We start from the raw sequence: 71376 nt of genomic DNA, 5'->3' as shown, positions 1-71376 counted from the left end.
CTGGACATGAAACATTACATTCCCCCACACTGGCAGCCATTGCTTATGCTGCAAATAGCGTCAGCCAGTTACAGAATGGCAGCGTTGTGTTACAATGCCCCCACAGCACCTCTTCATTTTCTGCAAGTCATTTAATGTATAGCCAGCTCATTGTTGTTTCTGCTTACACTTTTGAGGCAACATTTAGTTTAGTTTAGTTTAGTTTATTAGTTTATTTGTCAGGGACCATGTACAAAGTAACATTAATTCCACATAAAAAAAGATGCATTGTACCAGATTATAGCAGTTTGCTAATTTCCAATGGTATGTTTTAGGTAAAGGTCATACATCACATATGGTGTCACTGAAACATCTGAGACCAAGCTCAATAACTGACATATTCAAAATACAAATCTTCTCCCTCCGACATGGCTACTAATTCACTTGTCCTCTTTGGACTATTGTCCCATGACTGACTGGTTTAATTAAAACGTGATTGGGGCTGGGAAGATGGTAGTGTTGTAATAGGATTGCAAGCTTTGGCCCGTCTCCAGCTGACACTATCAGGGTATCATGGACCTTAGGGATGAGGCTGTGGCATTGGACAGGGACCAGCTGAGGCCAAGGTTGACCTAATCAGCAAAACTGACTGGTACAAACAAATGAGAGCATTAGAAAGCCAAGTCAAAAATATGATTTTGATCAAAATGATGGGCTACAGGCTTGTAAAACATTCAAATGAGCAACATAGTTAATACAAAAAACATGCCGCCTCTTTTTCGTTCTTGCTTACCAGTGAGCATTTCACCCATCTATGAACTCATGTTAGTGTTCACATTAAAAAGTGAAAACAGTGAAATATAACTTCAAAAACTGAGTTTAAAATAAGAAGGGAACATTTGCAGAACATTCCATGTCTTACCTTGTTGTCCGTTGCAACAGTGTGGTGTGGTACAATGTGCATCAATCAACTAAGTAAACCAGTTACACGTCAGTAGGGTTAATGTGACAGTTGGCATTACCATATCGTAATTAGATCCACACAGCCGTTTTAACCTTGTTAAACCTCTGCAGATTATGCGGCTACTAGGCTCCAGCTGCCCTTAACCTTTAAGCTCATATCCATGAATTTATGTTCATCTACTGCATATCAACATTACATAAGACATTATGCTCCTCAAAGCTAATGAGGCCTTTTGACATAGTCCTGTCAGTGGCTTAAGTTGCAGATTATACAGTGAATATTGCAAGGACGACCGGTGCGTGACACATACATCAAATCTGTTCACTTCATGTATCCCACGACTTCAGTTAAAATTAAAAACACTTGTTGAACTTCAACCTCATCTGAGAATCTGCTTGCATTACACACAGCAGTGTCTCAGAGCTATAGGTCCGAAAATATTTACCAACATTTCTAGCTCGTCCCTACAGGTAGTAATGGCAACAAAAAAAATAATTGCCGGACATCGAGACAGCCTTAAATTTAATCTGGCCCCTGGGCCTGCTATTTTCAGGGTCAAAACTTGTGATTCTGTTTTATTGTGATTTGGAAGCGCATGATCAGTTAGTAAAAGTCCATGACATTTTCAGAGGTATAGTTCTGAGACTGATGTGTGTGTGTAAAGCAAGATGAGACTTCTGTCTGATGAGGCTAGTTGAACTGATGATGAATTCAGCATAATCACTGGTGAATTCTACAATAATTGTGCTGAATCGATAGCAGGAAACAAAGAAAAAAAAAACTCCAGTTCAGGTACAGAAGGCCAAGTAGTTTACCGGGGAAAACAGGCACGCCGGGCAAATCCAGTCAGGCGATTCAGCAACAGGTATTCAGTCCAATGGTGAGTGCTGGAGAGACTTACATAGAAGGTTGACAAAGATGACAGAGAACAATCTGGCAGTGAGCATGTGGAAAGCTGGACAGTAAATAGTGTGACAGGTGCGTGCAGGTAAGTGAACAGGTGTATGTGATTGCAGCAGAGTGGGGTGGGGGCGTGGCACAGTCTGACGATTGGGAACACCAGGGTGAATGGAAAAGTACCAACTGAGGGTTTAGGATGACTGGGCAGGCTGAAAAGAGCGAGTGAGAAATGCTAAACTGTGACAAAGTTAGGAATACTAAAAAAGAGTAAGTGAATATGGACACTGTTGTTCCACAGTGGAGGAGCTACTCAAAACTGTAAACCTCTTAAACAATACACAAAGGAAACAAAGCCGCTCCAGGAAGAAAACAAATGTATTGGATTTATTAAATGAAATCAATTGGATTATTAAGACTCCAATTTAATTTGTGTTTGATCAGCAGTGGCCCTCCACGGTATCAAGTAAGTTGATGTCTATTGGCAAATATGTCACACAGAGTATCACTATCTGTCTTTTCCACATGGATTACTTGTCCAAAAACAGTATACTAAGGAAACTTGTAAGGAATTATCTACTATTAGTATCATGCAGTGTGGCTTTGAGATGCAGCAAAAGTACCATAGTGGTCTGCCTGCCTAGATTGGATGCAAACCAGCTTTTATCAGACAAAAAGAGTGACCCAGCACCTGATACTGATTACCTTGCTTGCAGGACTTACAAGTAAATTACTTCTGAGGTCCATTAACTTACTGTGTGCCCAGTGGCTCACCCTGAAATCTGGGTTTCATCTCAACAGAAAGGAAGAACACGTGGCTGTTCTGCTTCATTTGTTGAAGGATGGTAACATTTCCACATATCTTGGAATATGTAATATACAATATGCACAAACACACAGAGGTCAGTCAATAGCACTCTTCTCAGAGTCTGTCGCTGCAAGTCCTTTGAAAAATTCAAACAATGCAGCCTTTTTTTATACATGTCTGTTTTACTCAATTCTAAGCACATTAAGTATAGTGGCACATACTAAGCAAAGCCTTTAAGCAAATATTTCTTGTCATAAAATTGAACAGATTTAGTGGCTTTGCTGCCACCCTTCTTTTAACCCTTGTGGAGAAATAGGACAAAGATCCCCAAGACATATGGTGCAGGTTGGTTGAAATGACAAAGTCACTGACACCTATGCCCTGGGAACAAACGTGCCTAGACAGTGGATCAGGTGTTGATGTACCATTGACCGCCTTTCACTGCCTAATTCCAGATTTGTGGCATACACAGTGTCCACTAGCTATGCGTAGTAATCCCAAAGGATTGGCAAGTATTTTAAGTAATGGATTTACTGGTGTCCGTTGATCCCTTGATGTGTGGAATCTTTCAGAACAGTCATAGTAGGATATATAATAGTAGTGGGCCTCCCCTCCCTGATCTAAGTGTTTAGTATGCACGTGTGGGGCGTGTGTGTATGTTTGTGTGTAGGCGTATTTTAGCCTAAGCTTATGGGGCCAACCAAAGCGCTCGAGTAATGGAGTAAACCCGAAAGAGAAATGCAATCAGGTTTTATTAAATTCTAAAGTGATAAAAAAAAAAGTTGCAATTTTCTCTATGTTGCTTTCTCCTCCTCTGGAACTCGTCGTAATGAAAACCAAACAAGAGTCTGATGAAGATCTCCTGGTGGTGACCACAGGTTATTCCATTGTGTGCTCTCAATGTTGGTTTGTTGGACTGTCCTCTCCCCTGCTGAGTTTGCTTGTAACACTGGTCCTGCTCAGCTTTCTCATCCTAATTTCTGCATTATAATATCAAAACATTCACAAAACCAATTTTAAACAGCATTTGTTGGTTGCTACCCTGGACCTACAAGATAGCAATGTTCAACTTTTGAAATACCCCAAAAAATGTTTTGAACATTACCTACACTAATGTACAGACCTGTTTTGAGATAGATTTGTCCTCTAAATGCTTCTGCTAATGCACCAGTAATTGCGTGGGCTCTTACCATCAAACTATCTCTCTAAATGACCAAGATGAAATCAGTGTTTTTCACCTCTGGATCATTTGAAACAATTTTGTCCTCGCAATTACATAAGCAATGTCTTCTCAACCTATTACATGACTAGCCCTTTCTCTCTAAGGACTGAAAGAGTCTCTTATTCTACTTTACAATATTAACATTAAAACACGCTCGGAGGAACTCTTACTGTTTAGCACTGCCTTTCTGTCTGTCTGCATTACTTTCAATATGTGCTGTGTAAGTGCGGGTGAGTCAGTCAGCTCTGAGTGTTGGCCTTGGTTGGTGAGGCACTTTGTCTTTTTTCTCTGAGACCCCTGTCACCTGCAGTATTTTCACAGAGAACAGGGCTGCTGTTCCTGTTTTGTAGACACTGATCTAGACAAACTATCTCATTTTCTATCCCATTATATTTCCCCCTCATATTTATATTGTCATTAACTTGGTTTCAATTAACCTGCTTTTATGTGCATTTTGGAGTACCGTGTGAGTAATAAGAAAAAGGATAATAGAAACACCCACCATAAAAATAAATTAAAAAAAAAATTATCTACCTGCATTTATGCTCACTTTTACCATGTTATGGTACATTGACTATACCGCGTCTTCAGACCTAACTAGTGTAGTTTATCTGCTCGCACCACATTTTCTTTTTTGGAACATTCAAAAGATTAGCTTTACATCTGATGGACATCTGGCTGTCATCATTGTCTGTGTTATATGATGCAGTCTTCTTGAGATAAATTACAATATATAAAACCTGTTTTTTTGTTTCTTTTGAATGTATGGTGTGTGTAAATTGTAAGCATTTTCTTGTCACATCTAGACTTTATTTTCATATTGTTACTTTCTTCATTTTTAGGATACCTAAACAACCTGTGGTTCAACTTCTAAACCTTATCATGTCTAAAATGCTGCGAAAGCAAGTTGAAACCCCCGGGTGAAACGGTGAGTGTGAGAGGAATCGAAACATTAATTATGTCTCCAAAAACAGTCAAATCGCCTAAGCGTTGAAAGCCAGAGATTTTAGAGGCTGTTGGGAAAATCCCATGGTAATCCATGGTGATCTGAAGTACTCTAGCACAGACAACAGCCAGTTGCAGACAGACAAGTGTGCATCTGCGTATTTCAGTCTGCACTTTGGGGCTGGGAACAACAGAAGGGAACTACTTTAGATCAATTCAGAACGTTTTGCGTTAAGAGGATACAACATGTTCTCGGTTCTAGGCTGGGGGAATGAAGTGAAGGGTTCTCTACAGACCTCAGAGAAAACACGTAATCTGTGACGTCAACACTTCCCTCACCCATCCTCTGCCTCATCTCCTTTCTATACAGTGCAAACACTGAGCCCCCCTGTCGACTATTCCTCTCTCAACCTGTATTTTAGCAGTGACACTCTAGCCTTCTTCTCTTCCCACCTTTCTCTTTTATCCTCTGTACTCCCTAAACCCCCAGGTCCTCACTCAGCGCTCTATATTTTCCCCCATTCTGTCATGATCGGTAAGGCTTCCTAATGTTTTGGTCTGCTGCCTCAGCAGCATAGCAAGGTTAAATCTCCCAAAAGGAACAAGGTTCCCCGCAGCTCTTCACATCTCCACATATGGGCTTGATAATATACATTTTGACAGACAAAAAGGTGAAACAAAGGGGAAGTATTATAACATATACTGTATGCATAATGGCAAATCTCTTCTATGCGTAATTTTGGTTAGAGTAAAGCAAACGCAGGCGTGCACAAACACATTGCCACTGAGTAAAAGCTTCATCCAGCTTCAGCCCGCTTCACCGATCAAATGGTTATGTTTAGGGTCGGCAAAACCATAGGATTGGACTCAACTACACTCAACTTGTGACAAGAAAGTCCCTGATGTCAAACCAGAATTAACTCAGTGATGGTTTTGATCTTTTCTTCTTTTATGGGATTGTTTGTTATGATAAGGACAACAGATAAAACATCAGACTTATCCATCTGCATGATACGAGATTATGTGTTGCATAAACATTAAAGGATTACTTTGGCCATTGTTTGTATCAGTAAAACATTGTACTCACCGAGTTAACTGCTGGTCGATGGCAACCCCAACTGTACACAGGTTTTACTAATTACTTTGGTTACAATGGTTGAGCCAGTTCCATGGCCCGTCTGCTCTGATTGGCCAGATGTTTTTGTGTGGCAGTGTAGCCGAAATGAACCGTTTTTTCTTTCTTTAATGATACAATCTGATCTTTTGCTGACACGTTGCATTGGTTTAAATTGCCGTAGCACTCTAAACACTTGTAATATTTATTGTGTTTTCTGGCTGTCAGGATCTCAAATTGAGATAAGAACCTCCTCCTGTTCACGGCAAGAATGTCTGGATCCCTTAATGTTTAATCAACCGTTAGGAATCAAGTTTTAAAAGTGTTCTGTGTCATCCTTAAACAGCCAGTACCTGCAATTTCGTTGTGAGTATGCAAATTTATCTGAAAAATTGGTTGTCTAAATGAAGAGAAATCACCTGGTAAGAACATGAAACATTTTCTTTTCTAGAGATGGGTGACTGCTATTTATTGCTTCTCCATCTTCTCAACATTCACAAAAGCCAAGAGGCCCGGGACAAGGCTTGAAAAAATCCAGGTTAAAGTCCTTTGAGCTCAACCTTACTGAATAATTCAGTGGCCCACAATGGCATGGTGCCCCAATTCGATCCAAAGCTAATGAATCTATGTCTAATGACTCACTTAGCTCATCAGGCTTGACATCAGTAGACCCAACATTTAAGCAACAACACTTGAGCGTGACTCTGTTAGCTTGAAGTGTTAGCTCGCGGTGTCAAAGCCTCCTCTGCTGTCTCATTTCCAGCAGCTCTTATTTCCCCAGAGGATACAGTTGGTTGTCTGTTTTATTATCCTGCTACATGTCCCATTCTTCAATATGGAGACTCTAACAGCCAGGAGGTTAGACTCAATGAACTAACCTTGTTTTTTTTTATATTTTGTGTGTGTGTTTCCCCCCCCCGCCCCCCATTTTTGGGTCTTTGGGTGGATTTATTTTGTCTGTCTCATTATTAGATAAGCGTAATTTGCCAGAGCCTAATGCTGGCCCTGTTTTGAGTTGTTCAAGTCATGTTGTTCGCTATAGAGGAGAACGGGGGAATCTGAGGCATCGGGTAATGTGAGCCACCCCCTGTATCTAGGCAACGGAAAATTTTTTGGTCATGTGAGATATATGTTTTCAAGCCCCTCTCATTTCCCCATGGCCCTAAAAGAGATGACCTCATGGTGCTGTGGTAAGCATGTTTTTTTTCACCAAAATATGTATTTTGCATGTAAAAGTACATTTTCTTGTTGTCAACTTAATCAACTGTTGTGCCAAAGCAAATGTGTTCACGTAGAAAAACTTCTATCATACGTGTTGATGAACTACCAACATATAAAAACCATGTGATGATATTAGCTAAAGATTAGCCTGAAATGCTAAGAGAGGTCGTTTTTTCTCAAATTGTGGTGGTGGGGGAAAGTGAGCCAAATGCTGTGGGGGAAAGTGAGGCACTGTCTCACTTTCCCCACCCATGAGGCACAAGTTAAGTTTAGTCTTAAACATATTTTAATGTAATATTACATAACGTGTTTTATTTTAATGTCATACACATTGTAGAAAAGCCATCATGCCAAGGAAATACACCAGGAAGACGACCTGGGGCAACCACACGGAAAGAGCACCTTCTCATCTTTCCCTGTAACCTTCAGGGCTGGAATGTAGGGTAGGCCTAGTTGTAGAGTATGACAGGCTGATGTTATAATCCAGTTGGGTCTTCTCCTGTGTTCTGAGTCCCAGGCTGTTCTCGCTGGTTCTGGTTTTCCTATGCTTTGACCCCCAGACACAAGCTGGCTCTAAGGGTCCTGTGTTCTGACCCCCAGACTGTGCTCTTATCTAACTGGTTCTATCTTTCATTTGAATCTTATTAAAACCCTTTGAATTATAATTCATATAATTACTTATTCCTGCTCCTTTTCAGGCATATCACATCAATACAGATAATTTGTTTTCTTTTTTTTCTTTTTGTGAAGTCATTTAAACATACATTTTGTTTATTGTATTTTTATGCTTTTCATTTAGTTTTGTATTGTTTTTGATATGTCTGAAATAAAATAAAAAATTCAAATTCAAATAATGTGTTGTATTTGATTTTGTTCAGAGTTACTTTCAAGTGTTTAGAAAATGTGCTTTGCTTAATTGACCAAACCCCAAGAAATCATTATTTTACGAGTCCAACATTAGTTCTGGAATGTGTGGCTAGCTTTCAGGATTCTAACTGTTACAATATGTGTTGTTATGGTAGTTTCAGAGTGGAAAAAGTAAGTGGATCAGTTTACCCCCTTGATTTTTCTGGTCTGTCTCAGTTTACCCCACAGCTGGGGTAAAGTGAGCCACATGACAACTTTTTTAAAACAATCATATTTTCACTGCACTTTGTCTTGAAAAAATTCTGCTAATGCCCATTTCTAGGAAACACCCTGAATTAATGGGAAATGTGTAAATTTGAGTGATAAATCATTTTAGCTCGCTTAGAGGGGAGTAAATGTAAAAAGTGGCTCAGATTACCCCGTTCTCCCCTACTCTTTTTAAAAATGTTTTGCCAATCTACAGACTTATTTAGATCTGGACAATGCAGTCCTACTTCATCAACATACTGTGCAGAGCTCTCATATTAGATGCAACATCAATAAGAGACAATCTTCTTCAAATATTAAATATAATTTCCTTCAGTTTTATAAGTGTTCTTGGCACTGACATTTTGAATTTGCAGAAGATAGCAATGCTAATGTTATGATGGCAAATTTACATGATGATATTTAGCAGGTTAAAGGTGAAGTAAGCGGAATGGTCAGTTTAGCTAAGTTCCTGTCACTAGTTGCGTTTCCATCCCCCTGCTTTAATGTGAATTTTGACGTATCGAATCAGTAAACGGTGATGGAAACACCAAAATTCTAATAAAAATCCTATAATTCGCAAAAAAAATTATACGCTCGCTTGATGTGGTTTTTGACTTATGCGAAAGAGAGTAAATGCGCGAAATGCGAGATGCAAACACATTTTTTCTAAACAGTTGTGACATAGCGAACGTTGAACACACGACTGACAGATTTCCGCATAACACCGGCCATAGCAACCCCGCCGACATTAACTTGTAGCGTGACTATCTCTTTTTGATCATTTACAAGTAGCCTAGTCAAACGCCGCCTAACTCAATATGTGAAGGCAAAGAGCGATCCCAGAAAATTTTATTTGCTGATTACATGCAGAGCGGGCGACTGAGAGATCGGAGTTATGAAACGCGCACACTATATAAGTGATCACTGTATGAATATAGAGCGGTTTAACACCTATATTAACATAAATATATCGCTCACTTCACCTTTAAGATAGTTAGCACATAAACACATGGAGCTGCAATTATGGAAATGTTACTTTTGGTATTTTCTATCAACCAAAATTTCTTTAAAATAGAGGGTTGAACTGTAGATGGGACGAGAGGAAAAAATCAATGGATCACAAAGCTATTTGATGAGGGGGGCATTAATGGCTGTACCAAATATAAAGGTGATCCATCCAATGATTGCCGAGATATTTCATTCTGGACCAAAATGGTGGAGCCAACAGACAGACCGACATAACCATCCAGAGCCATGAAGCTAGCATGGATAAAAACTAGTCAGCTGCTTGTGTTACCACCTTGAGACAGTAATCCTTGTTAAGTCAATAACCATGTGTCCTTATAGCTATTAATATATTTAGCTGGTTATACATATAAGCAGATTAATGAGCCAACTATATGGAGCTGAAGGAGCAGGCAGCAGTGAATACAGCACGGAAAAATCCTGGCTACAACTAGAGATGCTTTGCCTCACCCCCTACCTGAGAGGTCACAGGATAAATATTGGCTCCTGGCAAACCAAAGCATTGTTCATGAAACTGTGGGCAGTAACTCTCAGCCCTAAAAGTCATTCGAGCTGGTTATACTGTACATTGCCTTGATAGCAGGGAATGGCAGCAAGCCAAGTACACAAGTGGCGGGTGAAGATGGAAGCAAGGCTAAATACTTTTTCTAGAGCTAAATATTTCATTCACATTCGACATGTGCGGTCAATGTTTAAGTTATCTTCCAAGAAGACAATGAATCACAATGGATATTTTGAATTTATTTATTGATTATCCGTTTCCCTCACTGCTAAGCTTGCAATAAATCTGCTCTGCCGGGGACAGACTATGGATGACTCAGAGTCGGTCCACCACCTACTAACAACACACAGTTATGCATCACCTGGGAAAAAACCTTTAGCTCTACCGCTGCAACCCAACTGACAAAAAGCTATCAAGTAATACAGAAAGGCCCCTGCTGAGTGGGTACAAACTGTCGCTGTATTTCACAGTCTGCGGTTTACGGGAACTCTGGCAGCCTCCAGCCGACTGACTGATGTTATAAGCATGAGGAGGCTTTCAAGAAAATTAGCTTTCAGAGCCAGAGCATGCAAGGCACTGATGGATTGATAGCAACTTTCCGCCTTTATGGAAATCAGGGCAGAGGGGTCCCTTCCTCTTGCCCCGCCCTTGTTACTCAATTCATGACATGGTTCGATGGAAGGTCACAGTCTGAAGTCTCTCACTAATAAATTATGACACAAATGGCATACTTCCCTTGGCCTGTATTCTGCCTAGTAGCCAAGTGTCAAAATATATGTGCAGTAACAGCCCATGCATTTGGATCCCAAGGCCAAACGCTGTGTTCCTGAGCGATAATGAAAACTCACAGAAACCCAGCGTCATTTTCTGCAGAGCAGAAGCAAAAGTAAACAGCAGCTGTCTGGGACATGTGACTGAGCGCCCACCACACACGGAAACAAGCTTTAAGTTGATTGATTAGCCCAGACATCGTTTTAATTGAAGGAGCCGGGGTCATCAGCTTGAAACAAACATACACATATTCTGACATACTGAGGCATGAATAACTGCCATACACACATGCACACGTCACAAACTATTTCTTACATACAAGCAACCCTTCATTCATTTGCGTGCTTGTTGTCTTCCGTCGCTTACTACTTTTTTTCTGTCTGACATTCCTAAATCATTGCTTCCTTCCTTATTGTGGCTCACCGAAATCCCTTATGCAACAGATCAAAAAGCCTGTCGTGATGTATTATCTGACTTCATCAGCATACTAATAACGAAGCCAGTGGAACACGCGGTGAACAGCTGGTGGGCCAAATGTCGCCCGGTTCCGCCCCTCTTATCTCTGCCAGCATCCTTACCCGGTGAGGTCAGCTATTTTCACCATACCCCTTGTTTCATCTCATTATGCAATTCCTTTTTATTTATTTACTTTTTCTTGTAAATGTTTGGCTAAAAACATGCTTCATGGTGTTTCTGGGGTTTTTTTCCCCAGAGGGATGTAGATTTGGATACTCCTTTTTAATACCCGTTGTCACTGTTAATTCACACTGATGAAAAAAAAGGGGGGTTGATAAGATGCTATGATGTGTTCTTTGTATGGGGACTTTTTTTTTTAGATACATGCATTTATCTGGGCATAATGTAGCCTTTATATAAAGTAGGTAAAGAAGTGCACACACTATCAATTTGTTCTGTGAAGTCACCGTAAGACTATATACAGTATACTGTACACTACAGATTTTTGTTCCTTATCAAATAAGAGATTCATGTAAATGAGGAAGGTTGGCCTCTCCCAAAGCTATAAGAAATGTACTGTATGGGTATATGGGTATGAGTAATTTATTAATAGTTATTTGTTTAGCTCAGTTTTTAGTCTCTCTCACCTCTTGAGGGACATGTCTGGCTAAAAATAGGTTACTGCTCAGCCATAGTATTCAAACCATTATAAACGAGGGAATTTCCACAGGAGTGGAGATACATGTTCCATGTATAAGTTGGCCATTTGTTCATTTTAATTAATAATGTTATACTGCATCGTATATAAACTGGAAATCCATGACAGCTAGAGCACTGCAAATTTACTTTAATGATGAATGAGTGAGACTTTGCCATTGCCAATGGGCCCAAGTGTTTCCTAGCTAGCACTTCCTGCTTCCACACACACTGCTGGACGTGTGTGTGTGTGTGTGTGTGTGAGAGAGAGAGAGAGAGAGAGAGAGAGAGAGAGAGAGAGAGAGAGAGAGAGAGAGAGAGAGAGAGAGAGAGAGAGAGAGAGAGAGAGAGAGAGAGAGAGAGAGAGAGAGAGAGAGAGAGAGAGAGAGAGAGAGAGAGAGAGAGAGAGAGAGAGAGAGAGAGAGAGAGGGGGGGTGCATTGACATGAATAATTATGGAGATTTTTGTGAATCTGCACATTTTGTATGTATCTAGCATCTGCTCCTGTTATCTAATATACATACAGCGTGACATTTAACCGTCAATGCAATTATAAAAGTTAACATTTATATTATGCATTACTGTTCTTATTCTGCCTTTTATTGGGTGTATCTTTGGGATATTTACATTTGTATGAGCACAATTGTTTTGGAAAGGAGGGCAAAAGCTCTCCAGTTTCTTATTGCCACTTCTCTCAGTCTGCGAGCTGCGAGATGTGTTTACAAATGCACCCAAAGCACACGACACTTTGTGTGTAACACTAGAACAGTTCCCACAAACCTCACACCGGCACTGCAGGGTAAGCTTTGAACACAGAGTCCCCAAATGCAAAGAAAGGACAGTCCATCTGAGCTGAGACTAAATCTCTGGGATTATTATTTTACTTAACAAATTATATTGGGGAAATTCTGAAAACCTGTACCTTGAACAATGCCATTAACATAAACTGCAAAGGCAAATAAAATCAACAGTAGTGCAATGTGAGAATACTTCACTGTGTTTGTTTCCTTATCTCAAAAACCCAAGCAGGAACGACACAGGCATGGGGAGAGTGTGTTGCATTTGCAGGTTTTAGCTCATACACAAGGCACAGTTCGCTGCGTGATTAATATTGCAGTTAACCAGGAAGCTGAAGATATATCATAGGCTCTGCTTTAAATATGATCTTCAAGTCTTTCATGTCAGCACAACTGTATACAAGGACTGTTATGTAGGTCATGTTAATAAATTGTATTTGCATGGATATCTAACTTTAATATACAGTACAAGATCAGATCGGGAGTATGGTAACGCGGAATTGTTCGGCTGTGCAATCAGCAACTGGATGTTCTTACAACATAACCCAATCGAATGCATCAGCCAAGGTTTGTTCATTTTGATATATTCCAGCCCAATGAACTACATATAGTATAGTCTGCATTTGGTGTTTTTTTCCAACTTCAGTTCAAGCACTGGTGCAGAACAGGTTTTGTATTAACAGCACACTCAAATGAATAAGTAGCCCATCTCAAGCCCTCTTGAGTGTTCCTGCTTTTTTCTGCTCCTCAGGCTAATGCCCCGGTGGCTATGCCCGAGACACACATAAAAACCTTCTGGTTCTGTGTGCATGAGACAGATATGTCCAGCCTTTTTCAGCTCTTCATTAAACCACTGGCCTAACATTTCATTTTATTTTTTTAAATATAGTTTATTCACACAATGCATGTCGAGGCCGGTAGACGTGTGTTAGATCTCCTCAACGACTTTGAGTAGGGAGAATATTCAGATTCTCAGACTATCACTGCCACTGACATCAAAGGATATTCTGGATACATTAAAATTCCCTTTCAAGGCAAGAGCTGAATTGGAATTTGGAATGAATTGCAATTAGATTAAAAAGTTTATTTTTTTAATCGTGATATCGGTCCTCACTCTGAGATGCTGAGGTGTGTGCATACAGAGTAGAGGAGGCTGTGATTTACCTGCAGTAAGGCATGTAGTCATACACTGCACTGTCAATGTCTCTGTGTGTGTCACGCATACTGTTCAGGCACTGTACATAGATACTCAGACTGCATTGCAGTTCTGCACTGCCTTCTTCCCTTCAGAGCATTTTATATTCATTTCATGCAAGGGGTTCATAGCTGTGATACTTTTGTTCTTTTTATGTTTGGTGGTTATTCATTTGTGTTCCTTCCCTTGTGATTCTGCCTCTTTTATCATCTCACTCACAGTCTCAGTTTCACTTACATCTTGAAAAACTCTTCAACTAATTGTTGCTCATTTATGTTCATATTTTCATGTTTTAAAGAAATAAAATCTGGCTCATTTAATTTGCCACAGAGACAGAAGAGGGAATGCGTCTTTGAGGTGAATACTGTGAACAAAAATAAATAATGAGAAATGGGTTGATCCACAGCTAAGTTGCTCTGTATCATTACCCTGCAGACATATCTTGGCAGCCGGTGTGGGCTGCTTCACAGTTGAGCGTGTAAGTATGCCTGTGGCTGTGAACGCCTGCATGTACATAAGTGTGTAGCATACTGTTTTGTTGTATATGTGCGTTATCCCAGGTGTCAGGGTTATATTGTATGATACAGCCCTACTTTGTTTGGTATTTTAAGCTCACAGGGAGCATAACTAGGTCCCTCACCAAGACGTCCTGCCCTTCCCTTTCTCCTGTGTCGCCATTTCTCTGTCCCAACCCCTACAGAGTGTGAATATAGGGTTGTGTTTGTGGGCGGTATACAGTGGGAGATATATGGGCTCATAAAGGGTCTTAAAGCATGCACCAGATGATATCCTGAGGCACATCAAAGTATTGGTTCATTTATTATGGTTGCTAAACAAACCTGAGTTAAAAAAAAATATATATGTAATGTCCAAATCAGCGAAACAAAAGTACAAACAGTATTCATTCATGACAACCTTCCTCGTCCTGGGCCGGGAATATTTGTACATCACTAATCTTGCCAAGCCATAGCTCAGCCTAAAGCCGCTTGTACATTTTCTACGTCTATTTTTTGACTAATAATCATGGTCAAGTCCATCAGATAGCAACACCGCCAGATGGTGTGCACCAGATGTTCATGATTACTGAGATTACAAAATGATTCCTGATTTCAACATCATTAGCAAATTAAAAAAGTGAGAGGTGGGTGAAAGAGATTCCTGTTTCTGGCTCTGAACAAAGTAAATAGGAATGCCCTTCATGTTTTTGATCCCATAGGGGAGGGGGGAACGGGCTGGCTGCCGTTGATTTAATCACCACCGCTTTATTAATAAAAAAATGAAAAGATGGGCTGGTCTCCGCAAGGTCCTTTTGCCCAGATGTTGTTGCGTAATAGCTTGTTGAAAATGAAAGCTCTGTTGTTTAGTTTCAGGCTTCCAACCTTCTGGGAGCAGCCGGTAAGCTTTGGATGATGCCCATTGCCAGCCGAGAAGGGAGGTAAAGCCCCGGCAATAGACGATGAACTGTGCCCATGCAGGCCAAAAGCATGGATGGACACTGCTGTGCAAATGTTTGATTATAAGCCACAGATATTAGACAACTATAGCTCCAGCTCCATCCATATTTAGCAGTGATGACGTATATCTCAACGTGGATTTAGATGAAAGAGGATTCACAGAGCCTTGGCGGGTGTTTGGGGTCACTTCCATGCAGGATTTCATTGGCTTTTATTGGAAAATTGTGGGAAAGATTGTATTGCTGATCCGCTGGCCTCACTCTTGTGACATGGGTGAGGATATCTTAGTGTGACTGCTCAGTCACACTAAGATGTTTTCTGACGTCCAGAATGTCCCTCATAAAATAAAATAAATTACAGGAGTTTATGCCCTAGGCCTGTTTAACATCAACAAATAATTAAAATGAGTTTGTGTATAGAAAGCTCATTTTAATAGGCCATAGTTAATTTCATTGCAATCTGAATTAACTTCCGGTGTTTCATGCACCGCCGAAGTGGCTGGGCAGATGTACATCGTTCTTTGGATGGGATTTGTCTGATTCGTCTGACCCACATGGACAAAATAGATAGTAGCAGAAGTAATGGTACTGAGCGGGACAAGATGAATATGAGCACAATGCAATTGTTGTAAATGCTGTGATGTAAGAGTCGATGCATTCAAGTTTGTTTGAGGAAATACTGAAAAAGAACAACAGAGCTGTTACATCTCATGTTACATGGTGAAGAGAGTTGTATACATACGATTCACATGTGGGTCAAAAGAATTGCATTGGCACCCCAGTAAATTATTTAAATCCTGGATTTCTAATGGGATGTTCACTCTTCAGTCTTGTCACTTGAAAATCGTACGGAATCATGCATTTTAATATTTTCCCTTTATAAGCCTACTGAGATAATTGGATAATGTTTTCATTATCTTGAGAAAACATAACTTTATTTTACCAAGATGATGAGATAATTTTTATGAAATCATGATTTAATATTTGTGTTAATTAACGGCTGATGGATGACTTGAGAACAGTTAGAGCCTATTTCAGAATTTCTGTTTTGCTTTACTACAGAGGTCCTAAACTGATGACGTTAATAACCAAAATATATTAGATTGTGATCTCAAATGAATTGTACTGTTATAATTAACTTATCACTGGGAAAACACAGGGAAATAAAATACAGGATCCCATGTCCATTTAGGGCTTCCATACCCTTTTCTTAGTAAGAAGACTTAGAATTTAGAGTGTATCCAAGCTTGCAACTGTGATTGCAGTGGAAGTTACATCATGGCGCACACAGGGAAAATGCTGAAACTTTAATATATTGAAGGTTCAATGTCAGCGATCTGTGTTGTAGGCTTACGAGGTACAACTTAAAGGGGTAGTTCAGGATTTTAGACATAGGGCCTTATTCCCAAGTTAGCCTTGGTGTTCTTTATCAGTGGAGACAGTTTTCAACACATTTAATTCAGTCCTTCTAGTTGCAGAGTGCGCTCGTGCTAAGCTAGCGCACGGCATCGGGGGGATACCTAGCCTGCTACTAAAACAGTCTTACCCACTCCACAGTACACCCGAGGCCAATCAATTATAACGCCAGACTATCGATGTAAATGTCTGTGTTGATAGAATAATTTTAGAAATAAAACCAACCTCGCATTGCATGAATTATCGCATTTTGAGGGACTACTTTCTTAGCAGCAGCGGACTTTTACTTTGCTGTGTAACCGAATCACTACAGCAGAAAGTAAACAGAGCAGCGTGGGACAGAAACTGAAACTGCACTGCCACCAGTCTACCGTCATTCTGTCCCGGTTCTCTGCTGCAGCTCCAGCGGGGGCTGTCTCTACAGACGCTCTTTCTCTTTCTGCCCTTTGAGCATCCCTCTCAATTCTTCATCAGTGTATTCCGGCTCGTACAGGTACGGTTCATTGGATACAACAAATTCCTCATAATCGTCTTCAAAAGCAGACGCATTGGTAAGTCCTCCAAACGTGGCCATATCTTGTTTATTGCATAGGCTAATACAACTCCTTTGTGCACTGTACTCTGCGTCTGTAAGACAGCAGCAGGTAAACAAATTATTATAGAGCCTGTAACCTAGGTATTAGTCCGCCGCTGCCGCAGCCTACAAGGAATAAAGTCCCTCAAAATGCAATATGCGAGGTTGGTTTTATTTCTAAAATTATTTTATCAACAGACATTTACATCGATAGTCTGGCGTTATAATTGATTGGCCTCGGGTGTACTGTGGAGTGGGTAAGACTGTTTTAGTAGCAGGCTAGGTATCCCCCCGATGCCGTGCGCTAGCTTAGCACGAGCGCACTCTGCAACTAGAAGGACTGAATTAAATGTGTTGAAAACTGTCTCCACTGATAAAGAACACCAAGGCTTGGGAATAAGGCCCTATGTCTAAAATCCTGAACTACCCCTTTAAGGCTGTCGGAATGTATTTAGTCATAAACCAAAGTATTGGACATATTGACATTTTTACAATTCCTCCGGTGGAGAAGATCAATGTACGATAATCTGACAAATAATAGCAAAGAATTTCAACTTAAAAGCCCTAACCCGATAAATAAAACAAGTGCACCTGACATACAAGCGTTTTAGAGTTCTCTTTTGATTTGTTCCAAATAGGTCCGGTAGTATGTGGAGATTGTGTTGCCCCATCAGACATACGTAGATGCATAATTAATGAGAGCAGTCTCACCAGGTTCCCACCTATACTGCCACTTAAGTCCCATGACACGCTTCAGCTTTTCACTCAGTGGGCCATTCGAAAGGAACTGCAACCTAAGAGCAAGGTTGGTAAAAGGTTGCTATCACGACAGCAACAGTCATAATAAAATAAATGACAGTACAACAGTAATACATTTCAGGCTATTAATACAGGGCCTTTTGTCTTTGTTCTTAGTAAAGCTAGCTAGCCGCATGCATGCTGTCAGTGGCTTCATTGCAGACATAGCCTACAGGTATACGAGTAGTAGGCTATCGATCATCTAATTCTCTTGGAAATAAAAGTGTATATTTTCCAAAATGTCAAACTACTGTAAAGGTGTTTCTCATAAACTGAGCAGGCTTATACTGCAGATTCTGGTTATTCACAATTGCCTCTATAGCACACGGTAAATCTGACTTAAACCTTTCACCATGAGCTGATTGCCACTTGGCAGGCAGGCAGGCCAGTCCATATCACATCACCGACTGAAACCGTAGCAGAGTCTTAAGTGTCTGTGAGATACTAGGGTCACACTCTGCCTGTCCTGTCCTGTAATTAGATAGGAGAGGATGCCAGCCAGGAGTCTCAAACAGGCCTTTAGCAGCCGAGGCATACGTCACGTCACCGCATCACCACAGCAATCCACTGACCCGCGCCCAAGTGCACTCATTTTCACAGCACACTAACCCTTTGACTGTCCAGATGAAATGAGCTCTTCTGATTTTTGGAGAAGGGAAGAGGGAGGGCTGGATCAGGTGACCAGTCACATTCCTGTGTTGCCACAGTGACACTAGCCTCGTTCGACTTGGAGCCGTCTTGCTCAGACCTGCGCAACTATGACGCTCATCTTGCTGAGCGCACAACAAAAATGCTGCAAAAATGCTGTGCGCTCAGCAAGCCGAGCGTCATAATTGCGCAGGTCTTAGCAAGACGGCGACATCTCAAACGAGGCTAGTATGTAGGTCACATCCTCCTTTAAACTTATTAAAAATTCAGAATTTAGAGACCTGCTTCATTGTCTGCAGAATGCATGAAAAATATTTTATTTTACTACTTGTAAAAATAAATTCTCTTTGCAAAGCTAAGCAACATTTTTTACATTAGCTTTTCACACACTTTAAACACAACAGGTGACCACTTGTTGTCGAACTATAGGAGCTCCCCTTAGCTATTTCATTTTTAACTTTAAATCTCTCCTGCACAAAATCCCCATTTGTGGTAAAGTTGTTTTACTTTGAATTATACTATATTTATTAGTGCACCAGCCCTTCTTTGCTTCCTATCTGTATTCCCATTGAGTTTCCACATTATTACAGTTTAATATTTTATATATTGTTGAATACTTTATAACCTTCAAACTTAAAAGGGTTATATTAAAGCAGTTTATATCAAAGATGTTGCTTTTTGTCATTGGCAGCATGTCTAGGAAATTTTGGCTCCATGAATAATGGTGAATAATGCAAATAAAAGATGGTAAATGTACCTGCATCTCTCTCCATGAGTATGAGTGTGAGTGTGAGTGTGAGTGTGTTTGTGTGTGTGTGTGTGTGTGTGTGTGTGTGTGTGTGTGTGTGTGTGTGTGTGTGTGTGTGTGTGTGTGTGTGTGTGTGTGTGTGTGTGTGTGTGTGTGTGTGTGTGTGTGTGTGTGTGTGTTGGTGTGGAGGGGGTTACTTTAATCGAATGGCTTTGCATTTTCTTTCCTGATATTGTCATTGCATTTGTACATCTATAAGATAATGGCAAGCTCAGTGAAGCAAGTTCAATTCTGTTCTTTTTTATGCCTCGGGTTATTTTCATGGCAAGATTTTAGACGTTTGTGAAATAGAAACTGATCATTCCCAACATGGTGATATTATAACGTTTGTTAATGCATGCATCTGTTCATGACGCAACAAAAACAAAACAAGGAGAAAAGTAGAAATTTGGTTTTCCATTATTGCACCTACAACCATCTAAATGCAGAAAAGACCTTAAAACATCAGGTTAATGTTTAACCAGTTCACTCATAATATATAGAGTAGTCACATTGAAAGACATAAAATAAGTCATGGTTTCGATTCTATTCGTGCTCTGTTTTCTTGTACAAGCTGTGTGTATAACATAATCTGCGCGTGAGATGTAAGTAGCTGACACTAAGCAAACGCTTAGTTGATTACAGTTGCATGTATTGAAGAAGCCAAATGCACTCTAAATGATTCAGCTGGACGTGGGCCCGTGCCAGGGATTATTGACGTTGACTGTTAAAGGGGCGCCATGAATGAGCTGTTGTAAGAACACCAAATATTATAGGCTAGTAAGACCCCCGTTGATGCTAGACAGTCAGAAGAGAAGATACCACTGTCAAATGTCTATAATACGAAGCTACTACCAGCAAAACATTAGCATAGCCTAGCATAAAGGAAAAAAAGCAGGTGGAAACAGCTATCCTGGATCTGTGATGCTCACTATGAACACGTTTGCTGTTCAGTACGAACAAAACCGAAGTAAGTGGCTATGAATAACTTTTAAATGTTTATGAAACAGTTAAGTTTTTCCTTTGATCATCATACATCCCTGTTAACATCAAACGAGACCAGCAGCAAAACAAATGCTACGCTATTTTTATATCAGGCCTAGTTATTATTAATGCCTTTGCTGGGGTCCGAATCCCCGCCAACTCAGACTAAGGTTGTGTTCCGAATCGCATACTCTTTCTTTTTTCTATTCTACATACTACATCTGACGATAAAAATAATCTAGTTAGGATGCAGTAGGCATACTGTTGGGACATACATTACTCTCTTATTTCATCATAACATTGCGCCTTGATCTTGCCTCTTGCTTTTATTTCCGTCGCATCCCCGTTTGTTTTCATATGGAGGCTTCGTCGATGTGACGTCACTTCACGTGCGCACTGGATTGTGGGTCAGAATTGCCCAAATAGGATGCAGTTTTCAACACTAACAATATTGGTCGTATGAAGTAGGACATCCGGGTACTTCTAACCATCCTAAATCTGGCCACAAGAATCGGGACATCCTAAATCTTTTTTCTACATACTATATAGTAGAAAGTATGCGATTCGGAACGCAACACATAACCTCATCGTGATGCATCCTGCCGTCTTTCTTTCACTCTATACCAAAACAAATTGGCATCGGCATACAGTGGCAAAGTTCTTTACACCAGCAAGTGTTGGTGTCGTAAAAACACTACCAGTTTTGTCCAAAGGGGACAGCTAAAATAAACAAAAACTGAAGTTCTTCGTTGTCACTTAAACATTGTATTTGGAGTAATACGCTGGACTATTTCTTGGCAGAGAGCAGTGACTTCCAGGAGTCTCAAGCCCAAAAAAAGTCTACTTAATTACTTTACAATGTTGCCCACTATTTAACAACCATTCCATCCTAAAGGATCGCTACCCTGTTCGCAGGTCTTGGATCAACAAGAAATCCTGTAGTCTTTGCTCAATGTTGCGACATTTCCGTAATCTGTAATTTTTTAATGAATGAAAAAAGTTTGGCAAATACCTACTTACCTCTTTAAAAGTGAGCAAAGACATTGTTTTGCGAATTTGCACCTGTGTTGCCGCAACCCAAGGTGGCCTAGTTGGAGTGGTGACGGACAGGCAGTTCTTTCTCCCTCTCAGATAATTGTATGAATCAAACCAAGGCCAGCTGCACTTTTCCTGCACTATAGAATGTCTCAACCCAAAGAGATGCCTTTGTCAATGTCACTCAGGTTTTAAAAGGTGCGTTATTGGAGTGACTCGACCGCATGCTTTCTGCCATCCAGCATGTTGTCAACCATTTGTACGGATCAAATTAGCGGCTTGGGTGAAAGAGGGTGACAGTGATGTGCATCATCAGCTATACAGTCTCTCTCTCTCTCTGTTTGTGTGTGTGTGTGTGTATGCATGTGAGCTGATAATCACTGCTTATTCTCAATGCTCTCTTGAACTTGCTTTGTGCACTGGTATATCGGTGTGCAACAACCAGACTGCCCTCCTGTGGGAAGAGGAAGGATGTTCAGTCAATTAAAACAAAAGCTAGTCTTACAGCATGCCAACAGTATTGATCTGACGCAGAAAATTACCATAGTATTAGGCCTATATGATATATTTTTCTTTGTAATATGTGAATTTTAAGGTTTCTATTTTTATGTTTAGTGCTATTCAGTTTATAAGAGGTTTTGACAGCCGTAAGAGAGTCCTGGAAACTGGACAAAGCATATATAGGCCTATACGAATTCAGATGCCCAGATGATTAATTTTCAAAGTCAACTTTTAAGCTTGTGTTCCAAACTCTCCTCTTACCCACATAAGCAGCAAGTACAATTAATATGCTTACTGCTATAGACAGACGTAAAAGGGAAGGCATAGGTTCTTTATGAGGAGAGTTGAGAGTCCTTTTAGGTCCAGATAATCCCCTTTATAGCTCAACAGATAAAAAAAATAATTGTTCAAGCACTTAATTCCAGCCAGGGTATTTTTGTATTGGGTTATTATTTGTGTGGGTGGATCTACATTTCAACGTAGTGCACGGTAATGTCCTCTTTAGCCTAAATGACCCCTGTGCTTTCACACATTTGTAAAACAATTGAAACCTGAATTCACACCTGCATCTCAGTGGAAATAACTGGTGCTGTGTATTTCAGCTGCACCAAATATCTGAAACAAATTCGTAACATAATTTCTTCCACCTTGGTTTCCATGTGTGTACTTGCAAAGTTGATGGATGAATGCGATATTAATAACCGGCCCAGAGTTCTTGTGAAAAAGCCTCCCTCTCTCAGCTGCAGGGCTGCTGACTTTAGGTTGAATTCTGCATTACTGGCCATGCCGCACACAGGGAAACAGATGGGTAATAAGGTCACAGCAGACGTACCTCGCACTAGCACAGACAAATTGCAGACACACCAGCTGTGCTGACTCAGGACAACATTAGACTCAAGTGAATTAAGATCTCTTTTTGTAAGTTGTTGCTTTTTGTGTCATTTGTTCTCCATGGGGTTGATGGAAAATGTAATAAAAAAAACAACTACTTTCCAGCCTCAAAGATGTGAATGCTGGTGTTCTACATATACACATGTTCTGCCAAATGTGTAAAAGGTTTTTGACTTCAGAGATTTCTGTATTCAAAGAATGCATAGTATAATGTATGATATGATCATTCACTTATTTGACAGAATATTCTTAATCATAATTTGAACGCATTTACTCCTCCTGATGTATACTTTACTTTTCAGTTTTTTTAGATTTTTGATGCAGAAATTTCAAATACAATACATCATAATCCTTATTTAAACACTCTTTATTTTACAATTATCGTGCCTGTGTGGGACATGTCATTAACTTATTACATATTTTCAAACAAACAGGCACATTTACTCCTTTATTGTGGCTTATTCACCTATATATGTTTTAAAAATCTTGTTCTGTATCCCTGTCGTTTTGAGTCAGAGTAAGCACTGCAATAATTACAACAACTTGCACAGTCGGACCAAAAAAAAAAAACTACACGTACCTTGAAATCAATCAACCAACATATAAACAGTACACTACCATAGGGGTTTGGCGAATAAAAATCTGTGTTCAGTGCATAATGTGCATGGCATGGCAGAAGATACATTCATCACACCGTTGGACACAGGTGGCTGATTTAGTCCTCTGTGTCGGAGCTGTCTGCTGGCTCGGTGTTGTGGGTCAGCATGTAGTTGTCCATGTCGATTGAGGGGCAGTTGTGGATGGAGTAACGCAGGCGCTCAGCGAGGATGGCCTGGCTTGTGTACGGGGGCAGGCGAAACAGGAAGAAGCAGGTCTGAGCAGTAGGGAGACCATTGACAGGCTGACGGAAAGGATAAGGGGAGGGAAAAAAAAGATTATAATTTTTACTTTTTCATGTTTTTTGATCATTAATATGGGACTCTGATGTGTCAGAAGACTCCCAAAGAATGAGAAAAAAAACAACCCTCTCTCTTTTTCTCCACCTCCACCTTTCTGTAAACCTGTGTTCAAAAGTCAGATGTCTCTCCCCTAATGAAGTCACAAGGAGAGACGCCACACCCTATCATTACCAACCTAACCTAGCACTACCTCCACCTGTGATAAGCACACCCCCAGATACCCCTGAATCAGAACAGACTGGGCTTTTTGGAAGGCGGGGCTTAAAGAGACAAGTGCTGAAACGGTTCAGAAAGAGGCTGAAAAAGAGAAGATACGGCAATGGCACTGTGACAACTATAAAAGGTGTTTAGGACACCACACTATGAAAACAATTTGTAGTAGAAACTCAAATGACAATTTCTGACCTGAAAATGAGCATAATATGTGACCTTCAATATGTGTTTGTTCTTGTTAATAGGCTTGTTTTCTGTGTTAATAGCGATGACCTTACCCTGTCAACCTTGATGATTTGGAACTTCTGTGTGATGTCTGCCGGGTTGGAAGGCAGCCTGGACCGGCCGGAGACGAAGCGCAGGAAAAGCACCCGCTCCTCGTTGGTGAATTCCTCCAGGCTCTGCCACAGCCAGCCAATGAGCTGGTGGCTCTCGGTGATGTCACGGTAGCGCACCAGCTTCTTCAGCATCTCGACCGAGACCTCTGGCAGGCCGCAGACCAGCTGCTCCAGCTGCTGCGCTGTCAGCAGGGAGAGGAGGGGCACGGGGATGATGGTGGACATGCCCTCTCTGACTGCTGCCACCTGGACGACAACAACAGAACAACGGCGTCTTTGATACTACTACTGAGACAGAGAATAGGAGAGAAGGAATAACTACTGTACCACAAGCAAGCGGTCTAGGGAGCATTAATGAAAAGTGGTGGGCGGATTGTAATTGCATGTCATTGGATACTTTGGCCATGTCGGTTTGTAGACACTTATCTTAATGCCTTAAAGGGACAATTAAGATATGTGTTAAGGGTTCTATAGTGCAGCAACCAAAAATTATATTCATCTGTTCATTATTTTCTTACTTTATCGTAAGGCTGATTATTTTCTATTTAAAAAAATTGTAAAATAAAATGTACTATCATAAAACATATTCACATTTTAGAGTCTGGGGTCAGTGAATTTAGCAATGACTTGTTTGTCCATTTTGCCAATTGGGTTTCTTTTTCATAGAACAATGGATGAATTGGCTAAATAGTAATAATTTCTATCTCCATACCAATATAATGGATGATGACTTGATGACTTTGTTGCAATTTTGTTAATGACACTCAAAGTAATGAGAAAATGTCTGTTACCCATTGCCTCATTGGCAATTACTCATTGCCCTAATGATACATGAAATAGACTTATAACTTTGGTGTTTCTTTAAGAAATAAGAATTTTTTGATGTCCAAAAAAGTAGAAGTTTGCAGGCGTACAGGTGACATGGTTGCAGCTTAATGTATCTGCCTAATACCCCTTAATCAATCCTCCAGCCATTCAAACCTGTGAATCCATTTCATGCAGCCTCTGGTCCAGAGCTCGCTCCACGTATTCAGTCCGGTTGGCAAACGTCAGGGCGATGTTTTGACCTCCAGGAACCACCGGCACCAGCCTTCCATCTGCACTGTGGGCCATGAACGAATCCAGTGGGATCATCTTCAGAGGGAGTGAAAAAGGGGTTAGTATAGGGGAAAGAAGTGAGGGCTTTGGGGAACCGAGAAAGCTAGGTAAAGAATGGCCTTTTTTCAGTTCCTCACCACATGGAAATTATCCTCTGTGATTCCACTGTTGTCCAGGTGAAGGATTCCTTGGAGGGTGCGGTAAGTGAGCAGATCCACCTCCTCCAGGTCAGGCCCTCCCAAGGGCATGGAGCAGAGCTGCTTCCACACCCAAGGAGCCAGATGCAAGTCCAGAGGTTTCTTGGTACGGATAGCCACAGCCATGAGGATGCCCAGGAAGCGAAACTGAACCATGTGTTCCTCTGAGAGTGAAGCTGGGTTCAACAGGAACCTGTGAAGGTACGCAGTCAAAGACAGAGGTAAAGATGGTTTTAGAACATTTGCTTTTGTATAATACTTGGACTGATGTGGTTGGTGTGTAATAGTATTCCGTCTGAATAACTTTCAAAAAATATATATACCATAACCGAGCTGTAGGGACAGTAACTGAAGTCTGACGTGAATGACAGGAGATGCAATTCAGTTTAGAAACGTTTACTTAAATTGTGTAATGGTGTATATTAAAAACAGGGTGTGCACCTGTCAGTGTTACTGCCCACATCGGCAAAGCTGTTGGGAGTATGAATCAGAAGATCCACCACAGCAGACTGCAACTCCTGGTAAAAGCACATTTGAATTGGTCAAGCAGACAATATTCCAGGCTGCATTATAAGCCATCTCTGTTGCTCTTACACAAACTTCTCTATGTGGTTTTCATCCTACCTGGCACATCTCAGTGATGGTGTCATCGAACACTCCTCCGGCGTCGTCGGCTCCCTCTCCCACAAGCTTGACCTTCCACGCTCGAGAGGGGAGACGCAGCTCCAGGGGATTCAGGCTTACCACTTGCTTTGCGATCTGCACAAAGATGGGTTTGCTCGAACGCCCTCTGTGGGAGTGGGGAAAATGTGATGAACACATGATAACAGATTTAAAACAAACTACATTTGCATTCAAAAGACATAAGAAGGCAAACACAACAACCACATGACAGACGCACAACATAGCAATTTCCGTTGGTCACCTCCTGTTTTTCCACCAACTGAGCACCAAAGATATACGGTTACTACTAACAAACTGAATATCATTGTGCCTCCATCCTTACCTTGTGGAAATCCGTTTGACGGTAATCTGTGGCCCATATGTTTTGCCCTGGGTCATTGTTCTGCCAATGGAGCGCACCAGAGGCAGAGTGTTGACCTTGGGTGACAGGAGGCCTCTGAGCTCACCCCGGATAATGGCCGTAGTCCCTGAACTATAGCGTGAAGTGGACACCTGGATAAAAGAAGGACACCAATGACAATGATTATTAGAGGTCATTTTTTACTAAATTTTTTTATCTAAAACTTGACTTTAAAAAAAATAATAAAACGAGCAGAAATGGGATCAAAAATTACCGGATTCTTGGCATCGAGGTTGAGCAGCCTCCAGGACTTGTACATTAGATCAGAAAAGTGATAGAGGACCCTGAGGCGCATGCTGAGGACATCAGGGCTGCAGTCTTTCAGAGTGTTGTATTGGGGAGGGACTGACTGGGGAAGGCCCAGCTGAAAAGTTCCAGGGCCACCTGGAGATGAAGGGAACCAATCGGTCTATTGTCTTTCATGGATCATAGTTGCAAAAAGCATTTGTATGTTTGTTTCTTTTTGTTTTTATTATTTTTAAAATATTATTTGTTTTCCTTCGCAGTGTATAAAAAATGGTTAAATAAATAAAGTTTGATTGATTGATTACATGTACTGTAGGACTGTGTGTTTATACCTGAGTTTATCACCGAGGTAGACGGAGTGGTCCACGCCGAACTGTGGCAGCGGCCAGCAGAGATCTGTTTGATGTTTTTCCCCTGTAGGGCTGTTACGAGCGTGGGCTCCTTCACTGGGTTTGAGTGTCCAAGGCCAAGCTGAAACACACACATAATATACAACAATGCAAGTTTAAGAAGAGTGCTTCTGATGTGCACAATAAAGGCACACTTCAGTGTATACATTTATAATGGAGGATGTTTGTTACCTGCCCTTCGCTGTTGCAGCCCCAGGCATAGACGTCTCCAGTGGAGGAGACAGCAAGCACATGTTCACAGCCCACAGCAATGTCTTCTATGAACAGCCCCTCCAGAGCCGGCACCACCTGAGGACAGGATTTGTTCTTCAGCATGGGGTCGGGCAGGCCAATCAGACGCTCTGAAGGATTAACAGAAGATAGCAAAGTTAAATATTGGAATATGCAAAAAAATAAAGCAACAAAGCTGTATATTTTTCTTTGTGGAGCTTTCAAAATTGGGCCAAGTAAGTAAATAAGTGAAAATCGTTTTTTTTAATCACTTAAATATCTAATGTGTTGGATTTAAAAAATGCAGGCTTAGGTGAAGTGGTAGCATCACTTTGCAGAAAGCAAATGACAGGCATTTAAAAATATATTGCACTTTTAAGACCAATTAGATAAATTTTCATCAGTTTGTGTTTTGTTGAAGGGTGAATTTAAGATTCTCCAGTCAAGTCAAACAAGTGAAGTTATTGCTGGCTCCATATGTATGACATAACTGACAAAACTGTAGGTGTTAAAAAAAGGAAATGGAGACCCAGTACAACATCAATATTTAACTTATAATGCAGACAATTTCACAATAAAATTTACCTTGTCCGAATGTGTAAACACGTCCATCACAGGCCAACACCACAGAGAATTGAGTTCCACAACAGACCTTCTTGATTCCCTTATTGCAAAGCTGCTCCACATTCTGAAATTTGAAACAGCCAAAAGTAATATTTAATCTAAACTAAGTAAAAGCACTCATTTAAACATTTAAAATAGGTGAATAAATACTAAAAGGAGGCAAATTGAAGTATTCATTTGATATTCACAGGAGCAACCATGCCCATACTTCAACATTAATGAACTGTCTTTCGTCTTTTTTCTGGATTCCTAATTTAGATCATTTGTTACCATTAACTTACCTGAGGGTAGTATTTCGCTGTAGAGGAACCTGTTCCTAATTTGCCATAATCTCCATCTCCAAATGCCCACACAACCATGCCATCAAGGGATACTACGAGTGTGTGGTTGAGACCACATGACACCTGCAAAATGGTAACGAAAGTTAGCTTTGTTTAGTTTTGTTTTAATAATTCATCTTATTTTACTGTGGAGAGTGTATCACCGTCTGAGTTTAAGACTTCAAACAAACACAGCCCATTTCTTACCTGTCCCACATGATATCCCTCCAGGGCAGCCACCCTCTCAGGCTGCATCTTGTTGGATGTTGACCTTTGACCCAGACGACCAGATTCACCGCTGCCGAAGGTGAACAGTTTGCCATCTGCTGTTACCACGGCTGAGTGCCGAAAACCACAAGCAAGCTGGGAAGAGAAAGAGAGAATGTTTAAAAAAAACAAGATAAGTTGAATTGGTTATTTTGGTTTCATATAAAGGGTTATATTTAATTTTTTTTCTTTGTATTAATAGTAATAACACTCTCAATGATTCCAAAGGAACTGAATAAAATCACAAAACTATCCCATGAGAGTGTAACGTATGTTTATTTTCTACCTGAATGACGTCTTCGCCTTGTAAGGCCTCTATCTGTTTGGGTCTCCTCTGCCTTTCACTGTTGCCATGGCCCAGTTTTCCAAAATCTCCATCTCCCCAACTAAACACCTCCCCGGTCTCAGTCAGGACCATTGAGTGTCCATCTGATCCACAGGACGTCACCAGTTGAGTCACCACATACCCTGCACCACAGATCAAAGAGGAAGTGACGCTCAAATCATTAAACAAAATTATTCAATTTATTAAAAAAATATATACTGTATATATTTTTGTTATTACTTTGAGGGCCATGTAGAAGCTGCCACATAAAATACAATCCTACAAAGAAATTCCTTCTTTCTCGTGCAGATAAAAACATTGTTTGAGGCAAGAATTGAAATTCATCACAACATCAAAAAGCAGAGCAGCTCAGTCTTTTGTTCTTGGGCCCTGGATGAATATTGTACCTTGAAAAGCAGAGATTATAGTGGGGACATAGAGATCATCAGAATTCCCCTGGCCCAGTCTGCCATATTGCCCTTCTCCTACAGCCAGTACCGTCCCATTCGACTGGAGCAGGAAGGTACAGTTCTGTCCGCACACAACCTGAATGATAATGAAAAAAAAGCAGATGAAAGGGAAAGAACATTTAGACAAACAGTAGCAATCAAGGACAGAGTCTGTGTCCCGCATGAAAAAGGTTTCTACCTGTTGCGTCTGTAACAGAGAGGGTGCGAGAGTAGGCAGCATGAGGTTGGTTCCCATTCCTGCCAGCTGTCCGTAACGCCCGTTCCCCCACACGTACACCTCACTCTTGCCCCCTTGTTGCCAGTCCTAAGAAACACAGCAGTTGAAACAGAAGAACAATTAAAAACTCTCCAGTGGAAGCAAAGCAAAAAAAAAAATATTTGCTTAGAAATTATTTATAAAAAGGACGTTTTGTGTACTGCCATTTTACCTCTGGTCTGATCGTGGCCCATGACATCAGCTGTTCATCCATCCTGTAACTCCACTTACTGTTGTCCTAGAAGACAAAGAAGGGTCTCAATAGATGCCTACTTAGGTGGGAACTTGTGTATACATTTCAGTCTATTTAGATTCCCTAAACACATTTAAATCATTTATTAAACAAACAACTCTCACAACTTACCAGTGCCTTGGTGATTTCATCGTCATCCACTTCCTGAAACTCTGGAGTCACAAAGGATTCTGGGAAAGCGGTACCGCTGGCAATAGCCTCAGCGCTTCGGACGGTAGTGGCGTAAGCGGCGAGCCAGCTCCACTCTGACGGGCAGGAGTGGGCATCGGGACAGGCGTGGTGCGGGGGGCGAGGGAAACAGCACAAATGTTTCTCCAATGACAAACCAACAGTCAGGGAGGCCAGGTTTTGCAGGAAGGCACTGTGGACTAGCTGGTCACCTGCTGCCACGTGGGTCTGCATTAAGAGAAGAAATTCAAAATTACATCTCAGCTGTGGCCCATAAAATGCTTAATCAACAACAACTTAAAAAACCTAGTTTGAGTAATGACCCGCTCATAGCTGTGCTGCTCCTGCAACAGCAAAGGCAGCCTCTCCAGGAAGACAGCCAAACAAGGCGCCCGATTTAGACCCAGGATGTTCTGGCTCCTGAGGACCATGCGACAGGAAGCTAGAACGTGGTTTTGACTGGTCCACTCAGGGGTGCAGCAGATCAGCAAAACATCCTGCAAAATAAACACGGACACAACACCAGTGTTAAGATGGAAAATGTTGCAAAAATGCAGGGAAATTTGTTAATTTAGTTATTAACAAATAACTGATGTAGAACAAACAGTGTAAAATAATGTGAAGAAAAGCACTATGATATTCTGGCTACTTTATAGGAGTGACATGTGCTTACTTGTTATCCCTCCATGTCAGTTTGCGAGCTTAACCATTTTCTTTTTCTTTTATATAATTTGATAATTGATCTATGTTTTTTTAATCTTTGTGTTTTTATAAAAAAAATATTTGAAATATTGTTGACGGTTCGGTTATAATCTAATTAAATAAAAATAAAATAAATAGGAAGTGAGCCAGGGGAAGGTTAGCTTAGCATAGCATGAAGACGTAAAAAAATAAATCAAAAAAGTGAAACAAAGTCCATCTTGCTTAAAGCTTGCTATCAAGCTAATTATGTCTAGTTTGTTTATCTAACCTGGTGTTTAAAAATGCTTAGTTGTTAACAGCCGCTTCCCTTTTCAGTATTTGTGTAATTTAACCCTCAGCCAATACACAAACATGCATATTTCCCAAAATGTAAAACTATTCCTATTTGGCTAAAGACAGTTTGATAGAAATTGAAGTTATTATGAGTATTTCAAATTACCTTTGACCTCCCGAAGCAGGCAGCTACACCCAGGTTTGGTATCCAGGTAGTACTGACGACTGAACCCAAACCTGTAACAGTCTGTGACACTGAGCCATCCTACAAGAAGGAATGAAGAGGCAAGAGGATTAAATAAAACTGTGACAGATTTATATTAGGGTAATACACCAATGATAGTTTATTTGTCTGGTGCAGTTCATTGTTGAGTGAGTAAACTTTGAATGTAAATGTTCTTCTCTGACCTGTAAGGACCAGATGTTGAGCAGTCCCCCTATCCCTCCAGAGACCAAAGCCAGTCCACTGGAGCAAAATGACAGGGACTTCACTGCTGTAATGTGGCCATGAAGTACAAACACACATTTTGCACTCTCCTGCTGTAAAATGATACAGAAACTAAATTATTACATGAGCTAAAAAGGCAATTGTCCTGAAACACCACCAGTCAAAATCCAACTAAATTAGAAGTAGAAGTAATTGAAAGTATTACATATCATCTACATAAGATTTTATTATACTAAAATAGAACTTGGTAGAACCAGGAGAGTCCAACAAACTGACCTTGGCATCAGTGCTTTTGTGATGGCTCGGGGGGCTGTTCAGTATGTTGGGCAAAGATACAGCTGTACCCCCCTGTGGCAGAGTCCAGACATGCACAGAGCCATTCTGACAACCTCTGCAGAAACATGGGGAGAATTAAAAGAGAATCAAATAAAGGAGCTTGAAATTCCTATTTTGTCAACCCAAAATCGACAAAATCCTTCTACAGTGCCTTGCAAAAGTATTCATACCCCTTGAAATGTTCCACATTTTGTCACGTTATAACCACACACGTACATTTATTTTATTGTGATTTTATGTGATAGACCAACACAAAGTGGTGCATAATTGTGAAGTGGAATGAAAATGAAACATGGTTTAAAAAGAAATGTATAAATAAAAAACTGAAAAGTGTGGCGTGCAAAAGTATTCAGCCCCCTGAGTCAATGCCTTGTAGAACCACCTATCGCTGCAATTACAGCTGCAAATCTATTTGGGTATGTCTCCACCAGCTTTGCCCATCTACAGACTGACATTTTTGCCCATTCTTCTTTAAAAAATTGCTTGAGCTTCAGATTTAGCATCAGATTGGATGGAGAGCGTCTGTGAACAGCAATTTTCAAGTCTTTCCAGAGATTCTCAATTGTATTGAGGTCTGGACTTTGACTGGACCATTCTAACACATGACTATGCTTTGATTTAAACCATTCCATAGTAGATCTGGTTGTATGTTTAGGCTAGTTGTCCCTCTGGAAGGTGAACCTCTGCCCCAGTCTCAAGTCTTTTGCAGACTCTAACTCCATCCATCTTCCCATCAACTCTAAACAGCTTCCCTGTACCTGCTGAAGAAAAGCATCCCCATAGCATGATGCTGCCACCACCATGTTTCACGGTGAGGATGGTGTGTAGAGGGTGATGTGCAGTGTTAGTTTCCACCACACATTGCATTTTGTATTCAGGCCAAAAACTTCAAGTTAGGTCTCATCTGAATATGCTGTGTCCCCCGCATGGCTTGTGGCAAGGGTTGGAGGAAGGTGCTCTGGTCAGATGAGACCAAAATTGAAGTTTTTGGCCTTAACGCAAAATGCAATGTGTGGCAGAAAACTAACACTGCACATCACCCTATACACACCATCCCCACAGTGAAACATGGTGGTGGCAGCATCATGCTTTGGGGTCCTGTTCTTCAGCAGGGATAGGGAAGCTGGTCAGAGTAGAAGGGAAGAAGGATGGAGCCAAATACAGGGCAGAAAAACCTGTTAGAGTCTGCAAGAGTCTGACTTGAGACTGGGGTGGAGGTTCACCTTCCAGAAGGTTAAATACCCTAAACAGACAGCGAGATCTACTATGGAATGGTTCCAATCAAAGCATAGTCATGTGTTAGAATGGCGCAGTCAAAGTCCAGACCTCAATACAATTGAGAATATCTGGAAAGACTTGAAAATTGCTGTTGACAGACACTCTCCATCCAATCTGATGCTGAATCTGAAGCTTGAGCTATTTTGCAAAGAAGAATGGACAAAATATATCAGTCTTTAGATGTGCAAAGGTGGTAGAGACATACCCCAATAGACATGGAGCTGTAATTGCAGCGATAGGTGGTTCTACAAAGCATTGACTCAGGGGGGCTGAATACTTTTGCACGCTACATTTTTCAGTTATTTCTAAAAGAAAAATCAAAAACATGTTTCATTTTCATTCCACTCCAAAATGATACACCACTTTTTGTTGGTCTATCACGAAAAATCCCAATAAAATAAATGTCTGTGTGTGGTTTTAATGTGACAAAATGTGGAAAATTTCAAGGGGTATGAATACTTTTGCAAGCCACTGTATGTAATTTTAAAGTTACACAAGTAAGTTGCATGATAGTATACATCTGAAAAGAGTAAGGCATATTTATCAATCCAAATTAAATATATTGTTATTTAAGGTTGATAAACGTCACAGTAATTTGGTTAAGATGAGGTGGGCTATGCTCTGGTTCTTATGACACAATATGCCATGGAGACCGTCTGATACGTCCACGACCACACAGTCTGGTGGTCAAACGGTCTTAACAATAAAAAAAGAAATTAAGCAAGTTTTAATATTCATGAACATTAACTTTCGATCGGTTTTGTGTAAAAGCTTAGTAAGACACCCAACCGTGATATCATATATTGATTTTAACTTTTTGAGACCAGGTTTCCAGTGGCTTTAAGTTAAAAGGTGATGTTACAGAAGATGCAGAATATCCAATCAAATTAGTTATGTAAACTCACGCGGCCATCATGAGCCTGGGATCAGGTGCTCTGCCAGCGAGTGGGCACCATTCGGCGATGTTTACGGTGCCGGTGTGATTGAGGGAGTGGAGGGTCACCCAGTTGCCCCCGGAGCGTCCCAGTATCTTCACTACCTCTGAGCGCCCCAAACAGAGCAGCAAGTGTCCCGTGGGGTCCCATTTTAGAGAACTGACAGTGTCCTGCAGGGTGAGAATGGAAAATAAAGGGAGAAAATGATTTTGAGTAAATTATGTCACAGCGTTTGCTGTGCTTTGCTTCAGCAAACTGGAATTAAAAAGAGTGTGGTGTGCATTCTGCAAACAAACCTGAAAGACAGACAGCACTACAGGCTGCTCGTTCTCAAAGCGCTCTGTTGTTCCCAAAAGGATCTTTCCGTTGGGATAGCCCACCGCGAAAGGCTTGTCCTCACTGTGCCAGTCGACACACTGAGGAGCTATCGGAGAGACCAGAGGAAAAGATCAGAAGTCTCTCAAACAACAAAAATACACTTGTTCACTTTCTGACATTACGAGTTACATAAGAAGATCAATACCACTCACGCATTAAGGCATGAGGGTCATTTTAAAATATAAAATCCTATGTGTGTGTCTCTGGCTTTGTGTAATGCTTCTCTGTGTGATTACTCTTAAAACCAACTCGAAGAGCATGTCTGTTGAGAGATGTGTAATTCTCTCAGAGTAAGAAGCTTTGATTTCTGATGGAAATCCGCCTTCAATCTTTGTTTTATTTTTGTATTTCGTTGTTGTTGTTAGTGTTAGTCTATAGCCTTGGCTTTCCTGACATACATGGCAAACTCTGTTTTTGCCTGTACTGCTGTCGGCTGGAAACTTCAGACTATTATGGATATAATCCCGTCATTTTCTTTATATTTTGTGTTAAGGCAATGGGTTCTTCCTGTCTATATTTTGTGTTTTTCTCTTTGTCTTATTGTAAAAAAAAAAGAAGCTTAAAATAAACAAAAAAAGTATTGGTTTCAAGCAGTAACATTGCAGTCTCTTCCTCACCCTCTTTCCTTTGGCAATGGGGCAGTTCGGTGCTCTCTACATGCAGTTCCATGTCCTGCATTGAGACCTGCAGCCAGCAGAGGGAGCCATCCAGCCTGCCCATCAGCAGGCTCTCAGCAGCTCTGTTCTTACAGGCAGCCGGTTGCTCAAGAACCCAAAGGCTGAAGCACTGAGCCCAGCACAGGGCTGTGACCCGGGACATCTGGGCCTCCACATGACAGTGAGATCCTGTGCAGAAACAGAATAAAATCTAAGTTGTAGGAACTACTTTTCTAATTATTAGGCATCTTACAACTTTTTAAAGCTATAGTGTGTAATTTCTGTCTCCCCCACAAGGAAATATGAGTAATTACAACAACACTGTCGGCGCATCTACACGAGGTAAGTGTTCTGTAATCGCGCATGGATTTAATTCCTTCTTTATATTCATATATTCTGGATTTTTTTCAATGAGACATAAGGAAAAGATGTAAATGTAATATGAACAGATACACCAGAGTAGTGAAGAGACACAAACCCAGACTTACCCCTGTTGTTCATTATGTTGATGTGTTTGTTCTCTGGGGCAGCCAGAAAGTTTCCTCCTGTACTCCAGTAGACAGGAGACATGAGGTTACATCTACTGGCCCTCTCAATGTTTGACCTGTCCGTCTTGCTGCAAATACAGAAAAGTCAGAAAAAGAGAAAAGTTTACACATGGAAGCAATTTCAAATATTTGATAGCATTGTAACCCCCCTTGGTTTATCTACAAGAACCCAGACACTCTCCATTTACTCTTCATAATTTCTGTTAATTAAGGATTACAAAATTAGCACGACACAGTAAAAGCCTCACTGGGAAAAAACAAAAAACCATACACTACCTGGTGATGCAGGAGAAGGTGTTCTGTAACTCCACAGTGCTCTGGTTGACGCTCCATATTTGCACCACCTTGTCCTGAGAGCAAGTAGCCAGCAAACTCTGCTCACTGTTCCAGGAACAGCTGGTCACCTGGACATAACAGAAAATAATAGAAAGGTTCTTTTAACTACAGTTCTCATGAAAAGGTTATAAAATACCTGGATCATAATACTATAGATAGATGGCCCTGGCTTTAAAAAAATTTACTTTTTCAGAAAGATAAACTCTCTTCCTGCGGTGAGAACAAAGGAAAAACTGTTTGGTCAGCAAGGTTGGAGCAACAAGGGTAAAAAAAACAACAACATAACATGTACGTTCTCTCACCTTGTTGTAATGTCCTTCCAGCCTCTTGAGAGGACATTTGCGCAAGTCACCGGCCAGGTCACTGTATGTTTGGGGCCTGTGAGGACTGTCCTTTCCGGTGGCAGCCAAGGCCTGCACCAGCTGTTGTGCGGCCCACTGGCGGTGTTTACTGGTCAGCCTGGCAGACAGCACACATGCTGCCAGGGCATTAGCCAGCTCCAGAGGGCCCACTCTGGCACCCAAGTGGGGTGAAGGGGAAGGAGGCAAGGACGAGGAAGACACCCCTTGGTTTGCTGTATCTAAGTCAAACAGGCACACAGATGGAGAGGAGAGCTATTATCCAAAACAAAATTGACAAGATTACAAGAAAACAGTTATAAATAATTACATATCAAAATGACATACATAGTCAATCTGATTGGTCGAATCTTGCCCATAGTCAACTAATAGTAAAATTATGTTTTTTTTTCTGCTCATTGATCTATATTCTCATTTGCAAGATTGGCTTCGACTTTTTGCCACACTGAGATTGAATCAAGGAGAGTGATTAAAAGCTCATGAGTTATTTTAAATGTTTTATTAACAGTATAGTAGTTAATGTGGTGTCATGATTTATTAGAATAAACCATTAGACATTCAGCACCTCCATATAGCCAGAATGAAAAAAGCCATGATCCTTGTTTCATAACCACATGTTGCGACTATTGGACTGTGAGATGGCAGTCCAATGGGGCTCCTTCAATTGAATCGTCCCGATAGTTGACTATTCAGAGTCACCCCTAATAACAACGAGATGAACGACGGTAAGTAAACTGCTTTCTCTCACCGTTAGCCTCGTGTTCAGTCCTGTCTGGGCCGTAACAGACGACACCCTTTTCGGTGAGCAGGGACACCAGACTCTGTGTGACCAGGAACGTAGAGGGCGTCTGCTCAGTGTAGTCCCTCTGCTGATGGGCTCCCTGGGTTATGGCTGCTAGAGCCGAGTTCAGAAAACCTTTCTGCTGTGGGTCACTGATGGCCCCAATGTTAACCCCCGTAGCTGCTGCCATAAGGTCCTTCAGGCAGTAATAATGAAAGGAAATCAACATTTTTAGAATTTTCATCCAATTTCGAGAAGTTGTTTTTTATTCTTCAGTAATCCTAAAATAATAATGTTCACAATGAAGTTACCAATAATCACAATTTAATCCTTTACAATTGGTGAGGCTGGACAATAAACCATCATTCACCCCACTTAAATTGACCTGAATCCCATATAAATAAAGTGTATTATTATTAAAAACTTAATTTACTGTTTCATTAGAAATGTCTCGTATTTATTTTTATAAAATGCAAAGTTGAAATGATATAGTGACATAGTGATTGTGGTAGATTTTGAATCACATTTCCCAGCCCTAGTAATTAGCATATATAGTGGATTGACCGAAGGACACTGACCTGAGTGCATATCTCCACTAGCTGCCTGTAAGCGGTAGGGCTGTGGGACACCACACTGCCGATAGCTGAGGAAAGGAAGCTGAGATAGGAGGAATTGTTGCGCTCTGTCGGCAGCCCCTTCACACCTGGCTGTCTGTCCACACAGTTGTGAGCCCGGCCCCCGGCTGCTAGAGTCATCAGACGAACCAAGATACGGATATCTGCCAGACCCAAGGACTCAAGTCCATTAGACTGGCTGCACACTGATGCACTGGAGAGGGAGATTAAAATAAAGAAGACTCTTCAAAACCACAATGAACTGGTGAAAAAATAAAAAATAACTAAGGCTGTACAATTAATCGACTATGTGTAAAATACATAATATATCGATAGAATTTGAAAAGGGATACAAGATTGGACAATATCATTTATATCTTGACATGTTATGCTGAGTTAAAATAATCAGTTTCTGACACAACCTTCTGGGTTTGCCCTACTTGGAAAGTGTGCGTGACACTCCCCATGTGACCCAGTGTCTCTGAATTATTCAGACTAATAATATTGGGATATACTATTTTGTCCATATCGTGCAGCCCTACCATGGCCAAACATACCTGGAGGCAGTCTGAGATAGGGCTCTCATCACCATGCTATAAGCTAACAGGATCTGGGCTGTGGAGGTGACCCTTCTCAAAGCTTTCAGTCTATCATGTGGGTCCCTCAGTGATACTGCCTGCTGTCCGAGGCTCAGAGAGGTCTTCTGCTCAACAACGGCTTTCCCTAGGCAGGAAAAACACATTTCAAAGGCATTCTATCGTTGTAAACCATTGGGACTAATCCCTGATGCATTTTGCTAAAACTCAAATATATAAAGCATGGTGTTCCAGTACATTTGTGACAGCCCACATGGTGTGAAAATGCAATAAAAAGTAAAAATACTGGATCAACTGAGGACAACTGAGAGGAGTGTGTGTGTTTGTGCTTCAGATGCACAGCTATGATACACCATCGATGAGTCACTGTGCTGCAGTAAGTCTGGCTGCAGTTGGAACATGCTCCGACTGCTAACAAGCACAGAGGGAATGTGGGCGTGTGTTACGAGTGGGCTCAATCTTTCATCATAGATGCAAAATTAAAGAGGGAACAGTGAGCTACAAAGTAACAGGGACTTAGTGCTCTGTATGTGGCAAGCAATTTAATATATTAATGTGTGCTGATAACATTATTTTAATTGTGCCTATGGATGGTTGGTGTTGTATGGTCAGCGTAGATCTGCAGAAAAAGGTTGATGGAAAATCAGCTTCTTAAAACTTGAAAACATCCAACAATAATTGCCTCAAAGGATAGCAAGATGGAAAAAGTATGCAAAGGTGTACATATTTAAGATTAAGACGTTTAGGTCGCAACGTTTTTGTGTGTTATCTTCTATCTGTAAAACAAATTCTGAATAAAATATTCTGAACTATAGTGTCCAGAATGCATCCAGCAAATTATGAGATTTAGCTCTTTCGATACCGAAACTACTAGTTGAAAGGAAATTACCTTTAGGGGGCGCTGTTCTAGTGGGGTCAGCTGAGCTGTAAACCAGGGCTCCAAGGGGATCGGGCTCAGTGAAGGCAATGGGGTCTGGCACCAGCTTCTTCTCAGTCAGACCCAGTGGTCTCAACAAAAGCCCAAAGTCCTCCAGTCCTGTCAGCTTGTCCGTGTCACACTCATCTTGGTGGCTTATTTCCCAATCATCTGAGCAAACATGTGACCCATTAGCATTATAAAATTAATTGTAAACTAAAGATGAAATCATTCTGACCTTCCCTACCATCAGATGTGCTGTCCAATTGGCCAATCAAATCGGATGTCAGACCTTTAATCCTGAAGCAAAAGGAGGGAGGACACTAGTAATAAATAACAGGCTTTACAACCAATTTACTCATCAGTTTTTATTAAAGTATGAGAACAAAATACTTGTGTTGTGTGTGTTGCATGCATGCATCCTTTCCTGTTTTATCTACTATACCTTTCATGTTTAGAACTTGGGTCGCTCAGGTTTGCAGCCAGATACTTTTCCCTGCAGGAGCTGCAAAGGAGGTAGAAGGGGAAGTTGGAGCCACACTCCCCTTTGAACCAGACGTCTACGTAGGCCCCGGTGCTGTCGTAACCCTTACGTGCGGCGCTCTGACCGCAACCCGGGTGACGGCGCTTTACGTGGTTGTTAAATTGCAGGGTGAGGGTGTTGCACAGCTCACACTTGACCATCTGACTGTGTTCTTCTCCGGCCTACGAGAAGGATAATCAGACGCATCATGATATTTCTACCAATAAGTATGGAACCAAAATACATTATTTAGGCCCGCAAGCAACACTGGAGTGAACTCCAGTGTGTGTTGTTTTGTATTTAAAAAGCATGACTTGCATTAGTAATTACAATTGTATTTTTTATTTATTTATCCATGTTGTGGATGAAGAGTGTGATTGTGTGTGTGTGTGTTTCACCTCTACTATCTGGAGCGTGTCTCTCTCCAAACTGAAGAATGAAGGGGTGAGCAGGTCCTCGTAAGATTCTTCGTGGTACGGGTCATCCATGTAGCCCAACTCAGACTCCTCCTCCGCAGAGAAAGGATGAAACTCCACCTGCTCCGGCCAATCATTGACCAGGGAGTGCTGTTGGTACAGCTGCGGGAGGGGGTTGGGCGACGGCAAGTCTGAAAAGATAATGTTTGCTTCAAATGCAAATGACAGTGAAAAATGAAAAGTGTTTTTGATCAGCAACAAAAAAGATTAAATGAAAGCCTGTTACAGCAAGAAACAGCACAGGTTGATCACAGTACATCAATTGGGTATTGGACGCTTGAAACGAGCATTAGATATATTTTTTTCTCCTTAACAATATTATTATTGTATTCTATATCTACCGATTTAATTTCTGGTTCAACATTGTGACTCTCACCTGCCCTTCGGAATGAGGTCCTCTGAGTCGGGCCCGAGCGTCGCCGGCGTGCTGGAGGAGGTCTGTTCCTGGTAAGGTGGACATCCAAGAAGTTCTCCCTCTCTATCCAGTCAAGCCCAGGCAGAAGACTACAAACAAAGTAACAAAGAAAACATTAAAATGCCAGTTAACAATAGAGAAATGTCAGTGCATTCATTCATTTCTTCTTAATTTCGAACAAATATAAAAAAATAAAACAAAAAGCAAGTGTTACATAGCATACAAAAACACAAAACAAAAATAATCATAATGTATGAATAAATGAATCATCTGTGTCCGAAAAGGAGCAGGAGGAAGCCAAAGCTTATTAATTCCCATTCCTTCTTCAACCGCTTCTAATTGTCTTATATGAATTCATCAGCTATACATTTTACATATGTAAATAAACACCTATTTACATATGTGTACCAAATTATTTTCATTTATACAATAGTGTAATATTTACAGATCCATACAAAAAAGAAAGACAAAACCTCATACACTATAGAGCACCTTTCAGTGGGTTGACTGGTGGCACGTTCAGGACATTGTACTGTCTCCGGCCCGTCTGGGGACGGCGAGTCTGGGGCCCCCTCCGGTCTGGTTGAATCGGCTGCCTGCTGCTCCTCAGTCAGGGGGTGCTCTAGCATCCAGCTGGCCAACACCTCGATGGTTTGAGAATCCAGGTCACCTGCTACATCTGGGAGGGACAACAGGGAAAGTTTAACTGTCAGAGTTCATTGCTAATTCATGTCAAACATCCCCACCAGGTGACTGTGCTTCTGTGTGATACCTGAGGGCAGGGCTGGCACATCTGTTCACAAAGTGTGATGTGTGAAAGTTGAGAAACAATAAGTGAGTGAACGCCTACAATTGAAATAGTGTTGGGAGTTTGTGTGAATAAATAAGATACATTATGTGTGCAACATTTTAGTAAAACTTGGATTTTCACAAAACCTAAAAATATTGTTATACAATTGGGACGCCTAAGTTGATTTCAACCACAAGTAAGAGGCATTATTTTCCAATTAATATAACTCTATCTTAAGAAAATACATAGCATTTTTTGTCATTCAGAAACTTCACTTTTCTGTATTCCAAATACTACAAAAAGGCTGCAGCACACAGTGAAGGACAGATGTTTAGAAAAATAGAAAAACCCATGAAGCAAAACATTGTGTGATATCAGACATTCTCCACAAAGCAGTACCTGCTGCCTCCATGGCCCAGTAGATATGTCTCATAGAGAATCCCATTTCTAGCAACCGACTGGTGACAAACATTTGTGTCCGTTCTGGTGGTTGAGGAGAAAAAGAAAAGTACACAAAAAAGAGAAAAACAAAACCAAGCCCACAGCTCCATTTAGAAATTAAGTAGACTGAAGTGGAATGTTTCAGATGAATGAATCAATTTGATCTTTTGTTTTATTTTCTATGATTGGTTTTCAGGCTATGAAAAGGCCACTCCATCAAGTAAACCTTATCAAATTAGTTTTTATATCCACAGTGTATAATTAAACCTAGCAATCAAGTTAATAATGTGTCATTGGATATGAAAGTCAAAGTACAGACTTTCAGTTTAATGCACTTTCCCAGAACTATTAAAAAAATAACATGACTGACGATGAAAAAAATGGTGCCATTCAAGCGTGTGAGCGCACAAACTGTGTCATGCATGAATTGGATGTGTTGTAAATTTCGTATCTGCCCAATAGCAGAGCAAAACACATGCTGTTTTAGCTGAACATACACGACCATGCAAGAGGCACACCGTTACCATTGATTAATCATCTATCTATCTATCTATCTATCTATCTATCTATCTATCTATCTATCTATCTATCTATCTATCTATCTATCTATCTATCTATCTATCTATCTAACTCTACCTTTTCCTTTGTACTATAAATTCCTTTTTAAAATAACATTAATAGCATTTTTGATTATGATGCCAGCATGGAGGAAAACGTTTGTTAAAAACCAAACTAACCTGCACAACTGGAACGATTAGCAAAGCTACTCTCTTTCAGACAGTATGTTATGGAGAAGATTTATTCCTTTTTTCATATGTTCTATTTCCTCTCTTACGCGCTTGCTCTTACCCAGGCTGCTTCGGGCCTGTGTGCTGCAGGGACCTGGTTCCATGAAGCTAGTCTGCTGCTCTGTGAAGGCATCACAAGAAGCAGAGCTGGCCAGGCTGAAGCAAGGATGCAGCACAGGGGGGGCGCTAACCAGGCCGGTAAGCGTGGGGAACCGAGTTAAGACCATGTGCCTGGAGGGAGTGAAGATACAGTATACACAGTGATAACACAGTGCAAGTGGTGCTACGCTGCCACTTTTCAGTCCTGACTAAATAGTTTAATTCTAAAGTACCTGAAGCAAAAAAAGGTGAGGCTTAATGATCTTGATTTTCCGTTGGGTGACGATTAAATCTCAAAATACACCAAGTGTAATGTTACCCTAAAAGTCAATTATTTGAATTACAACATTAAGCCCGGTATTTGTTGTTGTGGTATCAACACATATGTGCCTTTTACTGTGGGAGGTTTTGTAAAAGGTTTGACACCATTGTTGTCAAAACTCTCCTCCCTGGAGGGCTTTGATTTGATATTGTACCCTGAAGCTGTTTGTTTCTCTGCCTCTTAAAAGCAGCAGTAACACGCTGACACCGAGGTCAGCTGGCTGGGTTAGGACAAGAAGAAGCAGGCAGAGCTGCAGCTTAGGTTAGAGACAGAGCAGGCACAATCCTCACTCTCTTCTTTCTCATATATACATCCTAACTCACCCATTCCCTGGACTTCAGAAAAGCTGCTGCTGCCAAAAGATACAGATCTGTAGTAATCAGTAACAACATGAGAACTGACGACAATGCTAGTTATAAGGTTTGTGTCCGTTCAACATGCCTCTGAGAATGCCTCTGGATTGTGCATTTAGTGTTAATTACTCAACCAGCAGTTACATCAAATTAAATCATTTAAGATTAATATATTCTTTACTCACTGGAGAAGGCTGATAGGAAAGAAAGGGTTGAAATTATCAAGGCTATCGGCCTGCAGGTTTGTCGGCAGAGAGGATGCCAAGTCGGTATTAGAAGATGAGGCAGAGGCTATGTTTGATTGGCCAAAGATGGCGGTGCCTTCTGAACCCGCGCTGTACAACGACACAGAGCTGGAGGACTTGGAAACAGGCTGAGAGGAAAAGTGGTGGCCAGATTCTGGAAGGACAAGGTAGAGAGGAAGGTGTTATTATATTTTATAATAGTGCTTTGTTTTTAGTGTGACCATGAATGCAACAGAACAGTTTTTTGGGCTGTCTTTTGATTAAAGGTCAGCGATTCTGGAGAATGCGTGTTTTTCATCGATTGTTAGGAGATATTCACTGATTTAAACAAAAAGTTAGTTTGACATAAAAGTTATCCAGCATTGCTGACTCTAGATGAATCAATAATGAAAACAGTCAATAGTTGCAGCCCTAATACCAACCAAGCCCTTTTAATACAGAAGGTCAAATATTCATGGTGTGTAGCTAAGCAGGGCCTCACTATCTTCAAGTTCAACATTTGACTGTGCTAATTCAAATCAAAAGGCCTAATCTCTATGACTCAAGTCTAAAGGTTCAAGTTTACAGCTCTACAACAACGAAACCTAAAGTTAAAAGTATCTTCAATCTGATCCATAAAGCTAGATACCTTTGTGTTCTTTGTCCTCCTGCAGTCTGCTAATGGCTGCTTTGTAGATCATGATCTGAGCCCTCTCCAGGTCGGCAAGAGACACACTCTGCTTGATGGGGCAGGGCCTCACTGCCCACTTCACCATGCTCTGCACCACATACTGCAGCACTGATCTCAGCTCAGCACTCTCGTCCCATGGCTTGCTGCCACTGGCCTTGGCCTGGTCAGGGATCGGACTGGTGGGAAGTGGACTTCCTGCAGAGTTGGGAGGGTCACTTTTCGGCACTAGGAGCAAATCCGATAGCTTCTCACAACTAAAAATGACAGTCAGGGATTTCAAAGCTCCGATGAGGAGGTAAGAGACTCTAACTGCTCTCAGTTCGAGGGCAAACGCTTCCATTTTGGAGCTTTGGGATGTTTGGGGTAGACCTGTGGACTCCTGATGGTCAACGGTCTTGGTGGAATCTTTGGTTGAGCACGGCGGAGGTGGTGGGAAGGGGTCCGTCTCCACCGTGTGCTCCTTCAACTTTTTCCTCTCATCTTCAGAGAGCCAACTGTCGGACATGTTTTCGTCCATACAGCACTGCATCTCAGTCTCTTTCACGTTAGCCCCCTGCCAACCGTGCTCCTCCAGCAGACCCATCAAATAAATCAGATCCAGCAACACCGTGGGTTTGAGGCCTCCGAGTGCAGCCACGTCGCAGCAGGATAGGTCGAAAGGCTCCAACGAGACGATGGGCGTGTCGCTGGGTGACCAAGAATTCATGGAGCTTTTAGTTATTTGGGAAGGACGGGAAGAAGAAGAACCCACAGATACAGCATGGAGTGTGACACCGGGACGGATTCAACAGGGATTAATGGATTTTAAGGATGAGGAGGAAGAAGCAAGAAGAAAGTAATATCAGAAGGGGTAAATGATGAAAATTAAAATGTTAAGACAAACTACAGAGAAGAAAAAATGAATAAACACTGACAGAATGGATTTATACGGAGTAAAACACATGCAGAAAGGACCAGGACAAGAAAAATATGAAAATAGTTTTAATGGAAATGAGAATAATCATATAAGAAGTGTATGCAAATACAGGTGCATCTCAATAAAAATCCCCTTATTTTAATTAAAAAATGAACTTTCGTATACTTTAGATTCATTACACATAAAGTGAAATGCATCTAGTTAATACTAGTTAAAAAAAATGACAAAAGAAAGAACTGACATATTTCCCTTTGTGTAATTAATTTAGAATGTCATGAATTTTTCCATGATATTCAAATTTGTTTTAGATGCACCTGTACATTCCATAATACATAGGCAGGCACATGAATGTATATTTGTGATACCTGACAGAGAGGTCTGCCTCCTCCCACTGAAGCTTGGCTAGGGAACTTCCTTCCTTCAGGACCCCCAGCAGAATGGCCCTGCGCCCACTGGGCTTGTGCAGGCACAGACCTCCAGCCCGGAGACCGTTGTCCACTCCTCCGATCAGGGCCAGCACCGGCCACACTTCAGTGCAAAGAGCAGCTAGCTTGGCCTCCGACAGGGAGCGACGATGCGCTAAAAACTCCCCTGTGTTGTCGTCAGTAATGTCTCTGTCTCTCTCCTTATCTTCCTTCTCTAAGTGTGCGGGATTTAAGCCTGTGGGAGAATGTGAGTAGCAAACAAAGAGTTATACGTTATAACCATGAAGATAATTAACAATGCGGTGGTGTATGTTCAAGAATAAATGTCAAACATGTTATTGTTGAAAAGCACAAGTACAGGCACATTGCAGCATCATAAACAACATAAAATATAAGATGAAGACATAAGTTATTCCTATGCTAGTTAAATTTTAGAATTAAAATGAAAAGTGAAGCAGCACGAGCTGGGTGTAATGTGCCTATACGTGACCACTGTCGAAGCTTTAACTGACCTGAATTGAAGCTCCCCGGGTCTTCTTCTTTGAGCATTGGACCAATGAGCTCCAGGTGAGTATGGATGTACTGGTTGATGTGCGAGGCCCACTGTTCACACTGATGGAGCCTACGGAGGAGCTGCACTGTTGACTCCAGGAGCACCGTGGTCCGAGGGCTGCACAGAGGCTCCCCGGGAAGTAGGTTACTGGGCATGCCTCGCATCTGGAGGTCACGAAGGGCCACCTGTGAAAAATAAAGAATCACAACTTTGTCACGGTAGATGTGAAATTTAAATTTGTTTTACACATTACTAGGTAATATATATACCCATTTTTGACATTTCTCTTATTTTGTTGAATTTAAGATTATGGTGTGGAGTTCCAGGGTTCTACTGTCAATGTAATCCATGTGGTAGTTCTATTTCTAAAATAATACTTTTTATTAACTCTGGTTGAAGAATAATTTTAACCAAAATATTTGGTAGTAAAAGCACACTAATACACAAACACAATATTTGTAGATGGGCGACAAGTAAAGACACCTGACATATATGAGATATCAAGTACCTTCTCTCCTGGGTTACTGCTATAGAACAACACGCAGGGGTAGAGTTCAGAGGCAATCACACCTTCAAATGCCAACTTTGGCTCCTATTGGAAAAAAATGACAACCATGCAAGAGATTAAAGGAAAACTCAACAATCAATAAGAGTAAAAACACCTGAATATACTGCCTGTGAGTATCTGGTCAGACCTTGTCATTCTTAGCAAATGATATGGTGTGAGCTTCCATGTCGAGGATGCAGGTGATGGTGTCACCCTGGGTAAAAGAGGGAAGTGTGCGGACCAGCTCCCCTCCGTGGTACAGGTTGCCACTATAGGCACGATACAGCCACATGTCAGTGGTGGTATGGTGGTTGTGATCTCTGACAGGCCAACGTGACACGCCAATACATGTGCCTTCATTGCCTCTGTTCTCTTTGGTCATGTAGAACTGAGGAGAGGAGTTTGGTATATCAGTTTATTAAACAAGCTCTCTCAGCATGTTGCAGATTAACAATCTGGTCAATAAAAACAAAAGGATGAGGAGGTCATGTATCTACCAGTCCTTACCTTCCAAATGAAACAGCCAGATGTGATGGCAGTTGTTGCCAGGCCGTAACCTTTCCCTCCCGAGCCATGGGAGAGGATGTTCCCGCTCTCCAGAGAACAGCAGATTAGCTTGTGCGGGTCAAAGGAAAAATCTCCTATTGGAATACATTCATCATAGCTGCCAGGATTCTGTAAAACAAGAGTAGTAGCACAGCTTACCTGCAATGTTATTACATGTTGCAATGTGGTGGATAAATGTAAGGAAAGGTATAAACTTGAAATGATATGACAACATAACATGAGAACCTTTGCAGATAGAACTCTCAAATACAGAGGGCTTTAAACACAATCGGACACATAAGTCATTGAAACTTTACAAATGCAAAAATCCCGAAATTTCAGATGTTTGAAAACATCTGTAAATAAATGATCAGTGATTAGCTAATAAAAAAAAATCTAATTATAATAAACATATTATAACAGGGTTACATTGTATATGCTTCCTAATTTGACACTTATTCCGTTTGTTGTTATTTTTTCTGTCCTCTCCCACCTCTCATCCCAACCCTGCTATGGCAAACAGGCCCATCTGTTCTTTCAAGTAGCCCTGCTGTTTTCTATGTTCCCCTTCTTCCTGAACACAGCAGTTTGGGAGACTCAGATTACTGCATTCATTCACTGTTTTCAATTGTTAAAAATAAAACAATGCTTGTTTAACTACTGTTATGAGGGTTATATTAGGTCGGTCATTTTAACACTTTTTTGATCAGATTCTGAAACCACTGAGATGCGTTCTGACAGATTGAACACTACAGGATGAAAAAACACAGAACTTGAACTGAAGGGCTTCTAGAAGACCTTGTGCCGGTATAACCTTTACTCTGACTTGCAGCAGGCTGCAGTAGGGAAAGCTCAAACCTATAAAATGCTATAAATAGTTTGTTAATCCGATACGGCATGAAAAAGGAGAACGACAACCCCATTTTTCATGTACACTATGTGCCTGGTTTTTCCAGGCAGCGGATCGGTGAATACAATATCAGAAAACACTTATTTGTATTCAGATAATAAGGCAAGACATGTCACTGAACAACAGGGACAATTTGTTTTACAAAGTAATATACTGAAATAAGACATACTCTATAGTAAGAAGTATGCAGTAATATTAATGTAATAGTTCTGTTACCCCTTTGTCTTTATCCGCCGTCTCCTCATGGTTCCTCTCAGCTAGTGGTTCCTTCCACATATAAACAGACAAGAGCTGAAAGAGTTGTTTAACTATCTACAAGAAAGCAGAGACAAGGGAAAAATAGGTCACAGATAAAACCTCCGTAATCAAATTCACAATTTCCTACTCAAGTACTTCTGTAAGCCTGTATTTTTTTTCTTCTGTTAATTAGATTTATGTTTTCTTGAACTACTTCACCTGCATTCAAACTTTTATATCATACCTGTTGAATTTGATCAGGCTCAGAACAAGCAGGTAACAGTCTTTCTAAAACATGGAAGGCCAAAAGCTTAGTGCGAAGGTTCTGGAAGCATGGAGATCCTGCGTAGAGGACAGTGGAGGCCAACAGGGATTAAACAGGAACAGTTCTGAATCTCAGCTAGAAAAAATATATATGTTGAATTCAAAAATAATTTTAAATTGTCTTACCTAAAGAGCACTTGTGTGAAATAATGGCCATAAGTGGATCAATCCATTTGACAAAAGTAGATAGTCTTTTCATCACTCTTAATGACAGTACACGCCTCAGAAACACCAAGAAATCTGCAAGCTGAGTTTCAACCACTTTGCTGCTTTCCGCTCCTAAAACAACAAACACGGGGAAAAATTAGACTTCTAAACACAAGGGCTATAAGAGAAAAATGTAGAACAAATGCCACATCTATATATATATATATATATATATTTAATTGGACAATTTAATTGCACTGCTTTACAGTGAAAATATATTTCAATGAAGTTTATAATAGGTAAAATTTCAACACCAAGTAGATTTGTGCTCTTGCTGCTGTAGTCCAGATCTGTCCTCTCGGCAGGTCCTCTCTCTGTTGTCTGCTGTTGATGGAAGGTACGCAGGATATTCTGGAGCTGCTCACACATCACTTCCATAAGAGCTTGGGAAACATCCACAGGCAGCAAATCCTCACAGGAGCTGAGAGCACAAGGCAATTTGTTATGCAGACCCATTTTTCAGGGCAATTTAATTTACTATGCAAATGTAAACACTTAAGTACATTTTCATTTCATCAGAATTACTGCACACTTCATTGCAGTGTCCTCATTCTCACCTTGCAGCCACAGTCAATATCTGAAGCAGGCGTGCACAAGCTAATCTAACAGCCCCACTTAGTAGCATGGATCCAGATGAAGAGGCTGCAAACCAGCCCTGGTTCATCAGAACACAGCTATTGTTGGTCAGCGAAGAAAGGACATCCAGGATGCCACATTGGATGACCAGCACCAGGTCCACTGGTTGGTAGCAGAAATTCAGTGCAAACATGGTGGCTAGGAGAAGGTGCTGGCTGGAGCCTGGGTATGATGGAGACATAATTTCAAATACTTGCAAACAAAAAAAATGTAATACAAAATCTCTAAGAGAGAGACGTACAAGGCAGTTCAAATGTGGGCACAATGTGAAATAATAATAAACAAACCTGGACGCTTTCTTTCCAACAGGACCCTCTGTTTGAGGACACACACCACCTGCTGGTAGAAGGTGTGGGCTGCAGACTGTAGCTCTCTTTGCGTATCAATAGAAGCTGAATGCGTGCCAGACTGGATTGAGATAAAAGGGATTGGAGAGTAATTTATTCACCATGGTAATGCAGAAGAAACATATCAGATTAATCCAACACTTTTCTACTTTCTCCCTCTGACTTGATTTAAAGTTCATGAATTATTTCTTTGCCACTTTACTGATCACAAACATCTGCACAGACATTACAATAGCAAGATTACTAGACTGTACCATGTAATGCTGCGTCTCGTACTCAGCCCCAGAGAGAGAGCCGATGATCTGCGTTCCCAAAGAGAAGCATCCAGAGAGGAACTGAAGCTGCACCGACTGCAACAATGCAGGAAACTGAGCGGAGACGGTGAGGCCTCCGCTCTTTTCCTCCATCTTAGACAGGAAGGATGACATCTGACACAAGGCCTCCAGACGCAACTGATTGTAAACACAAACAACAGTTAGTTCAGCCCTTAAAATACATTCACGGAACACCCCAATCATTTTTGATAACACAACAAAAAGAAAACAATTAAAATGTTACCTAGCTTTAATTCCTTATCAGTTATAATTGACTGTTTTCTTCTAACTCTCTTTACCTCAGCCCTCTGTTGCTGCTGCTGTATAGCAAAAGCAATGGCCTTCGGATCTGCCGGACTCCAAGTCTGCCCAGCTGGCAGGTTCGGTGAGGAGGAGGAGGATGGATGGACCAGGGTCCCACAGACAAAGCTGAACACCTGGTTTAGAATAGGCAAAGTGTTGTTGCCATTGTGGGACATAGAGGTGTTTGGGCTGATGCACTGCCGCAGGCGATCCCAAGCGTCTTTCATGATGCCCAGAGAACACAGAGGTAAACCTGAAGAAAAAAGTGTTGTCACTGTCTTTTCTGACATTATTTGCATTGGGTTTTCCAAATAAGGATGACCCAATATCAATTAAATGGACATTCTGGGATACAAGTATTTGTTCCCCTTTTCAAGCTAAAGCCAGGCTACTTTATACTAAGCTAAGCTAATGGGCTGCTGGTTGAAGCCGTATATTCAGCAGACAGATATGTGAGAGCAGTATTGCTCTTCTCATCAACTTATAAAACAACTGGATTTGTTTAACACATTTGTATTCCACCTACCCATTTTACTCTTGGAGGAATCTTGGAAGGAGGTTTTGGATTGGTCAGACTAAATAAAGACAAAGATAGCATATTAGCACTGATAACGAGGTGTGGGGTAGATTTACGGTAGAAGTAAGATAATTACCTGTTTCCGTCCATCATTAGCCGTCATAAAGGATTCTGTTGTTGATTTCCTAAAAGTGGAATGCAATGCGACAGACAGTTAGTGCGAAAGCAGCTCACAGAGAAAAAAAACACAGCTGCACCAAAACAAAACAAAACAAAATCAAACATATTGCTACCTTGTTCCGGCCTTCGTAGCCAGACTGTCCTCTCTTTCGCTGGGATCAGCCCAAGCAGGCCTGACCCCCAGCAGGAGGAAGAGACAGCGGGACACCACCAGATGGCAGGCAGCGGGGAAAGACAAGCTCTCCTCGGATTCCCTCTGCTTGTCCCACTGCTGCTTGGGATCCAGCTCTCTCTCGGGGCTGACGGGGCTCTCCATGCTGCTGGGCAGGGTGGAGGTGCCAAAGGATTCGTACACCGTCACGTTCTGCTGTACCTGCATGGCCTCCCGGGTAGCCATGAATGATTCTAGGACTTCTGTAGCGACAAGAAAGACATGTGAGGATCATTTGCAGCTGTGATTTTCCATCTGGTTATTTCTTGTTTGACGGTTTTGGTTAATCTGTTCCCATTATTTTGATCTTGTTTGGTCCAAAAGCTTCGATTTGTTTTTTTAGCCGACGAGTTCGACATCATGGACACTGATGGATGGAAATTGAATATTTATTCTTCTGTAAATAATGTATAAAAGTAAGAGGGGTAGGACCAAATACCCCTTTTGACATGAACTATATTATTGGAATTATCTATTTGTTGCATATATTTTGCTGAACATCCCTTTTTAGTAAGTGTTGGTATTATTTTAACATGTTCAATAAACTGACTCATGAATGAATGAGATGTGTGGTGACGTCAATGATTTGTGTGCGTGTGTATTGTCTAAATCTGTCTCGGTCTCTCTGCCAACAACAAAACATTTTTAAAGTTACTGGAGAAAAAGGCAGAAATACAGTTATCATCTCTAACCTGACAGGTACGTACGACTGCTGCCAAATGTGTCCTCCTCTGCGACCCCTTCCTGGTTGTGGTTGGCTACGGGGGGCGGGGGAACCTGCGTCTCACGGCTGCAGTGACTTCTTGACTGCTGCTGCTCTGTATCCTTTCCAACCTGCTCCACTGAGGTGCTCGGCTCTGGCCTTTCTGCATCAGGACTTTGGGGAGATTGAATTGGCTGCAATGTAAAAAAATAAAATAAAATAGATGTGTTTTTCTTCTCATTTTAAATCAAATCATGTACTTTTAAATAAAGTGGAGATACAAATTGCCTCCTGAATGTAAAGTACAATAGTAAAGGTTCAATTATTGTTCATACTAACACAGCCAAGCATATTTTTCCTGTAATATTTACAGTACAGATATTGAGCTATAATGGTTAATAAATCATATTTTGTTCAATAAATATTTAACTTTGTCAAAAATAGCCCCATTGCATGAATTTAATGAGGGCATAAAATAAAGTGGAGTCATTATAGTAATGGTACCTGTTTGGCAGCAGTCTGCACCTGTGTCGTCCTTGGAGAGTTTTTATGGGCCAACAGAGTGCTTCTGATTTTATAAACTGTTTCATAAACGTCTAACAGCTTTTCACAGGGCTCGTATCTGTCACAAAGTAGAGTTGACAAATAGATGGGATAATTAACATTGAACTGCATTGCAGTATTGATCTAGCACAATAATGATGAATTCACATCACCTTCTAAATGACAGTTTTGGAACAGGCATTTCAGTAATTATTACATATGTGTTACTGACTTGTCCTGCCAACAGGCCTCATTCTGCAGCCCAGTGTGTTTGAGAAGAGCCGCCAGACTGCAGCGACAGACAGTCTGCAGCAAACATTCGCCTGAAGTGCCTCCACTCTCCCACTCTGCTCTCCCAGCAAAAAAAAAGAAAAACAGAAGAAAAAAAACACAGCTTAATTAGATCAAAGTCAAGAAAAGAAAAAAGTCCAAAGATATTCATGATGAAATGTGCAGTAATTATCACAGAAAGTATTCAGCTGCATACTATTCATAATGTATCTCGCACTCATACACACGGACAGACATGTACAAGCCAAAGTACCTTTGCTTTGCGCATACTCCTCCATCTTCTGCCACATGGCACCTGCTGGTCCTCTGGAGGATCCTAGCGCCAGTTCCAGTAAAATCCTGGTTTCCTCATTTAGACTGAGCTCTGCCAGCCTGGCATCACTACTGCCCAGCAGCACTACCTCAGTCAGCCAGGCCATGTTAGAGTCTACGGGACAAAGCATCAAATATGACATAGGTCAAGTGAACAAGTGAAAACTACATACAACATTTAAGTTTGTATCGGCATTTAAAGAATAAAATCATATCTCATATCAAAGATGCCCCTCAGGCCATCCCTTATATACAGAAAGAAATCATAAACATTCCATTTCTCATTAATAGTTTACATAACATCCACTTTGTCCACTGGCGTTAATAACCATTGGCCTTACTTTCAAGTAGTATATTGTATGTGGTTGCATTATTATTACACTGGGTCAACTTTAATCTGGTGATGAACATTGCACTCAGTTTGCCAAAACATTAGCTCATATGAAAGCCTAGAGAGAAGGCAGACTGTTTTCGTACCCAGCTGTTCGAAGTCCATCTCAAGGCCGTTTCTGAGGAGGACATTTGATAGCCAGAAGTCTGACGCCTTCTCTTGAAGTGTGGCCGGCGGGCCTTGCAACATACCACCAAGGCAACGGCCGACTGCCAATGCTACAGACCGTTCCAGGTCCAACAACCAAACCCATTTGCCCTCCTCCTCCTGTGGCTGCTGTCCAAAGCATGTGTTTTCTTCACTTGTATCTGTAAGGAAGAGACCTTGTTATTATCAATCTAGTATGCATATTCCCCTGTACGATGCATCTTACATGTTATGTCCAATCCTTTTTCTTTTTAAAACTATACCACGATAATTAAAAGATAAATCTAGGGGTCAAGTAGGTAGATCAAAATTCACTGACCTGAACAGGTTTTTTGAGCCTCGGTCCTTAGTTCTTGTTCTTCCAAGAGGCCAGTCTCTGGCAGCACCCTGTTGAAATCATTGAGTTGCTCCAACAAGACCAGTAAATGGCTCAGGAGAGGCTGAAGCATACCCAGGGGCAGCAGCAGCAAGGAATACATTACTTGGCACAGTAAGCTGCCAGACGCTGAGTTGTACAACACCACTGGAACAAGGGTCGAGACGAGAAGGGGGATAAGTGAGACTTAAAAATAAAAATAACAGAGGAATACAGATTGACAACAGACATACAAGCAAAGTACAATATTCAATCAAGGATGTTAAGATGGATTTGAGTGAATGCACAGCCCAACTGACTCCTCACTGCTGATTAACACACTGCAAACACTGCAAACATGATCAGGTAAGCTATGTTAATTTTGTTTTGTGAATAAAAGAGCCACAGATATCTGTGCAAAAACTCACATAACAACAAACAGTATGTAGGGCAGTAACTAGGTTACACTGAATCACACTGTCACCAGTTATTATGCTTACTGTGCAGCTTCTTGATTATTCGTTTATCCAGGGAACTCTCCTTCAAAAGCTTGGTGGATCTCCTGAGCGTCTCAGCCGCACAGGGAAGCAGCAGGTAAAGATGCTCACGGAGCAGCGTTACACTGCTGTCATCCTACACAACAGCGGAAACAGTATAAAGTTAATGTCAACTACATTACGAAATAGCTCTGGGTGAAATATAAAGTTAAAATATACTTGACTTTAAGGAATAAGTATTTTGTATATGGTGTCAGAAAGGAACTGAAAAAATGTGTGGTTAGAGTTAGTTATTTCTGTAAAACTGAACATGTGTTCATGGTGTATTGCTGACTCTGCAGTGTCACCTCAGAGCTGGAATGGATGAAGCAATGGGCCAGCAGGTGCTTGTGAAGACCGGCCAGCAGCTGGTGGAAGTGAGACGGAGGATCAGTTTGTCTCTTGCTATCATTTGATAGCTGCTTGTCACTGTTTTTCTCCAATTCCCCAAATGCGCGCTCCTGTACATAGACACATACAAAAACACAAGCGTGTGGATCAGTTAGAACATCCCTCTCGGGCACTTGACTAAACATGCCTAGTATTTGGAAGAACATAACTATTTGACCATACTTCTCAAATTGCCATTGTTACATTTAATTTATTTCCCTTTATTCCTTGATTTTTTTGTTTTTTCAACAGTAACATTGTGCACCAAAATGTCCAAACGTGTAAAAAAAAATGGGCATAGAGATCTGGCAGAGGAAACAATACACCACGAGCTAAAATGAGGACATATAAAACACATAATTTGCTCACAAACTGCTCAGGGTTCTCTCCATACCGTGTAAAAGCCTATGCTGAGGAGCAGGGTTTTTAGCAGCACCTCTGCTAAGTGCAGAGGGTCGTGGGCCTCTACAGAGCTGGATGACGAGGGCGGCCGGACGGACATGGCGGGCGTCAGAGGGGGTCCAAGAGCTGCCACCTCTCCAAAATTGCTGTAACCTAGTAGAGAAGCTACATGGCTCTGATCCTGAAGACTGCTGAGGACCATGTCTAACTGCAGACGCTTTGAAAGAGAAGGAGATATGGAGAAAAGAGAATTGTCTTGGATTTGATCATTTAAGTGTTTAGGTTAACCAAAAAAACATTTGTGCAGAAGGAGGTATTTTACAGCAACACATCTTCACAACAGTCAAGCAGTCTTCAACATGCATTGCCTAGCAACGCTTTGTGTTGCCACTGTGATTTCTACACACATTTTTTGCTAGCATAATCTAGCAAACATCCGTACCCTTTCTAGCCAACTATCTGGATCAGAGTCAAAATTAAAATGAGAAAAGTACAGCAGCCAAGGCAGGATACATGTCCTTTCTTCTGGCAGTTGTGCTTTCCCCAACACTTTTCCTAAAAAAACATTCCTAACTGATAATGTTCTGGGTCCGGAATGCACAAAAACCGTAGGGGGTTATGATAACCAGCACTAATGTCACACAATAAGGGCAATATATATATATATACGTTTTTAGAATGGCACAAAAGAGCTCTGCATACCTGTCCTTTGGAGAGGACATTCAAGCTCTGAGGGCCCTGAGGAAGGAGAGACAGCAGCAGTTCTGTTCTCTCCCTCAGTGGAGGCAGCAGCAGGGACGCACCGATGGACAGAGTGTTCAAAACGGCCTGAAGGTGGACGGGAATGTCAAAACAATATTAAAAGACACATGGATAGCAAGGGTATGCATCTACTCAAAAAATAGATATTCACCCTTTAATCTAACCACAAAACAATACTTGGACTACATAGTGGACAGGCTGTTTGGTTTACCTGTTGTATTGAGTCTGGCATATTTGTATCTATGAGCCTGAAGAGCAGGTTTCTGAGGGGCCTGCCCTGAGCACCCAATACCATGGCACCAGTGCCCCCGGCATGGGCCAAGGACAAGTGGATGGACAGCAGCTTCATGCACAGCAAGAGGAACTGATGGTGGTCCCTGAGGAATACATACACAGAGCATTAGGGTTGGCAAAGTGGATGAGTGTCCATGTGCTGTCCTGTTGCTGGTGATGCCATGAGTTAAACAGGCTACACAGCAGCACAAGAAAAAATAATCCCCATGTGATTCTATACTGAAGAACGCTTCAAACTTAAATTATAAAATACAATCTTACCTAATAGGTTATCACAACATGATGAAGTGCTGTGTTAATCTAGTTACATACCGTTTGGATAAGAATGGGGCAGGGGGTGTGTCATTCCCGATGCCATCACAGTAACTTTCTAGGAAGTTGCGTAGGTAGGCGAATGTACTCTCTTCCAAGTCGACACAAAAGGGCCTGTGCCATGCCACCAATTGCCTTAAAAGAAGACCAAGTCATTAAATTATTTTTTTTAAAACACAGACATGTCAGAACTAGTAAGTTAAAAACACAGATTTGTGGAAGGCATAAAACAAAGGACGTGTTGATATACGGAACTGCCATGCTGTATTATTTTGTGTATTTGGGTTTACCTGTCGGTTGGAACTGCTGTCCAAGCCAGGCTGTGAGAAGTGCCAGCAGTGATTTGCTGGATGGACACCCCCTCCAGGCCAATTACTTTTTTGGGTTTGGTAATGGGTGTGGAGGTGTGGCCTTGCCCACACTGCCCCATGGTGTTGTTACCCCAGGCGTATACTTCATTCTCTGATGAAAGGAGAACAGTGTAGAATGTTTATATCAAATTGAACCTACACAATTTTAACCAAATAAAAAATGATTGTGAAAGAGAGGTTACAAAGTTTTTATATATACTAATAATCTGAAAAATGAATATAAACTGTTTAAGTTGTCTTACCATGGGACAGAGCCAGACAGTGGCTGTCTCCACATGAGATATCAATGATTTTGGTTATACTCAGGTCTTCTATGAATCTGGGTCTCAGAGAGGTTGTCTCAGAGGAGCCACACCCTAAACATGAGCCACAGCCCCATGCAAACACCTGAATAGATAAGAATGGACACGTGTATAAACCGTCGACAAAATGATCAATATAGTCCTTTGTTTGTCTCCTTTGTTGTTTTTGTATTAAGGTTATTATCAAATGTTCTGTGAGCTGCAGGGGCAAAACTTTGGTCTTTAATTGATTTAGAAAAACAAATTAAGTGATTTTTAAAGGGGCAATTCTGACATTTGAAATCCATGTCTGAATCAATATGCTGAATCTCACCTGTCCTGCAGAGGTAAGGGCCAGAGAAGACTGGCTGCCAGCACACACTTTCCTGATGATAAATCCATGCAGGGCCTCTATGACCTTGGGTCGATACACACGATTGGTGTCTCCATGACCTAGTTTACCTGCAGGGATTAGTCATGTCCGAGTACAAACATTAGCTCCCGCTTAGATCCAGATAGACCACAAACTATGCAAATAAGGTACTGCCATAATAAAAAAGAAAAATATTTAACGTTTGTTATTTTCATGAAAGCATAGTATATTAAAACATACCATTGTCCCCTCCTCCAAAGGACCACACAGTGCGTCCATCCTGAGCCACAGCGATAGTGTGGGAGCTGCCGCAGGCCACCTGCCCTACACCACTGATGTCCTTCACCAGTGTGGGCACGTTCCGACTCTGACTGTCACTGTGACCTGCTCAGGGGAGAAACACAGGTTAACAGAGGTTGTTGCAGGAGAGATTTAGCTGAAATTGTCAAGAGAAATAAGCACGAGGCAACATGAGAAATAAGATTTGTACCAAGTCTGCCAAAGTCGCCTTCTCCCCAGGTGTAAAGCTCTCCGTCATTAGTCACGGCAGCACTGTGTCTGTAGCCAGCAGACACACACACAACAACCTGTCAGAGACACCATAATGTAGGGAAAAAAGTAGGATTAATCCCAAAGCTTTTCAAAAACAATACATGTGGATAAAACAAGAGCAATTCCAATCAAAATTTTCCCATCCATCTTTCTCCAAACAAGCAGCGTTTTCTGCATACTTACTTTGCTGAACAGCGGCCCTTGTATGATTTTGGGGTATTTCTGTGTAGCACTGTTGGCATGGCCCAGTTTCCCATATTCTCCATCACCCCAGCTGAACACCTGAAAAATCGACAATTTATTTTATGAGAAAGTGAACTAGTGTATCATTCACTACTACCTGAAGAGGAGGAAATAAAAGCGAGTAACTGAAAAAGCAGTAAGTGTAAATCATGACTTTCACATCCTGTCGTTAGCCTGATGGATTTAAAATTGTATTGTCAAATAAATGAAGTAGGGAAAACTGCGAAATGTACAGTCTGCAAGCATGGGAAATACATTTTAACATCTTACCTCTCCCTCCACAGTGATGGCCAAAGTGTGACCATCAGAGCCCTTGGAGGAGGAGACCTTCTTCATGTTCCTATGTGGCTCCAGTACTAGTTTCTTTGGCATGGACTGGTTGTTGGAGTCCCCCAGGCCCAGGCGGCCGTAGCTGCCTTTTCCACAGGCTTTCACTGAACCATCTGCAGATACTGAGAAGGTACAGTACTGTCCTGCCTCAATCTAAAAGGAGGACAAAGTGTATCCAAGTAAGTATATTAGAGGATAAGATGTACAACAGCAGAATAACACTATTCTAAAAACGTATTTTGGAAACTAGACCTGTAAAATGTTTAGTCCTATCCTTATTGGTTGCCATACCATTTGGGCATCACTGAAGCCCTGAGTCAGCTTTGGCAGCAGTATTTTCTCCAGAGTTCCCTCTGCCAACTGGTGGCTGCTGTTGCTGCCCCACACATACACCATGACTGTGTCGCTGTCGGTGCCAGGAGTAGCTGCATCAGTGCTGCAGGAGCACAGGCAGTGGGATGCTAGGTTACAAATCTGTCAAAAAAGGAGAAGGGTGAGGTCCAAAAAGTTAGTTCCTGGAATAATCGCCATATATTACAGTATGACATAGAGTACAAAAACAAACCTCTTACCTCTTCAAACAGGCAGAGAGCTGCCTGGGAGAGCCGACAAAGTCCATCTGCGTCTTTCTTCAGCACCTGAGTATTGACGGAGTCCCCACGGAAACCCTGGAAAAAGACATGTACGTTTAGCCTTCAACATAATATCTATTTTTATTATAATAACCTGTGATTATAACTGTGTGTGGGTGTTCAGTCTGGATAAAATGGTAAAATCAGGCAGAAGCCAAGTCATGTAAGAAAGAGAAAGGAAGGCAGGCATTTGAGATCCTAGTCCTCAGAGCTTAAACATTTTTAAAGTCTTGTGATCCCTCGGGGCTTTCTTTTGCTATTACAGAACTCTAACGTCTATGTAGGATGTGGCTAACAGGCCAATTCAATCATGAGGTTGCTGACAATACTCAGCCCTGGTTGGTTGTTAATGGTCCAGAAATATTGCAAAGCAGATTAGCCTGCTAAAGGATAACTCACTGCGCATATAGGGAGAGGGCAGACTGACTCAATCATAAATCCTTATCTGCACACTAATGCACCACTGCAAGCTTCAAATTAATCTGTTTAAATAAAATGGACAGTTTACAGAATGGATGGATGTGGCAGTCAGGAGCCCTTATCCTGCTTTACACACAATGGGCCTCATTTATTAGTATGTTCATAAATGTTGATGTAGGTTACCTCTTATAATTGATGAACTAACTACTACTGCCAAAGGAAATACATTAATCAAAAATCATGTATTATAATAAATTAATATGTCAAGGCAAAGCAGAGCAACCACGTAAAGAATTCATATTTTTCACATTGAATTTCAGTTGGTGATAGTTTAGCACAATTCACTCCACAGGTGATTGTTTGCATTTCTTTAAAATGCAACAACGTTAGAGAATAATTAATAACAAAAAAAATATGTCTAATAAAGTAAGAACTGGGTGATTATTCCATCTGATCCCATGTTATGGTCTGGAAATGTCAAACTCCCAAAAGTTCAAAATTAGCATATTTTAAGACAAGGAATCAAACCAAAGTCAGCTTGATAAAGGCCAATCTAAAATAAAGACACCAATCACAGTGTTGCTAATAACACAACAGTAATGGCTGAATAGAGTTACACAAAGTAAAACTACTCTGACAACACCAGAAAATATCTAGAGTTAAAAAAATAAAAAATAAAGCAAAAGTCCAAATTTGAAGAACGTTACGCACCGAGTATTGCTTCATTTGGAGAAGTGTCTGATGGATTACATCAAAGCCCACACCAGCTGACTGCTGGGAGCTCAGCGGGTTGGAGGAGGAGGAGGAGGAAGAAGACAGTAGTGGAGAGTGGGATGATGAGGACATAGAAGCAGCCAGGGCTACCTCCACCCACTCCAGCAGAAACTTAAGCGAGCCTCTCTGCATGGCCAGGCCCAGCAGCAGCTCCAGGGCTAGCCTCCTGCCGGTGGGGTCCGCCCCTCCGGCCCCGCTGCTCACTGACGTCTTCTTCAGGAAGTCGGCCACCTGAGCCAGGCAGTCCAGCCCCACAGACGGGATCTTGTTCTCATTGGCCAGAGACAGAGGGGGCAGAGAGGCCAGCACGGAGGAGGCCGTGGCCAGCACGTCGTTACAAAGCACCGACTCTGGATGCACAGAGGCCGCGTACCTCCAGTTCTGCTGCAGCAGTGAGAAGAGCAGACTCAAACCTGTCCTCACGCCCATCTCTATCAGAACGTCCGTACCCGACTTGACTTTGGAGGCTCCTCCCCCCGGCAGGCAGGACTCTGAGGCCAGCTCAAGTTGCCCGCACTCTGTCCCGCTGTCCGTGGACTGAGGGGGTAGGTGCACGCGGAACTTGTCATGATATTTGTTGTGCAGTGCGTAGTAGATCCTCTGGAGGACTATGAGCCTTTGGTGGAGGCCAAAGGTGAAGGAGGTTTGCGTCAGCACGCGGTGAGCCAGCCATCGCTGGCTGTGGAGCAGGGATGACAGGTACTCTTCCTTCTCCGCCGAGGCACTGGACTCGCACTCGAAGTCCGGCAGCCGCGGGCCCACAAGCTCTTGAACGGGCTGGGCCAGAGTCACCACCTCCTTGTTGTGAAGGAGCTTGTTGTAGAGCGCGGCGGCTCCATGCCTCCTGGCCGTCTGTACACTTTCTTCTGAGGCCCAGGAGCTATTGAAGTGCTCCTGCCACTTTAGCAAAACATGGGTCTGACAAGGCACCATGTCTGAGCATTATCTATATTCTGATGTACACCTGAAAAACAAGAGATAGAAGCATGGTTAATAGAGCTAACGAGGCCTGTACTGGCAGATTAATGAATTCACGTCACACTTGATTAAAGGTGGAGTAAGCAATTCTGGAGAACCCTTGTTGTCAAAATCAGTGAATGTATCCTCACGATCTGTTACGTGTCCTTACTGTGTGTGAGCCTAGGCTCTGTAAACTGGTAAACAAAGGATACGTAAACAAAGGGGGCCCACCGTAGCTAGCAACATGACGGTTTACAGAGCCTTGGCTGTCTAATACTATAACACTGGATTTTTTTTCAGCACACAGTATTGACGGGTAACGGATCGTGAAGAGACTCTCACTGATTTTGACAACAAAGGGTTTTGACAACAAGCATTCTCCAGTATCGCTGACACACCAAATGGCTCTTTTCTTAATATCTGTCATCAATGTAAAACGCAACAACATACCTATGAAATCCAATGTCCTACTGCATTTTACTGCCAAGTACATTCAGTCTAAATGTGTCAGGTTTTTCCTTGGCACTTTTTCATCACAAAGTACATCCAGGCTAGTGGCATAGGCCCAGTGGGTATCAGTAAATTAGGTCAGCCCACCCTATGATAAGAGCTTAATCAACACTTGCAAAAAGGGATGTATTAATTGAATTGTCAAAAACATAAGGGTTAATGCACAAACCTGAGAATGCAAAGAATAATCAATTCATAAAAATAAAAAAATGCACACTTGAGTTAAAAGACTTAAATTACCTGTGTGTCTGAGAGAAGTGTCTTTAACAAAAACAGACTGACTTTCTTCATTCTGTACAATTAAAAAAAGTTGGTTTTATTTTTGCAACTCGACACAGTGTGCAGGGTGTTGTCTTTTTTTTGGCTAGTCAAAGAATGAAACATGCTTTGAGAGATAAGGCCGAAGAGTTGTAATAACCTGATCCTTAGTTATCCAAGTTATCCATATTCTCCGACAGTTATCTTGTTCAAAGTCTTAAATAGGTCATCCGACGCTCTGAAACATAATCCCAGTCTGCATTTTTTCTTGTCTGCTTTCTAAACGTATTAAAGAGCAAGACTGTTGTGACTGTCGTTGCTGTCACGTTAAATTATACGCATTCACAGAAACTGCTTTCCTGGAGTTGACTCATCCCCCTGACAACCATGAAATCCGTAATGGAGGGTAGAATAAGTCACAGTATGGAAGTCAGCATATGGGTGTGCTCATGAGAATATCAACTGCAGGACTTTCCTATGGCAATGAGTTGTGAGGATTAGGGAGTTTTCATTCCTGTCAAGCAACAAACACAATTCAGGGTAAACTAACTGGTGAATTCAGATGCTGAGTTGTTGTAAGAATAGAAATATCTCCATATTCTAAGTTCATGGCTTACACTATTTCTGTGATTATAACATGTGCAAAAACATGAACCGGCATGAGTTAGAGAATGCTAGTTACAAGCTGCTAAACATGTGAGCGTGCCACTTTCACCACAGTCAACACTCACTCACACAGCCTCCTCTCCTCTCCGCTCTCTTGCCTTGCCTGAGGCTTGTGGGGCTATATGGTTTCCACTCTGGCCAAAAATAACAGCAGAGCATTGATATAGTAGAGGGCTCTTCTGTCAAGAGAAGCACCAGGCAGCACAGCAATGCAAGGAGCAACCATCACAGATCACAAAACCATCAGGAATTGTGGGGGTAAAATGTTGGTCTCTCATAACGTTTGTCTTTTTCCTAAAAGGTTGTAGGGTATTGCTCTTTATTGGACCACGATGTCAATATAGAAAATCCGGCTTGGCTGCAATTCATGGTTATTTCCCCTTATCGATTCATCTTGTCAGTTTATTTTTCTAGTCATGGATTAAACATTTCAATAGAAAATGTTAGCTAATAGGGGGGAGGGAAATCCTAGCATAAATGCAATTAAGAAAAAATATGTGTATTATAGTTTGTGTCAATCTAAAAGAAAATGAGAAGATCAGCTGTTTGGGAGGACTTCTACCATCCTGCTGCACTTTGACTAAAGCCAGTCAAGCTGGTTCTAGCACATGCCTTAGCCTAGGAGACTCCCTGGGTCTGGGTCTTGATTAGAGGGGACCCCTGAGGCTGACCCAAGACCAGCTAGAGGTGTAACACTTCCCTTGGAAGTCATCCAGTGTGAGCTCAGAGGAAGTTGCTGTACCAAAGGACCTTTGGGCTGCTCTGTTGCCAGGACAACCCTTGCCACAATAAGCGTTACAGCAATGGATGCATAGCTGACTGTTAACCAAAATCACTGATATCAAAGGCTATTAATTCAACTCAATGTGGCAATAAACTAAAAGCAACATAAAACACATAAGCTACCGTTAATACGTTATGTTGTCAGAACTTGAGGCTTTGAGTTTGGCATTCATGCTAGTAATGACGTTAGGCGACAGGATAAATTATTTAAATTAAAATGAACGACATTATCCAACCGCCGCTATGTGGCTCCTGTTACTGGAAAGCGTCAAAACAACATTTTGCAGCAATAACATTGTGTCTTTTTCCATCTATTGCCGTCAGTTAGCTTGTTGTTTCGTTGTAGCTATTCGCTACACCGAGATAAACAACCAAGTATGTGAATTTGAAACGCAATCCCCGCCGTGTCATTCATAAACGCCGGTAACACTATTCTGCATCTGCGGTGACAGCTGAGCTAACGCTGGCTGCAGTGCAGTCGCTAGTCTGGTCCATGGCTGTCAAAAGAGACCAAGCCCCTCCGCTTGTGAGCTGACAGCTCTCAGCAAAACACTGCCGTTGCTCGTCAACTTCCTATCACAATGGAGTGCTAGGCAATGTGTTGTGAAATAAAATAGACAGACAGACATGTAAATTACCTTGACTATAAACCCTTGCCGTTAAAGGGTTTGCGTTACCTGTCCCGTCCCAGTGAGGTCTCCCTTGGACGTGAATATCATATCAACCTTCTCTTCTTTCCTCTTCTTCTTCGTCTGCTTCTTTTCCACAACACGTATGGCAGCCAGTGTCGCCACCCTGTGTCTCGGAGTGTGAACTGCCATCATCATTATCATGATTTAAAACCTGCAGTGTGTAGAATTTTGGGTTTTATTTCCTAGCAGACTTTGTAGAAAGTAATTATAATATCCATACGTACATTTACTTTAGTGCATAATAGCTGAAATTTTTTTTGAATTTAATTATTTTTTTTCCCCTTAGAAAGGGTCTCATATATGTCCATATTTCTGCATATTTTGGACCAAGGCCTAGTGCCGCCATCTTGAAAGTGTCATAGTTGGAATGTCATCAGGTGCATTGTTTAAAATGTAGAATTGTTCTTGTCCTTGAAGGCCACTGTAGTTTCTGTTATTATTCAAAAGGGTTGGGGTTACCCAGGGAGCGTTGTATTCTAGAACTTTGTAGAACTTTCTTGATGATGTCATATTACACGCTGCACCTTTAATTAGTCCATCCTTTATTTGTATTTTTCCCATTTAGACAAGCCACCACACAGTTCAGTGTGTGTTAGGCCTACATAATTTTTTCCACCAACAACAATCAAAGTCTTTCAATCAACCAGGGGCGGAGCAGGAATTGTGGGGGCCAAGATGCAGATAATTCATACCAAATCATATATATATTGCATTATGGGAAATGTAAGATAAAAAAAGTTAGACATTTTGAATATTTTGAATCTCCAAACTTTATGGAATTGCAATACTAATTTGCTGCAGTGTAATAACGTTAGGCATATTTAATTAGAACATGTGTATTATCCAATGATTGCATGCTTCTATTAACAACATTAGAATTTTCCTGTAGCCTATTTTACCAAATTATTGATTCAAAATGAAATAAACACTTTTACAAAAAAATTTACAAATAAGGAAGACTAATGAAAACAAATTCAACATAAAAGACAAGCTATTCTTAGAAACGTGTGGTTTCAATATTGTTATTAGGCTACATGTTTGATAGTGTTACAAGATAAAAGAAAAGTTTAATAATAGGATAAAAGACTTGTTTACAGTTTAGCAGGTAGTTTTACATCCAACAAGTGCATTTGTACGGAAGCCAACAACAGCCATGCTTGCAAATATTTTGAATGCCATTATTTCGAGATTATGAGTAAATTACCTTAAGATCTCGAAAAAGGTTGTTTCCTCTTCTGTTAAAGGTGCTCCGAGGAACTTTCAGTTTTTGTTAATCCTAGCGGCCCCTTTGGACAAAAGTGGTAGTGTTTTTACTACGCCAGCTGTTGTTCCTGGGTGAGCCTAATATTACTCAAGATCTCCATTATTATTTCATGATGATCTTGCGAACAAAGCATATGTTTGGGTGAAAACGAGTTGATTATTTTGTGATCTCGAAAAACGTCCCTTTGTCTTCTTGTGATATCAGATATAATGGCATTAAAAAATAATTGCAAGCATGGCCCTTTTTGGCTTCAATAGGCCTATATGCTATTGCACAATTCATGTTCTTTTTTCATATTTGCTTTTTTTAATGTATATTGTGGCTAAAAACCTATCCTAATATAAAATGTAGCCTTATCATTCAAAGCCGAGCCAGTCACGACAAGGTTTGGGGGGTTCCGTCAGTCACACAAACAAACCAAAGATAACTCATGACATCAGGTCACATGGATTTCAATTCCTGGATGGCGGACCAGAGTTAGGCTAAATCCGACTTCCAAGCCGGATTTCTAAAAAAGGGGGCTGACTGGCAAAAGGGACGACAACAACACCGGAATGAGGAAATTGACGAGGGCAAGTCATGTGCAAAACAAAGTTGTCCATCTGCTGATAACCATACAACTTGATGAACCGCAGGTCACTCCGGCTCAAGTCCCCCCCGAGGTGGTCCGCTACTCTGCCTCTCTCCTGGACCGCTCCATCCCCAAACAAGACAGACAGCCAGCCAGCCGACTCTCCCTGCATCCAGCGATGTCTCTTCTCCTCATCACCACAGTGTTGGCTGCTGCACTTCTAGTGCGAGATGCTGAGGCATGGGGCGCCAATGTCAAATACGCTGTGAACTGCCCCGACAGATGTAACGTTGAGCGGTGTGGCGGGACCCAGCGGTGCACACGGACCGTCCTGGATGACTGCGGCTGTTGCCAGGTCTGTACCGCCGGCAGAGGGGAGCACTGTTACCGCACGGTGTCCGGGATGCACGGGGTGAAGTGCGGATCGGGATTATTCTGCGAGTTCTACAAGGATGAGGACGATTATGGAGACGAATATGGGATGTGCAAAGGTATGTGTTCACATTCAACATTTCAACCTGCCTGCCCTGGTGTGCTATTTCTACCAGTATGCTGCCTTTTTTTCATTATGTGATGCCCTGCTGCACCAAATGCAGTATCCTATCCCAGTGTATAATTGGGATAGGTATCAACAAATGATATATTTGTTGATTTATAACAATAAATACCACCATTGCCATGAAACCAACTGTTTAAGAGGCACATGTGCAGACCTGTGCAACCTTGCTTCAAATGGGATTTAACTTGATGACCAGCCCATTAAAAACTTGCAGGCTCCTGCAAATTTCCATTTTGTATTGTCTAAGGCCTGATCTCTGATTGTCATGTTGATTGTGAATATAACACTTTCCACTATCAGATCCAGTCAAGTCCACTTACCTTTTTTTCTGTGAGATAAAGCATGCTATGATGTTTTCTTTCTTTTACAGACTGTCAATATGGGAACTGGGGGGTTGAGTGCCGCAAAACATGCAACTGCAAAGGTGGCATATGTGACAGGGAGACAGGAGCTTGTCTCACCCTCAAATTCTTTGGCAAAATCGCCAGCAAGCTCAAGACCGAGCCACAAGCAGGTAAAGTAAAAAATTGTGAATATTAGTGTTTGTAATCATACAAATGTTTGTATCATACAAATGTTTCTGAAAGATATGTCTTTTGTGAAAGATTGCACAGTTGGACAAAATTGAACGATGTAGTAATAATCCTTTCACTTGAAAATTCAGGGGCAGATGTGGGCTCAGGAGAGGTCAGCACTGCCCAGAGCACAGACCAACACACGGACAGATCCAGCACTCCAAAGCGGCTGCAACCTCGCTGACAAGTGCCGACAGGACTGAATCTATTCAGTGAAAATGTAGCATTAACTTATAAATGAACTGAAAGATATATTTTATTATGTTACATGAGGAAAAACTTTTTTCTACAGCATTTGAAAGTGTTGCTTGTTTTGCTTGGCCCTAGATCATTGTCTTTTTCAAATTAAATATCCGTGCTATTTCCTTCAAATTCTCTCTCTCTCTTTTTTTTGTTTCTGATTCTTTATAGATTAATTTAATCAAAATGACTCTGTTGTGTGTCCCACTTAGCTACGGTGCTGATTTGATTATCTCATTTAGCGTGCCTACATGTATTATTGTTGAGAAAATGAGAGTTAATGTCACAAGAAAAGGACCTTGCATTTTGTTTCAAACTGAATACAGCAATGTTTCTATTTGAGCCATTGTAATTCACCAGTAATTATATTTTATTTGTACTGTATATATTAAGAGAGGACATGGAAAATGATCATGTATATGACACCAGCCGATGTAAAGTTACTCTTACAATTAAACCAAAGTTATCACGACTGTTGTCATTTGATCTTCATTTCATGATTAAAAGACACACAACATACAATTATCCAAGGCGAAAGGAATGTGAGTTCTGATGGGGGTGGCAGAAAGAAATAAAAAGAGTAGCAAAGTCACTATATTTTCATTTAACTGGAAACTTTAGATCTTACATCTATCTGAGGTATCTGAGTCTCCAGTGCATCATTCTTAGTAGGTATTATCCAGGTGATCAACAGTTGGCAGTTTCTCACTTTAATATTATTTTATTTAGCTTCTACTCTTAAGAGATTCTCGCTCCACACAGGAACTTTAAATGTCCGTTACAGTGATCTAAACTATGTACAGGAAAACAAAGAGTTCAAATAAAAGAACTAGTCTTCTGAGTTGAAGGAATTTGTGTTTCCCATGATGATACGAAACCACGCATCCAAACTCAGTAGATTGACACAGTTGATCAGAATATTTCAGGCATCCTTGTCTTTTATGTAGAACTCCACATACTTTCTCAACTTCCCCCAGCAGGCAGAATATTCTTTGTTCACCCGCAGAAAAACATTTCCCAGTGACAAAAGATACTTTTACCCCCAGTGACATGAAGAGAACTGATGGAAGACAAGACAAGACACGATAAACATCTTTATGGAGAAGATCCTCAGGTTATCATTGCCTATAAAGCTTTATTAAAATACAGCCTGTGCAGATGGGACTTACGTGTAGTAAATGTGAAATAAAATAGTCGTGAAAATTTGAGACGTTATGCGTAAAGTCTTTTTTTGAGAAATGCATATAAAATAATTCCCCTTCTGGAGAAAAATCTCTTATCAAAGTCTCTCAACTCTTCATTCAGCTCACTGACATGTCCAGCTTATATAGTAAAATGGCGATTCATCATTCTCTTGAGCAAGGAAATGTTTTGTTCCAATAAACATTTTAAATACAGATGTAATGAGCAATACGTTGTGATCTTCAAAAAGATACACCATCTGAGTTTATGATAGATTTTTTATGAATGGACTGAATGGTTCAGGAATCAGGTCATTCATGATCAAACACAAAGACCAGTGATTACAAGTTGATGCTTTTCCTCTTTTGATATACGTCACTGTATCAAAGTGAGAAAAACATCTAATCAAAAATGTATCAAATATTTTGGCAAAATAATCCTGTCCCGGCTATAAATATCTCGTATTAGCCTCACCTCAGACTCTTCTACTGCAACAAAAAAAAATGTTTTCCAGTATTGAGCTTGTTTATTTCCTGTGCTTCCTGACACCTGTGAAAATGGCCCTTCTTCCTGTTGTTGTTGTGTCTGCCCAGGACGGGAATTCAAAAGCAAGGATTTATTTTTTTAAGGGACACACTCGAAAAGCTTGGAATTTTTCAGTGACACACAACTTGCCCTTTGTCGGGAGTTAGAAGAGGACATTTCCTATCCACTTGATGCAATTGTTGTTTCAATGGAAGCTCAACACCTACGCACCCATCATCAAACAAGCCAAGACACATACTGAAACAGGGTTAACTTTAAAGCACTTTCAAGTTTAATATGAGTGATGAAGTTTTGTTCTAAGTCAACTTTTCATTTAAAAAAGTGGAAATCAGAAGATATAGCTTTTACTTTAAAGCTATAGTGCAAAACTTTGACATAAAGCAGAAGGTATAAAATCTATGCACTATCACCAAAGGCTTTCTCACGTAGATTCCCGGAGTGCAGACAGTGTTGTTGTAATAACCTCAAAATTCCTCATTGGGGCAACAGAGGTTACGCAATATAGCTTTAAAGCTAATATTTCCCTTTCTGCTGCAGCATCCAACTTTTTGTGGCTAATTGTGATGTCCTAGTTTCATTGTTTTGATCAAATGAAATAGGTATAGATCAATGCCTGAGCATTGATGGATGTACCTCCTCTACCCAAGGACAAGGTGACACAAACACACACACAAACACACACTCACACACACACACACACACAGAGTGATACAGACAGGTATGGGAGCAGTCTGCATTTGAGCGCAGGAGTGTTCATAAGTGCTGGTTCCCGAATGTTCCTCTAATTCCCTTGAGAACCGACAGGCCGAGGCCTCGCAACCAAACAAAGGACCCTGGAAAATAACAGGAAAGCGTTGGTGAGAAATACCCTTTATCTGACTCCCTGAACACGTCACTGCCGCCTCCACAGAAACAAAGGTGCGTGAACGAAGTAGTAAATAACACTGATTTACTACAAATAGATTTTCTGGTATTTACAGTTTGGCCCTGCCTCAACAGGTTGTTTATTGTAGCTGTAGAATGACAAGGCTCATTGGAGACAACACATCAACACTGTGAACACGGAAATTAAGTGATGAGATTGATTACACTGATAGCAGATATCTAAACTGAGGCTTAGGGAAAGTAGCACAAAGCACTTTAGCTCACAGGCCGTCGTGCCACTTGATTCAAAATGGCACCCGGTTTGATTAATTAAATATTTGGCTCCTCCAGTCCAGGGTTTCCTCCTCCTCTTTTTCTTTTTTTCTTTTTTTGTTTTAAAGTTCTCAGAAACGTCTAGCAGTAAACTGACGTTGGAAGAGTCTGGAGCCTTGACCTCAGTGACCCGACAGATTTCTGACGCCTGCACTCATTTGTCTTTTCCTTGTCTATGTGAAGTGAGAAGGAACATTTCCCAACGGGTTTATAATCACACCTCAGAAGTATAAAGAGTTATAAATATAATGTTAGATTTAGTGGATAGTCTCTT

The 71376-nt window shown here is 41.2% G+C and overlaps 2 protein-coding genes across 2 annotated transcripts; one reads left to right on the top strand and one right to left on the bottom strand.

Annotated features, from left to right (window-relative positions):
* Positions 1–23184: 23184 nt before the first annotated feature.
* LOC307265210 (putative E3 ubiquitin-protein ligase HERC1) lies at positions 23185–65015 on the bottom strand. The gene is made up of 80 exons (XM_080046833.1): positions 64915–65015; positions 61037–62063; positions 59846–59941; positions 59565–59747; positions 59214–59426; positions 58884–58982; positions 58639–58735; positions 58389–58532; positions 58110–58237; positions 57737–57881; positions 57414–57585; positions 57124–57258; positions 56729–56894; positions 56458–56583; positions 55748–55972; positions 55272–55424; positions 54928–55060; positions 54392–54595; positions 54012–54233; positions 53476–53649; positions 53164–53278; positions 52893–53010; positions 52378–52582; positions 51588–51888; positions 51431–51479; positions 51304–51352; positions 50774–51030; positions 50415–50612; positions 50101–50221; positions 49735–49975; positions 49432–49598; positions 49097–49249; positions 48891–48988; positions 48626–48721; positions 47461–47628; positions 47102–47341; positions 46915–46998; positions 46366–46591; positions 45794–46088; positions 44471–45222; positions 43783–43996; positions 42885–43054; positions 41994–42077; positions 41297–41483; positions 40766–40893; positions 40312–40520; positions 39836–40095; positions 39638–39690; positions 39364–39561; positions 38436–38601; positions 37843–38092; positions 37232–37460; positions 36427–36704; positions 36065–36192; positions 35729–35856; positions 35202–35429; positions 34503–34630; positions 34177–34376; positions 31934–32048; positions 31618–31749; positions 31376–31474; positions 30558–30731; positions 30178–30462; positions 29986–30051; positions 29736–29861; positions 29495–29633; positions 29049–29230; positions 28703–28858; positions 28457–28579; positions 28137–28239; positions 27513–27682; positions 27264–27402; positions 26900–27069; positions 26608–26777; positions 26226–26391; positions 26043–26119; positions 25542–25794; positions 25288–25440; positions 24247–24552; positions 23185–23697 (listed from the first exon to the last, which is right to left on the bottom strand). The coding sequence occupies exons 2-80, from the start codon at positions 62030–62032 to the stop codon at positions 23512–23514; spliced, it is 14472 nt and encodes a 4823-aa protein (XP_079902959.1). The 5' UTR covers positions 62033–62063; positions 64915–65015; the 3' UTR covers positions 23185–23511.
* A 1771-nt stretch (positions 65016–66786) lies between these two features.
* esm1 (endothelial cell-specific molecule 1) lies at positions 66787–68191 on the top strand (the record flags this gene model as incomplete). The annotated part of the gene is given in 5 exon segments (XM_080046821.1): positions 66787–66799; positions 66802–66836; positions 66838–67294; positions 67733–67876; positions 68027–68191. Coding segments are annotated over 5 exon segments (744 nt in total). The 3' UTR covers positions 68122–68191.
* Between the last annotated feature and the right edge of the window lie 3185 nt (positions 68192–71376).

This window comes from Ammodytes marinus (assembly GCF_949987685.1).
Source record: "Ammodytes marinus genome assembly, chromosome: 18".
Lineage (NCBI taxonomy): Eukaryota > Metazoa > Chordata > Actinopteri > Uranoscopiformes > Ammodytidae > Ammodytes > Ammodytes marinus.
The sequence above is the reverse complement of the archived record's forward strand: the minus strand, read 5'-3'. Positions and strand labels throughout refer to the sequence as shown.

Excerpts from the sequence above, each read along its gene's own strand:
- LOC307265210 (XM_080046833.1), bottom strand. The coding sequence starts at position 62,032 with ATGGTGCCTTGTCAGACCCATGTTTTGCTAAAGTGGCAGGAGCACTTC. Across the intron at positions 48,722-48,890 it reads AGCCTGATCAAATTCAACAG|ATAGTTAAACAACTCTTTCA; the intron begins GTATGATATAAA and ends GCTTTCTTGTAG. Across the intron at positions 29,634-29,735 it reads CTCTGTTACAGACGCAACAG|GTTGTGTGCGGACAGAACTG; the intron begins GTAGAAACCTTT and ends ATTATCATTCAG.